Source organism: Lates calcarifer, linkage group LG3 (assembly GCF_001640805.2).
Source record: "Lates calcarifer isolate ASB-BC8 linkage group LG3, TLL_Latcal_v3, whole genome shotgun sequence".
Taxonomy (NCBI): Eukaryota; Metazoa; Chordata; class Actinopteri; family Centropomidae; genus Lates; species Lates calcarifer.
In genome coordinates, this window is record NC_066835.1 from 17,601,698 (window position 1) to 17,673,786 (window position 72,089).

Below are 72,089 nucleotides of genomic sequence, written 5' to 3' on the forward strand. Positions count from 1 at the left end.
ATGTGTCCAATAAAACCATGAAATTGTGAAATAACTCATCTATAAAAGTCAGCCCATTATTATGAAATATTGTTTGATAACAATAAAAGACCATTTTTCTTCCATTCCAATAGTTTTTATTTCAAGTCTTTGTCGGTCAATCAAGACAAACAGAGCACAGCCAGTTATGTGACTGGCCCTTGTTTTGGGTTTGAATGAGCTGATTCTTTTGTCAGTATTTATGCATTAGTTGTGTCTTATTCAAGAACAAACACTTTGGGTTCACAAAGCCCTAAATAACATATTTAATTTCTTGTTTTATTGGATGAACGCACTAAAAAACTTCAGAATAATCCATTTAGATAATATAAAACAGACAGTCTGAGAGTCTGAGAAGTTGAAACAGACAAATGTTTGACATAATCCATAGTCAAAATTGATGGAGTAGTCAACTAATAAACTAATTTACAGTGATGTTTCAGATGATCAGACTCATTTCCTTTCACAAAAAGAGTAACTCTCCATTATATCAAACACAGTCTGACATTATCCTGTATTTATAATCTCAAGTGCAGACAAGTCAGTCTAATCTGATCATATTCAATTTCAGCTCAGGGTTTTCTTCTCTATTTATCAAATTCCATGCTTTTATTTTTCCTTTTATTTTAATGTGAGCCAGAGATTTATCTGCCCATGTGATGGATCCAGCACATTTGGACAGGAGCTACTTTCTGGAGTGAGCTGTCCGGGGCTTTGAAACAAAGCATGGAGAGAAAAACATAGTGGTTTCTGGCTTTGCTCTGCTGGTTATTTATGGAGAGGATCCATCCATCCTTTTGTGCTCTGCGGGCAGGGGCGATGCGGGTGGGAATTCTGGGAAGTGAAGGGTCTAAAAAAAAAGAAGAAGAAGAAAAAAGGCAGCAACAACCCCCCCAATCCAAAACATGTTGGTGGACGGGGAGAACTGCCAGTGCCTCTGGCTTTCGAAATATGGTGCTCCAGAGTGCAACCCAAACACACACACACACACATACACTTTTAAATATGCACACACAGAAAATAAATATGGTTTTAAGAGGGATTCCTGACCTTTTGCCTCCACCTTCGGTCCTGTTACTCACCATTTTGTTGTGAGACAAGTGGCTCTCTGCCAACTGACCTACTTTTAGCTTCTTCTGACTACACTGTGCACATCAACCTTTTCTTCCTCCTGCTTTATTTTGCTAGCACTTCTCATGTTCAGCATGGCTTTGATCCCCTGTGGTAATATCTCTAAGTGTTTTCTTAAATTAATCCTACAGAAAAATACCAAAGAGTTTAAGCAAATATCTGAATACGCAGCAAGTAAAGTTAGTGATACAATGCGAGCCATCCGTGCTGGGGTCTTTGTGTTCCTCTGGTATGACTGGCAGTGGATTGGAAATGGGGTTCTGGTTTCCTGCATACCCTGCTGACTGAGATGAATGGGTGTAGTGTGGGTAGTTTCTTAATGAACTCATAGCAGGGTGTAGTCTAGGGCTGGCGGATTGCTCAACACCAAGTCTGGAGCGAAAAAACGCTACAAATCTAATTGTGGCTCTTGAGAGCAGAGTCTGACTTGCTCTGATTGCTTTCTGGTTGCCGTTGTCAGGACGCAAGAGCTCTGCCCGGGATCTGTGGGCTGAAAAGTAAAGTGAGCCTTTGGCTTACATCTGGGTTTGGTGTTGGACGTGGGAGCAGGAGACATGATGAGATACGGTGAAACAAGGGACATTGCTGGTATTAAAGATGCAGTTTCCTCAAAGTAAAATGGAAACAAACAGATTACATCAACAAGTTGTAGGCGTAAAGGATTTGGAACCACATCGGGTACCACCCTGGAGGCCACACGAATCAGCTATCTGTAATGCTACGTACACACTACATGTCCTTCAAAGTCCACACTGCCCAGCTTGTTGTCTTGTAATCAGGAATCTTGAAATTACTTTTACTCTGTACACTGCTAGACTGATTAGCGACAGAATTACATTTCACCAGGAGCTGAAAGTTTATTTGCTTCTAAAATAGTGTAGTGTGAACTTAGCATGCCACTCATGTTAGGAACAGTGGTGCATTTGAATCAAATGCTAACTTTAGCATGCTAACATGTCCACAGTGAGAATGTTAACATGCTTATGTTTAGCAGGTAGAATGTTGACAGCGTTCACCATCTTAGTTTACTGCGTTACCATGTTAACAACCAAAAGTTGTCAAGGTATGTCACTATAAACCACAAAGGTAGTCATATGGACTCAATTAGCAGAAGACCACCGATGTCAAACTGATAGACTTCCACACTAATGAATTTGGACCCTCCGACAGGTCCAGATATTTAGCCTGCTACATATCTTTTGGTCATATGCAAGTCTCTTGGAACAGTTCACAAATAACGGTTGAGTGCTGATTAACCAATACTGAGAGAACACCTGGTTGCCTTTAAAACCATGTAGTGTGAACTTAGTGTCAAACAACAATGGAAAAAGAAAGTTAGAAGTCATATTAAAGAGTAGTTGCAGTAGAAACAGTAGTTGTCTGAACCAAATGCTAACTTTAGCATGCTAACATGCCCAATTGAGAACATGCTAATGTTAAGCAGGTAGAATGTTTACAGTGTTCTCCATCGCGTTTAGCGGGTAGAATGTTCTCCATATTAGTTGACCTATGTTAACATGCTAACATATCCTAATTTGCAGTAAATCAAAAGTTGTCAAGATATTTTACTAAAAAAAATAGAGCTAGTCACGATGATTCATTAGACCATGAATGTCAAACGAGGCTATCCAACCAACAGCTGCTGAGACATTTCAGTCTGGACCAAAGTATTGGACAGACTGACTGACAGACCAACATTGCCATCTCTCATCACTCTAGGTTGGCTAAAAATAACTGGGTATTTTGGTAACGTTTTAAGTGAAAATTAAGTTCTGGTAGGGTAGAACTACCCTGAGCAGTATGTATGAGTAGTGTAGCCCTGTTGCAGTGTTTTTTAGTATCAGCTGTTCAGATTTTGAAGTCAGAAAACACACATTTTAATTGTTTTTATAAGGCGGTAAACAAGCTTGCTAAGTTGTTACTGTTGTGGCAACAAGGGGATGGATAGCCTTTGTCTGTATTTTACAGGGGGAAGATACTTTATGTTTATTCCTTTTTTGTTTTTGGTTGTTTTTTATGCCATGAAAACATTATGCTACAAGCCACTAGCACATTAGCTAGCACGCAAAACAGATGTTTACAACAAGGCAGTGATTGTTAGCACACGATAATCAATCAGATGTTCCAGTGAGGAAACCTCAGCATCAACAACTGCACAAACACAAAACATCTCAAGTCTTTTCAAGAGTTTTATATTTAGAAACTCAGTCTGCTGCTCTCAGTCAACATAGCTCACAGACCTCCAGTATTTCTACCATCACCTAAAATCCCTCTGCTTAAATAGCTTCTGTCTTTCTGTTTCTGACACACACACACACACTCATGCATAAACACAGCCAAACTTGTGGTCAACAGTTTGATCCAGTTTCTGCTCTCAGGCCATCCGGAGTGGTTTCGTCTCAATGCCATGTCCCCCTCCTCGCCCCCCATGCAGTCAGACTTAATCTGAGTAAAGGCAGCCACACATACAGTAGTTATACACGGGCCTTCAGATTTAATATGTATAGTTTTTGCAGGGTTGAGCAAAGTTGCTGCTCCTGAAAAAACGTTTAAAATGAATTTAGCTGCTTTTCATGTGTCCATCTAGTTAGTTTGGCTCTAGATTAACAAAAAACAAAAAACTGGAAATCTTGTGCAAACGCAACTTTACAGTAAATAAACATGGCAAACAACAATGTTTCTTGTTTGTTGTGCTTCTGTCCTCAGTCAGCTTGCTTCCTGATTGGCTATTGTTCCGTTTGACATGACAATTCACAGAGTGCCTGCTCGGCTTTTCGTAAATACTGAACATGTTTAATATTTACAGCTCTGATTGTCTTCCAAGCAGATCAAGGAGGGTAAAATCAGTCTGAACACACCTCACACCACAGGACAATCTGGCAAGATAATTGTTAGAACCATCAGATAATCTGACTTCTGGTGACTTTGATCGGCAGGTGGGATTCGAAAATTGATCATCTGATCATCTTGTGGTGTGTATCCTGCTTAATCAGCCAGGTGAAAGTGATCAAAAGTCTGTGAAGATTTTCTGAAAAGTTTTATCTATGTCCACTGAATACTGGTAAAGATGAATTGCTTGTGTCATTTTATGGATGCTTCTTAACACTTACTGATGTTGACTCTATATAGTGACTTTAATGTCTAACCAAGGCCTGTGACAGAAATGTTGCTTTTTAAAAATAGACTTTGTGCTAAAATTATGCATGGGTTCACTCCCTTCTCTCCCACAATGCCTCTAAAATGATTCACAGTAGCATATTTTTATGTGTCTTTTGTGCAAGTGCCTTTTTAAACATTACCAAAACAAAAAAATGGATGTCATAATAAGTCACCGCAAGCACATATTCCTAATTTCTTTCCCCTGTGATATTCTAAATCCTCTATTTACAGAAGTAATGCCCATCAGGTTTCTGCACCCTCACGACAGAAATATTTCCAGAAACTTTTACCACCTCAGATTGATGCTGTCTTCAAATTTCCGAAGAACAGATGCTGAGGAAGAGACAGAAAATCCTTCACGGCAGATGAGAAATCCATCGGTGGAAGAATGCGCACTGAGGCTCGCAGCCTGACTTAACCAAGCCATTTGTTTTTGCTATCGAGTTCATCTGGGCGCAGGATCTTTAAGTGATGTTTATATTTGTATTCCTCTGGCTCGGTGGAGCAGCTCTGAGTTTTAATGTGGGTGAAAAATGTGGCTCGCTGTAAATCACTTCATATTCCAAGTCATGGTTGAAACAACTAGGGCTTGAGTCAGAGATTTGATGTGTTGTGATCCTGGGACATGGTGGGGTTTTTTGTGTGTTATCCTTGCCTGAAACTCAGTGGTTCTTAGTTTATATCACAAAGAATTTGTTCCACATTTTATCCAAAGCTCATTTCAGCTCAAAAATGATAAAATCCACCATTAGTTTTAGGTTTTTTAGTGATTTCCTGCATGTAAAGACACAAAAAGAACAATGCAAACAGCTAACCTTTTGTCTCTAAGCCATACATGTCTGGTTTTTACCACTGATGGTGAGGTTATTGCACTGAACAGGCGTGCACATTTCCCTATTTAGCTTGGAAATATGGATTCCTCATCCACTGCTACCTGGGGCTAAACCAATTCCACCAGAGCTGGTCCCCAAGCGGACGGCTGGAGTGAAAACGGGGCAGGATACCAGCTCTGCCGGCCGCTGCGGGGTATCCAGCTCTGATCCTGACCTGATATAACCCGCATGCATGTTAGCTCCCCCGAGGCTTCGCTGCTGCTGCGTCTGAACCAAACTTCACCCACTTACCAAGACCACATGTCATCTTGTTATACACACAGACTGTGAGGAGGAGGCCACGTTAGGCTTTGACCGAGGAGAGAGACGTTTGTTTGTGAGAGTGAAAGAGTCCTGAGGGCATGCTAACGAAACCTCTAGAGGATTGTTAGATGTTTAGATTTAAAAAGCTGTTATCTATATTGACTGTAAGTGTTCTTATTTATTTGACTGTATGAGAGCCTATATAGTATCTTTCTAATAATAAACTATCCTCCAGGATGTTCAGAGAAACCTCTGTGACCTCTCCACAGTCATATTGTACGTGTTACTAATCAAAATGCATCTGTGTAAACACACAAAACAATACTTACTACAATTAAAGCACAGGTCTGGTGATATTCTGTGTTTTTGTTATCGTCAGATCTCATGAGACAAGGAACTCATCACATTAACGAGTACAGTCTGTGTATCCCTCTATGCCACGGCACTCCAAAAACTATCAAAACAAACTATTAAAAACACACCACTGCACTTGGTGACATGTTTCTTCATTACAATGAAAATGTAATGTAAATGCTCAGAAGAGCACGTAATGTATATTAATCTGCAGCTGAAAATAGTCTGGAAAGTATTGAGAGACAAACTAACTCACTGTTGGCTTTTTATTGGGTTTTTCTTGATAAGTAAAATAAAACAGGTTATAGTCAGCTCTGTCCTTTATTGTTTATTCAAAATTACATGGTATGTGTTTCACTTACTTAATATTGTCATTTTGTGTGTCCACTTTGTAATTCTACTGCTATGTCTCCATACTTTAACACCCTCTGCTTATGTCTGTTCTGGAGAAGAGGTCCCTCTCTTGGTACTTCCAAAACATTTTACTTTATTTAACCTTTTTCCAGAGTTTAAAGGCTTATTTTTGTTTGTGTGTTTTTATATTGAGGTTTTCTTCTAAGGACAGAGGGTTGTCATATGCTGTACAGATTGTAAAGTCCTCTAAAGAATTTGAATGCTTTGGGCTATACACATAAAACTGTACTAGCCTTAATTATTGTACACTTTGCTACAAAGGTGGGTCCTATTAGGTTAATTGGCAGTTTTGGCAACATTTCTCAGCTGTAAGCAGTCTGCTAATCAGCACATGTGAGCACCAGCCCAGATCATTTGATGTGAACTGCAGATGTTTTGGACCAAAAAAAAATTACTGTAAAAATATTTAATGTCAAAGGGAAAAGCTTCAAGATTCATGGCAAGAAAATATAAATTGAGTTTAGGTCTTTTTTATAACGAAATTGTTATTTTCTTAAATTCCTTTTATGTTTCTTTTTCTTCATCTTGTCTGTTTCCTTTTTTTAAATTATAATTTTTCTGTATTTGCACTTGTTCTTTGTGACCTTCCTTCCTGCAAAGGGAGCATATAGTTCAGGCTGAGCACCAAAGTCAAGTTTGCATCAAGCCTGGCACACACTACAAGATTTTAAAAACCAATTTAGAACATATGAAAGACCGCACACACGACAACAAATAATGACAGATTTCAGATTTATAATTTAGTTTTAGAATTTTTTTATTGTTAGGTTTCAAGTGTTCAACAAAGTTTTAATATAGTGGTACACACAACACCTTGTTATATTCATCTCATGTAACCAAGGTTGTTATTTGGACTAACCAGCGGACAAGCCCATGTTATGTTTATTTTGTTGGTCTGCTTGGCACTTTGGAACAATAGCAGGTTTATCAGCAGAATTTCCTATTCTCATATTATGCAATTCTGCAGCTGGATGTGTGCCGAGCTGAGCCTCAAATGGCCACGTCCTGTTATAATATAATAAGTCTGGTGAGCCATTCTCTCGGATATCACTGCCATCCTACCCTGCCCTCGCCTGTTTTCTGAGCCTGCAGGGGTGTTTACTGTATATCACTGTCACACAGAGGCTGGATTTGTCTGTCATTTGGGATACAACAGTCCCATTATGAATTGACCTGATTTTGCTCAGAGCTATGAATATGATTTAAGGTTGTCGACCGCAGACCCTTTTTTGTCTGAGCCATAATCCATGTGGTGTTTTCACGACAAAACAATCATGCCAAAGCCTTTATTTTACAATTTATTTTATCTTCTCACTTCTGCTTTCAGACTGGTTTATATCAGCCTCCCTTCTCTTCTTTCTCTTGTTTTTTTGTACAAGTTTAAGGCAGCTGCATTTCATCCTGACAGCTCTGTTGAGGTATGGCACAGCAATACCACCACGCCCTGCAGCCCTGCACAACAAAAGACCTCCGTCTAGGGATTATACTGTACAGGATGTAGTTGACTCTAAACAGTAGGGTTAGCCTTTCACTCTCCTTGTTTGTTTGCCGTACTACATCTCAAGTGAATGAACACAAGGGCAACCTGAGCTCTTTTATTACCCCAGTACACGTCAGAGGCTGAATGTTTAAGAGGATCTCAAAGAAATTCTGAGGGGAACGGGAGGACGTTATCAGTAAACATGGTGACGTTAGTGCCTAATTCGCAGGTTTCCCAAATTTGAAAGTGGGTTTTAAACAGCTTTAAGGCTTTAGCTAGGATGTGTTACACCCGTTCACAACAAAAAATGACAGCATTGTCCTTTAACTTTCCCCTTAACCTCAGTGTCTTGTTTTGATGCTCTTTCCAGTGTGTGCAGAGATATGAGATAAAAATAAAGAGCAAGTTTCACAAAATATTTCTTCTCTTGTTTAAAATCTTAGTGGCTGTTTCAATGTGTCAGGGGATGAGTGTGCTGTCTGACAGATGAGTATTTCTGGTGCTTGGCTTGAGATGTTTCTTTCCAACAGATGACACTCATTGACAAACATGGGAAAACTTAGTTTGAAAGCCCACAAAGACAACGTTTTTTCACACAGTCTGTAATTATCTGTGTCTTGCCTAAAATGTCACATGGCTGTCTGTGTTTCTATGTAAAAAGCCTTTTGTTTTCTCCTGTGGGTCACTAAAGATAGCAGAGTTTTTGAGGTTAACTTAATGTCATTGAGAGAACAAAAAACTTCTGCTTGTGGATTTGATTTGTGGTTGGCTTTTATACATTAATGTTCCTCGAACTTCATTCAGATGTGCCAGGACTGTTACAAAAATGTGATATTTGGTATCTAACGTGAGACTAGACAGTGAAGGAAGTTGTGTATGACAACAGTTACGGTCCGGTTAAGCTGCCTGGTTATCTCTTACTTGGTGTGAAGGGAAAACAGTTCTCTGATCTCTGAATTGGACCAATTTCCATCAATTTTTGCTGAATATTTTCGAAAAATCCAAGACAATTCCTCTTCCACGTCAAACCTGCCACTTCAAAAATACATCTGGGCAGCTTTTAAAGTAAAATTCCCAAGGTGGTTGTGATTGATAGGCACACTATGCATGAAAATGTCCTATATCGTAATCTTGTGCGTTTCTATCCGTCAATGCGACTGCATTCATTAGGACTTATTCTGTGTTGAGAGTGATTCGGAGATGTAACGACTAGGTCCAATCTTGTGAAACTGCTGTCATGACCTTTACAGAAAAGTCACAGAGGTGTTGAAATGTTGAATTGAATAGTTGCATGTCTGACAGCGGCTTAGAGGAAAACATTACCGTAGTTTCTGGGATTTTTCTTTTGTATGTTGTCGTCAAAATCACACACATAAATAAAGAGCTGCTTGGCACAAAGTCTCATAGATTTATGGAGAAAGTCTTGGGGTTACTTCACACAACCCACCCACTTGCTACTGATGGATGTGGTGTTGCACAGTTCGTTTGTTTCCAGGCTTTCAATAAATACAGTAAACTAACAAAAGACACAAGGTGGGAAGTCTGGAGCTTATGTGTCGTACTTGTTCGAACAGGTTCGTTTGATCTGAAATTCTGGTAAATTCTGGATCATCACTTCCAAGAACAGGGCTCACAGGAAAGATATAATACTGTTCCTATGCCATGGATGCTGATTTTCTCTTTCACTGTTACCGTTGTTGTTTTTTTTTAGTCACCTTGTCTCCCTTAAATTCATGTTTCCTCTCACAGCTTATAGGACTGGACTTGATTGTGTTTCTACTGCACTTCGATCAGATTCAGTTGCCCTTTGTTCGTTTCTAGGAACCAAACATCAGACTTCATAAAGATAAAACCAGAAATGGGTCATGGCAGCTGTTTCCTAACTGGCCGAGCCCCTCTCTCTCTCGGCAAAGCCCGGCCAGACTGAAGTCCCACCGGCACCACAACCTCGAGCCTTTTCCACTGCTGCTACATTTAGGTTAGAGCTCTGAGGATATGATGTCTTTGAAACCTATTCTCTACCTTGTCACAGAAATGGAGGGGGGGGAAAAAAATCAATGAAATATTGGTCCGAGGTTTAACAGGAGAGAGCAGACAGAGTGCGTCTCCCCTGCTGTTTTCACATCCGTCTCTGCAGAGCACAAGAACAGATGCAGCTTTGTTTTACTGAGCTGTCAGGACGTCTCTGCATCAGACGGACAATTTAAGGTTTCTTCTTCACTTATTGATTGTTTACCTCTGTCTAGCTTTCAGTCTTCCCAATCTATTAGCAGTATGTGCCACACACAATAATCAGGTTTCTCATACATTCTTATCATTTTTTAAAGTGCAGATTTTATGGCGTCAAACCAAGCTTGAAATTAACTTCTGTTTTCGGCACATACAGTTTTCTGGCAGTGATTCTGGTCTCTTTGTGCGGCGGCAGTTGATTGACGGCAAACAGAGTGAAACATAATGAAGTGGAGTGATACGACAATGCAACTTGGGCACAACAAAATGAGACGATAAAGGAGAAACCAAATGAGGGCTTCATGTTTATTGTGATGAATTCACTTGGAGACGCTGCCTTTGGAAATTGTTTTTCCTTTTGTACAAAAATAACTGGTTGGCAGCCACAGTTATTATTTTCAGTATCAGCTGATCTGCTGATTATCTGGTCTATAAAATCATAAGTTCCTAAAGCCCAAGCTGACGTCTTCAGATGTCTTGTTTTGTTGGAGCAATGGTCCAAAACCCAAAGATAATCAGTTTATTATCACATAAGACAAAGAAAAGCAGAATTTAGAAGCTGGAACCAGAAAGTATTTGGTACTTTTGTTTGAAAAATGACTGAAATTATGAATCTATTGTCAAAGTAGTGGCCAATTAATTCCTGTTAACTGACTAATTGAGTTAAACTTGTGGTTTTGGTCTCTTTGTAGGATTTGTTAACAATAGGTTTGATGATATTTTACATTTTTCTGGTCTTTGTTCTTATGATATTCAATTTACAATATAAAGGAAAAATCTGAGGCACTTGTATATTCCTTAAAGATTTCTTCCTTCATCATTGGATATCACCATCACTAGAAAGTATAGAGATTTTTTGGCATCATTTTAAAAATAAATAAAAATATCAGTTTCACTCTGATTTTTGCTGTGATGATAATGAGTTGGATATGATCAGAGGGATTTGTTCTGGACACAAGGCCTGTAGACATAATATATGTGCATGTGTGAGGTGAAAGGGACCATACCAGTGTTTATGCACTGGGAAATCCCTTCAGCCTCAGGCCAATGGTTGAGGTCAGTGACCCTGCTTTTGTGGTGTTCAGTCTTTGTCCCAGACAACATGAAGAGCGCCCAGGGGAAAGCTGAGGTCAACAAACACGTTTTCATTGTCAACAAACTGGCTGAGCGGTGACGCCTTCATACTGTATCTTGACAGGTGATTTAAAGATTGACCAAAACAGATCTTCAATCTGGGTAAATTGTTTGATGATGCAACACAGTGTTACATCAGTGCCCTTCTTCCGGATCACAAAGATAAATCCCGTGTCCATTCTGCATTTAAGCCCTATGTCAAGGTGATATGTGTACAAAAAGATCAACTCTTACCTGTGGCGCCTCTCCAACCTGTGCATGTTATTTTGGAAACATCCAGAGCTTGTTTCAACTGTAGACAGACTGTTTCTAACCTGGTACAGTGTGACTATCCAAGCCCTAAACTGACCTTGGCCTTTGCATTTAATAAACCCAAGAGACAAAAGACACATATTTTAATTAATTCTTAATATAATTCATATTTTCTTTTTTTTATCATTATTGTCTTCAATGGGTCCTTGATTTCTGATAGAGGTAAACGCAGACTTCTTATTTTTAGCCAGCAACTGTTGATTTTTCTGCTCAAACTGACACTGACGCTGGCTAATTAAGCTAACGTTATGTTTACAATACATTGCCTCTAGCTGATGTGTTCACAGCAGAGTTGTTTAAAAAAAAACAAAACCTCTTAAGCAGTCTTAAATATGCACCTGATGGCTACACATGCTAATACTAATACTCATGCTAATAAAAGCCTGAGGCTAAAGCTAACAGTTGAGCTATATATCATTCTACCAGATCTGTTCGGCTGCTTAGTTTGCATACTTGTTCTTATTTTCAAATATTTTTTTTTATGTTTAACAATAAAGAGAAAAAGCTTTTAGGGTGAGTTTAGCAAACACAATGCTATATCATGCTATATCAGCTAACATTGGTTAGCAAATGCAGTAAACTTGCCTGTATCCAGTAAAGAGTATGATATAGCAGCTAGCATTAGCATTGATAGCTTCTAGGACTAGCCACCAGATAGTGGGAAAATACAAAGTGGATGTGCTTATTGTGAACTTAATGTAACCTGTTACTCAACAAACTATTGCATTTTAAATGTTGAAAAGTCGAACTGCTCCTTGACCTTTACAGAAATGCTAAATTAATACTGTGTGTTAGTTAGATGGACATGCTAATGTTTGCAGCTAACATTAGAGTGAAAACGCACAGGTTAATCCATTCCTTATTCTTGTGTTTTTAGTTTTGAATAGACTAAAAATAAATATAGAAACAACCCTTCCCTAGCCGTAGCTATGGTTAATATACCATTTCTTAACTGCAATACAATACTCGTTATCTAACATGTCTATACTCCTTCACAATGTGAAGAATGTGCTTCATTTACTGCTTCGTTTTACTGCATAACAAAACCAAAGAATAAGCCCGTTGGTTTTGTTTTCGGCCTCTTTTGTCACAAAAGAGAAGCCCATAGAGATCCTGCTGTAAGACGAATTAACAAGCTGGTTTCCCATGTACTCCTCTGCCCTCCCAGCAGCCCATTAGCAGAAACAAGCAGCACTTAAAGAGGGAAACCAAGAATCCTTATAGTCATCCAGAATATGAGTTCATGCTGGAAACCAGTTTGCAGCTTCTGAGGTACTATAGTAATCCATGGCATGGCTTTGTGCCTGGTGGTGGAAGTGTGTGGTATCATTGTTTTTGTAGGAGGAAGAAATTAGTGACCCACTGTTTAATTGAAGCCTCTGATTTTTTTATTTGTAGGTATACTGTCCAACAGATTTAGAAGCATACTTACTGAACTAACACTTATTCTCAATTTATCCACAAGATGAACCAACTGTAAAAGTGAAATTTTGCTCTGGGTTTAGCCTGTCAGAGAATACAAAAGATGGTCTAGCAGCTTGACATTATAATTGTGTGCCACTTCTGCTGATTTGTGTTTACTGAATACAGTTATATTCAGTGCTACAGCAGGAGGGTAAACCACATAATAATGGCAAAAAAGCTAGACTGGGTAAATTGACTGTTGGTTGCCTAGTTTATGTCTTCCCGTTATTTTGGACGAGCTTTTATTGAAATCAGTAGAAAACAGTGCAGAGTGTGAAGGATTGAATCCTGCATGTTATCAGGACCTGGATCAGCAAACGCTTCACTGCGACAGAATTGGTGAGGGTCGGACTGGAGAGTCAGAAGCATGGTGTTATCAGACAGAAAACAATAAATAACGGAAAGTTGCGATTAGCTAGCTTGCTACACGCAGAGCCACCCCCCTGGGCTGAAAATGCCAAATTTCAGCCTCAATGCAAATCTGATTTTGCGTGGAGCCCATATAGGATTAATGTGGGTTTTGCCCTGCCCACACTGCCCCACAGTAAACCCACAACTACCCACAGTGGGCCTGCATGGGCATGTTTGCTGGAGATATTTCAGTCTGGACCAAAGTGATGGAACAGACCGACACCGCCCTGCTGCTATCTGGTGTCTCACAGTTGGTGGATGTTACTGCAATGGGTTAACCAACAGACTGACTACACAAGAAGGTCATTGTTTATTCAACCCTTTTTTGCTGAAAAGACACTCTCTGATCTGTGACAGTAACTCATTCTGCGGTTCAACAGAGCAGCCGGTCACACAGTCAGGATGAGTCTTACATGGTAGTGTTAAAAAATCACTTCCAGAAATCCACTTCCTTAACACTGTCTTGTTCCTGGTGTTACAGTTGCTAACACCTGTTAATGAAATATACACTCACTCACACACAAAAAACTCCCACATACCAAAACCCTGTGAGTCCACCATCGCCACTGGAAAATAAAACATCCCCATTGTGCTGAACCATAGGATTCCTACTTTATATCAAGAACCAGACGTTTGGTGTGGTGCCAGAGGGGCTCATTAGGTCCCTCTTCACTGAACAAATAGGAGAACAGAGGTTGTAAATCCGCTACATGCAATGTCAGCGTTGATGTAGCAGCAAATAAAAAAGTGGTTTGCCCCATTTCTGACCATCATGAGCCAGCCATCTAAATACAAACATAAAGTCTGTCTTATTTCCAACATACGTTTTGATTTAAGCACTGTATTGTTGTATAGAGTAACAGTGAAAAGTGTCAAAAAAGGTAAATAAACTGAATGGAGTTTGGTGCAAAAAGTTTCAGGTTGTTGTTGTTGTTTTTTTTTTTTTTTTTTTTTTTTTTTTTACAAAGACTTGAAGTAGATTTGAGCATCTATCAGGTGTAAATATATCCCTGTGAAGGTTTTTGTAGATATGTGTAGCACAATCCTGTCCAACCAAGCTAAAGTTGACAGTGTAGTCCCTGCAGATGGGGGCTGAGTAGGTGAAATGCTGAAAGAGAAGCAGCAGCAGCAGCGTTGGTGTTGAGACCGAAACGTCTGATGGTAAAAACACCTGTTGAACCACGACGGGCTGAGCTGAACTCAGCTGAACTAAGCTGAAGACCAGCTGTGTATCAAACAAGAAATCCATCTAGCTTGACTGGTTTTTGGTATATTTGGTGGCCTCTTATGTGGGTGAGTTTAAATGTAAGAACAAAACAATGTTATTTAATATATTTCAACTGCTTGAAGCTTTTAATCTGGTATTTATTAACATCTACTAACTGACACTAGTTGTTTTGGCTTAAAACAACAACAATTACAACAATTTTCCTGCTCCATAGAACAAAGCACTTTGAATAATTTTTCTCCAGAGGCTTAAATAAATTACAAATATCAGGAGAAGAATTTATAAATGCAAAGATATTGTAATTTCCAAAAAGTCAAGATGAATTACCTGTGATCTGCAAAAAAAATGACCCAAAAGAGGCACAAAATGGCAACAAAGACATGCACATGCAGTGCAAAGAGGGGAATTTAATGACCGCCTTTTTATCTATATATGTTTTTTGAATGTGGAAGCTCATCCTTGCCTTCATAAACAGTCTTCTTTAGCCACAAAAGCCTTAAAGAGTTGATTATTAGCTCAGAATTTATTATAATAGAGATAAATGCATCAGTTTCTGGTGGATCTAAGCTTTAAAACGTGGGATTACTCCTCACAGCGCCCAAAAGCAAAGTGTGTGAGACGAAGAAAGGTCATAGATTATCGTATCAGAGCTGCTAAAGCTGCACCTCCTCTTACGGCACTTACAGTAGGAGAGCTGACAAGCCTGAACCTGGTGTGGCCCTTTCAGGTAAACCCAGTGTCAGACGTGGGAGCTTGAAAGGTGATCGCCCTGTGTGCTGCAATCCCTTCAGCCCAGATTGAGGAGAGAAGAGTGTCTGGTTTCCAGTGTTTCATGGCAGGACAGAACGTACCGAGGCCTCCCTGCTCTTAGGGTCTGTGGGAAATCAGGGAACAAAATGCAAGAGCCTCCTCACCCCCAGCGGAGAGCGTAACCCGAGAGTTCACCACTTAAAGCGCAGGAGAGATCAGGTATTCCCCCACCTTGTTAAAAGAAGTCCTTGGGGACAGTAGTGGGGACACACAATGGACGAGTGAGACATATGCCACCAAGCAGCTCAATGAGATGTTGACTCATGAGGCCAGGAGAGAGAAAAGGACGTGGTTCAGGTGGTGAGCAACATGTCTCCTTCCATTTACACTGAACAACACACAGACGGACATAATTATGAAACATGGGGAGCATTACAGCTATCATGGGTGGACTACTGAACAGGCCTACCAGCAAGTGGTCAGGCAGCTCCCAAGCCTTAACCTGGAAAATGTCACTGATAGAGGTGCAAAAAATAACAAAGAAATGCCTAAAAAGCAACACAAGGAGACAGAAAAATGACCAAAAAAGAAAATGGCCACAAAGAAATACAAAACGAATACAAACTGACCATGAAAAGACACAAAAATAACCAAAAAAGACTCAAAGTGGCCACAGAGACACAAAAATGACTACAACCAGACACAAAACAACAACTAAAACAAGATGCAAAGGATACGCAAAATGACTTACAGAAGATGAAAAACTATCAGTAGACTGAAAGCAACCACAAGGCAACACGAGCAGACGATGCATAAGAGATGTAAAGTAAAAGCAAGGAGACACAAACTAAGTATAATCAGAGACAAAAAAACAACAACAAAAAAGACGCAGCATCATGCAAAAAATGATGACAAAGAGACGCACAATGACCTCAAAGAGATACAAAACAAACTAAATGAGAAGCAGAATGATACACAAAGAGAAAACTAAAGTCTAGTCAATTTGCCCTTTTCAGTCTAGTTTCAGTTTACTATGAAGGAGGTGTGGGGGGCTTTTTAAATGTGTGTGTGTGTCATTCAACACGTCTTCATTGTCCACACACCTCAGACATGTTGCTCTGCAGCCGTCTGCAGGCTCACATGACTGAATCTGTGGCGTCTGAGAGGCAGCACAGGTACAGAGCGTATAGTTTAAGTTTAACCATGCAACAAACCCGCTGAGAAAATCACGTCTTGCTGCAGAGTGCTTACCCCTGAACCCTGCAGGCCCCCACCCCCACATCGACCCCTAACCTTTGCTCTCAACACGTATCTCACTCTCATCTCGTCTTCTGGACGATCCCAGGGGGATTCATCCACAGACAGACTGACATGTTCTCAGAGCTGCAGAGGGACCAAAGAGCTGACAGCATGGGTGTTTTCTTAAGGGAATCTCTCCTGTTGAAAAGAAAAAAACACATTTGTTCTTTCTGTGCCTCGGGAGAGTTCAGTCAATACCTGTGAACATGCGTCAGTCTGAAAGCTGGATACTAGACAACTAGCTCCTCCGTCACTCAGTTGTAAAATCTGGCACAGCCCTGTTTATGATGAATGGAGTTTACTCAAGAGGTTTCATGTTCATGTTTTCAAGTCCTGCACCCAATTGAGGCTCAAATCCTTGATCCAGCAGATGTGATACTTTTATATTCAGAGAAACTGACTGATGTTTGTTAATACAGATTGGTGTTTACGTTAAAGCTGCACTTTACACAGTATCACCTCCGCGTGACAACAAGAGAAGAGCTTGAGAAATTTGACTTAATGCATTCAAATCCTGTCTTAACTGCACACGCTACATTTACTTTGCTTTAAGCTCAGGGATATACTTGCTTTTACGGGAATAAGTGTGGTGAAATATGCTTATTTGCTTTCTTTTCAAAAGCTAAATGAGACTCTCTGATGTCTGTGCTAAGTAGGGTGCTTAAACCAGAAGTCACCTAGCCTAGAATTAGCCTAGCTTAGCATTAAGACTGGAAACAATGGAAACAGCTAGCTTGCCTCTCTTCAGTGTTAAAAATCCACCCACCTTGCAGCTCTACAGCTATTTTCTAATCTGTACACAGTAACAGTAAGAGTTGTGGTTGCAGAGGCGGTTACATGCTGTAGGTACAATTTATGCCTTTATTGGATAGCAAAAGTAGAGAATGTGATGCAGTTAAATGTGAATCAGGGATGTTACAGTCTAGGCCAGACTTTCAGGTTTTATTCTACAACATAAAATACATCAGAAAACACCCCACTTGCGATTTTTAAAAAAGCTTTTATGTGACTTAAAAAGGCGGTGGCTAAATGAGGCTACAGAGGTTTGATGAAAACTGATCTACTTAAAGCCTCATTGTGTTTCTACTCGCTCTTTCAAACTATCACTAACTTTCTAAGAAGAAAGGCTTTTGTAGAAGAGCTCAGAGCTAAATGAAATGACCAGTTGGAAGCTTAGTGGTGTAGTTGGTTTATAACCTAACATCAGCTTTTCACTTCTGGTGATTGTATTTAGGCTTCAAAAATCATAACAGTGGTGTTCATTTGTGAAGATTATCTGATGAACACAAACTTTTGTTGAATTTTTTTTTTAATTTGTTGAATTATTTTTTGCAATAATCCAAACACTAATGTAAAAATCCCATTGGCTTTTTGTCAAAGGAACCAGGGTGACCTACAAAAATACATCATCCCTGCACTAATCTGTTTTAGGTAAGGTGGGTACTGCGTTATTAGCTAACTATCTGGTCTAGTCTTATGGATGTGCAGGTGCCTTGTATCTAAATCTTGTTATTTATCTTGTTGAAAACTGTATGCACTCAAGTAACGTATAGTGTTTATACTTTCTAATCCACTGTGTACAAAGTACGTAAGCAATGCTGCTCATGTTACAGCCGTTCATAAGTATGTAAAACAAATATTTATCACATCTGTGAGTCCAGATGTTTCTTGATGAAGTGGTCTTTGAGAGAGAGTTTTGTGGTTTTGTATCATCACTACCTGTATGCAGAGGAGCGACGTTTAGACAAGGATTTCATTTGAGCAGGATAAATTTACAAAACAGTTAGGAAACTTGGTTGCAGGCCTCTGAATCGCCACCAAAATGTCTAATTCTGTGTGCTCCTTGACAGATGTTTTCCTGGTTGGAAACACAACCCAAAACCTGTCGGTGGGACTAAGAATGAGATCGTCATCTTCTCGTGTCAGAGCCAGAAAAATGGCGACTAACATGGATGGGATCAACACAGCTGTACGTCTTTCTAAATCAAGCTATAAATACCAGAAATAAAAGCCCTTAAATCCACTTGTTTCTTCAGCTGATGTGAAGAATGTTTAGTGTCTGATAAAACTTGTGGATTTTTACATGTTAGAACTTAAAATGGTGCCAAAAGAGAAAGTAACATCACACTTTTTGTTTATAACTACAGGTTTTACAGCCTTGATTATGGAGCTGAGATTAAAATTTTGTGGTACCGCTGTTGTTGATCAACTTAAAAGTAGTAAAGTAGTAAAATGAAACAACTGTCTTATCCTGATATTAAAACTAGGAAGATAATCTCATCAGGCAGCTGCAGTCTCAGCTCCCTGATATTAATGCTCTTCTACAATAACTGTGCAGACATGCCTTACCTCATCTCCCAGCCTTTGGTTCACTGCTCACAGACTGCCACTTACTCCAGGAGACACAACACGTGTGCAGTTTATCATATGACAAGAGGCTAGCCAGTGCTTCACTATGAGATTTACTAGGTCTAGGTTTTAGTCATCGGGGATTTGACGTGGGCCAGGATGTGAATGGAAATAGGCTAAGAAAAAGCAGTGAGCCCTGTGGGGTAACTGATGGAAATATTCAGTGTTGGAGAAGGGTCAGGAGATGTCAGAAAAAATTATTATTGAAAGGCTCATGTTGTCTCTATCTAATTTTCCATCTCTGTTGTGATCCATCCAACAAAAAGCATTTGAAATACTGACATGAACCAACACACCCGAATTGGGCTGCACCGGCTTTTCATTATCCAAAACTAAGTTTGTGTGTTGAGTAATTTCTTAATTTGTATTAACTTCTAATTAATTTCCATCCTACTAAATCAGGTTGCACCATTACGACATCTGTAGCACCATCCAACTAAAGCAATAAACTTTGTAAGGCTGCATATTATTTAAATTATTAGTTAATCTGCCATTATTTTCTTATTTTATCATGTTATATTTAAATAGACAGAAAATAATGAAAAATATCCATCACAGTTTTTCAACCTAAGGTGACGTCTTCAAATGTTGAATGTTAGCCTAGATTTAAGCTAACATTTCTGTATAATGTTTTGTAACTATTGCACTATTTTCTGAATTGTAATTTAAAAACATCCAGGTTCACATTGTTATTGAACATAAATTTCATCCTGTGTCACATTTGATTCGTCAGATACCATCGTTCTTTTACTCTTAACTCATTAGCAAGTTATTAGCAAGCTAACATTAGCTTTGTCAGTTGGTTCTGTTAGCTAACGTATGTAACAGTTATGGCAGTTGTAGGACAGAAATAATTCTAAACAATTTTTGTGTAAAAAACATTTTCTGTGATTTGATTCAGTGATTTGTAAATCTTCATTTAACCTTGTTACAGCATATTTACAAAGAGTTATTTAACAACAGCTGGTGGAATTGGTTCCTTGTAGTTAGCAGCAAAGTTATTTGTTAATGATCAGCTGAGGAGTGAATATATCTTGGTCCTGGGAAGAAGAAAGACCAAAATGGCTGGGAGTAAGCGAAGCTGCCTGTTGATTTACATCGTCTTTGGTTTCTCTGGGTGTGGAGACGAAGAGGTTGTTGACCATTAAGACCACCCACGGGCTTGTGTCATCACAGCGGCTGCTCTGAGAGGATTATCTCAGCTCCCTGTTGTGTTTGAATGTGTGTGGGTGAGAAACAGACAGACAGAAAGAGAAAGAGAGAGAGAGAGAGATATGGGTAGTGTGAGTGTATGTGTAGGTTTATGTTGTCAGTACAGTTAAAAAAAAAACAGGGAGTTTTTATACATAATTACAGGTTGTGGTGGTCAACTGTTGTGGCTTTTCAATGACCAATACTGATTTTCTTTCTTTTTTTCCCCCCTTCATCAGTCGCCAACATGTTCCAAAACTCAACATGTTCAAGTTTGTAAGTTTTCACACATGCACCAATAAAGTAAACTGAACCAACGTGGAGGTTTTTAGTTATGCTAGCAGCATGATTTTAACAGTGGTGTTCATTCAGTCAGTCCACAACTTTGGTCCCAAGCAACATTCCTCAACAACTAACAACATAATGAATTACTGTTAAATTTACTATAGATCCTGATTTGTGGTCCCCAGAGGATGCATCCTGATGACTATTGTGAAACCCTGACTTTTCCTTTAGCGCCACCATGAGGTTCAGTTTTATGGTTTTGAGTTCAATATCTCATCAACTATTTACTGGACTGCCATAATATTTGGCATAAATATTCATGGTGCCCAGAGTATTTTGGTGTTTGACCAGGTACCTGTAAAAGTAATGACATTGCCATGAACTTAAACTGTAATTTGCTTAATTAGTTCCTTGAGAACACTGCTATATTTAAATGTTTTGTCAATTTTGATGCCAGATAATACAAATAATGAGTATTCGCCCCTGAATTGCATACTAATCAGGGTGGAAATCTTCTAGAAAGATGTCTGCGTTAAAATTCAAAAATTACACAACACAGTTATTCTATACGACTCTGGAGGATTAATTTATCAAACACTGTTGAACAAAGAAACAAATACAAGCAGTTTATATGTGATCTACCAGATCATTAAAACATGTAACACTGAAATTAAACACAATATACCTAGAAACTGTATGTAGGGAAACACGAGGAGGCTCTCACTGTCAGAATTGATTTTAAAGGCTGTGTCTGAGAAGATGTATTGATAATATTAAGCTCTGGTGGGACAGCAGAGGCAGGACAGGAAGCAGCCGTGGGTTCAGGAGGCTGCCGTCTCTGTCTGACCTCAGCGACTGTCTGTGGTTCCACCTGAAAAAGCAAAAACCCGGCCATTAGACTTCGACTGCTGGACTCTCCGACAGGCCTGTCTAAACACGGACAGAGGTTCGTCTCTGTCATCAGCTGGTGTGTCGCACAGACACTGACACACATGTTGGCTCTATTAGTAGTTTTAAAAAGTCGAGACGTTAAGTGACATCTGTGATAAACAACTTGGAGAACATCTATAAATGTAATTTAAGTCATACAGTTCTTTCCGCTGTGTCTCTACAGTCCAACATGTTGAAACTGTTAGCAGCACTTTTACATAATCTCCACAAGAGAGACTGTATTTATTGCTTAATTTGCTCTATAATTCTGTGGTTTTACTGTAAGTTTTCAGTGTGAATATGTGTTTACTTTATTTTAAAATTACTTTTAGTCAGGGTTGCATGTTTTCCTCTAACCGCTCACAGTATCTACAATGTGACTTCATGGGACTGTGTTTAAATAGCACGCTACTTTCAGGGCATTTTTGCGTGTCACATCTACAAATTTTCACGTGTTTTCATGTCATTCAACAAGCCTGAATTCCTTGTGTTATTTAATGCTGTGTGAAAAGTAAAAAATGCAGATTATTCATGAAATTGACATGTTATTCATACACCATTTAGTGATACAATGCTGAAATCTACAATCCATTAAAGTAATTTAAATTTTAATGTGTTTAATGTATCTGGAAATCCACTGCTGACACATCTGCTGTCGTTACTGAATTTTGTTTGTGTTGCTCAGAATTGGGAAGATTCCCACAACATCAAAAGTGTTTCCTCAGAAGAAAATTATTTTCATTTTAACAGTAGAATTGAAAGTGGAATTGCTTCTTGTTTGCCAGATGACTCACACAGCAACAAAACCAAAAGTAAATTATTGCACATTGACAGGTTTCTATCAGTGTTATTAAGTTTGCTAACGAAATCTGAGGCAAAGATGACGGAAGCGTGTCAAAACACTGACAAAACCCTGTAAGTGTGGGAGGATTCTCTTTTGTTTTTGTTTTTCTATTTTTATAATTTGAGTACAATGATCCTTGAAATAACAATTCAAAACATGTCTTTAAACAATATTTAGACTTTTTCATTAATTTCCCAATAGGATAAAGTAATCTTAAGGTAGTTTAATGTTTTGAATAACATCTTGTTGATACCAACCACAGTAAATTATCAAAGTAAAATAATCGTCCCTTTGATGACTAACTACCTTTTTCCTGATTACATTTTCACTATAACGGCTTGGTTGTCATCACATCGTCTTTCCTCATGTCTCATCCTTGACTCCATGACAAGTCTCCATATGCATTTCTGATTTATTTGTGATTAGAGTGACTGGGATGCTGGCATCTGTTTTGGCTTGAGAGCATTAAGTCTGGAGGAAACGAGTGTGTGTGGAGAATTTGAATTAATTCTTGCACCAGTCTGTTAAAATACACTCACACAGTTACAAGGTTTACTTTGACAAAAGCAGGCTAATGACTAGTTAATGAACTTTCCTTCTCTCGGTAAACAATTAATTTCTGGGAGAGAAGAAAAAAAACACAAGACAGAGGCAAAAACAGAGATTTTGTTGATAAATAAAAAATAATGTCCCATTATATTTATTGTGGATGATGCCATTAGCAATGCAGAGGGGGATGAGTTGTTGCTGCGCCCCCCCAAGTTGTAATTATTTTTATGATTTGCATTTCAAATTCAATTCCCTCTCATGGAAGACAGATTACTTTCGCTTCTCTTTTCCCTTTCAGTGTAAATAATTCCACATTTCGTGTCACAGACGGCAGGATAATGACATGCAAATGAGTCCAACAGAGTGAGAGCGGGGGAAAAAAAAAAACATGATGAAGAACAGATAGCAGAAATGTTCTTCTTGGCACCCTGGGTAATTTTGGGAAACTGATGAGTTTATTTTGCTGTGACGGATGGAGACAAAAGAACAGTTCCAATCCAAATTGTTGAATATCCAGATTGGGAATACGTGAGTAAATAATTAGAAAACGGCAAAGTTTCTTCAGTATTCTCCAGTGAATTTTTCTAAATTACATCCACAAAAACATGTCTGCCTCGTGAGATAGTGGGTTTTAACTATAAAAGCTGCTTCTTCTACTTCTATAACAGCAATAACTTTGTCAATTATATCACAATCATACGTATTAACAGTTCATTTCACCTCTTACACTTAAACTGACAGAACAACTTAAACTATGTTCAGTAACAATGCAACCGACACTTTATTAGGAACACCATATTAATATGGGTTAGTGGCTCCCTCTCAAAACAGCCTCAATTCTTTGTGGCATTGATTCCACAAGATGTTGGAAACATTCCTTAGAGATTCTCGTCCACGTTCACACGACTACATCACATCATTTCTGCACATTTGTCAGGTACATATTCATGTTGCCAAACTACCAGATCCTAAAGGTGAGTGTGGAGGCCACTGAACAACAAAATTCAATTTAGATTTTCTACTTTCTGTATTATTATATATCATGCAGGAAAGGTCAACTGATATCAACATTACTGATACTGGGTCCAATTTTACTCTTAATTAATATGATTCATGTAATTTTTTCCTTCATTTTCATGTGGAATATTACTTTGTGTTCATTCACAGCCAATGTTACTTTACATGTTCTTTTACGTGTATGTTTTTTCTATTGTTTATATATTGTATATATACTTTATAGATCTACTTTTATATATATTTTTTTATGTCTATTTAATAGTGTCTATAATAGTTTTTCACTTCAGTTGCATTTGGCACTGTTTTTTTACTTTTTGGAGCTATGCCTGACACAAGAATTTCCTCCTGGAATAATATTATTTTTAATTTAATGTTATTTCTTATATATTCATTTATCTTCTATATTTGTTTTAATGTCTATTTGTATATTCCCTATTTGTATCCAACTAAGACAAGAATTTAAAAAACAGTAAATGTATTTTCTTTGGCTGCCTTTACCCATAATCCACTTCAAAGCGTCTGGATCCAGCTGAGATGGACATGATGTGTTGCACGTGTCCCTGAAGACCTTTAATGGTTTGTCTTTCAATGCACCGAGCAGACAAACACACAGTAGGGCAGCACATTGATGATCTCAGGAACACAGCTGGTTACAGATTCAGACAGGAACTAACAGACTAATGATTGTCTTTAATTGAAAAATGAGAGCTTTTCTAGCGAGGGCACGCTCAGGTTAGAAGGTAAATGACGTAGGCGCACATGACCCAGTTTGCTCTAACTTGAGTCACCTGCTCATTGTGGACTGAAATAGCTCGGGCAGGCGGAGTGACGCTGGATAATTAGGTCTGTTTTTAATAAACAGTGACTGAGGATGTCACTGCTGCCTGGCCTGCTCTACACCAATAAATGTCCTTTTCAATCTTCTGTAAAACTCTGAGCTTCCAAGAACAGTATGTGCCCTTCAGATCCAACCCCCACCTCCCACCAAACCCCGGACCAAATAAAAACCTCACTGCCTGCCTCTCGTCACATCACCACCGGGCACTGAGAGAACCGGTTTGAGGCTTTGCCGTATGTTTATCCAATCATATTCCCCTGCCATGACCACAAAGCTGGGCTTCCTCTCAGTGTCCAGTTTAATTTTTCCATGGGGCCTCGCTGGTGAAAGCTCTGCGGCTTGGGGTTCAGGAGTGTCATGGAGCTAAGATGTGCTGCCTGGCTGGTGGAGGGTGGATCCTTCTCTGGACAGGGAAGGAGGGGGGCGATTTACGATGGGAACCCTGTTATTATGGGCATCTGGGCAGGTAGTTACTGTACTGGTGTTCTATTAAACATGCTGCCGTTCCCGTGTTAAACCTGGTAACTCCAAGTTTCAGGTTCTTGTGGGCATTTTTTCCTTTTGTTTTAACTCATAGCCAATGGTTGGAGGTTGTTTTTCTTTTGTTGTTGTTTTCTTTTGGCAGCCAAATAAAGTTTAAAGCACCCAAAACACATGTAAAAAGACAAAACTCAAGCCAAACACTTTCACAACATATTTACAAAAAAAAAAAAGGAAGTTTCAGCTTACTAAAAAACAAGCAAATTAAGAAACATATTCTCAAATTTGATGGCACATATGCAAGATAAAGTCATGCTGCAAATACAGATAATACACACTGGACAGAATAATAGTGTGTTACCACACAATAGAAGTTTTTGTGGGACAATAAAAGCTGACAAACATGCAGTAAAAGGCTTATACCACACAGCCAATACCTCCAATAATACTGAAACTACAAATCAGAGCATTAACTAAAAAAATAAAATAGGTCATTGTCAAATATCATTGATTAGTGCCCAATGTATTCGTCAGATTTTAGCATCTGCAAGTGTTAAATGTGTTTTTTGTTTTTGTTTTCTCCAAACCCACCTCCAGCTTTTATCTGGCAGCTGTTCCTGTTTCCCTTTCTATAACCCTGCAGGAAAAAGATGAGCTGCTTCCACGGAGCCTCATGGAGCGAGTCCCACCAGCTGAGGTCTCGCTCTGTGAAGAGGTTTAAAGACCAAAATATGAGAACAAACGAGAGGACACACAAACTGTAGTCAGTCTCTCTTTTTTGCGGCAGTGTCTTCATTCGACTGGCTTCTGTCCACATCAGCTTTTAAGCGTGGTGACCCTGGGATCGGGCCCGCATGCCTTCCCCTTGAGCTCAGCCCAGATCAAGAAAATACTCGGCATTCTGGGGGCTTTGAGATGGGGCAACTCTGCTAAACATATCAGATGGCGAAGTGGGACGTTTTATGCCGAGGAATGTCTCTATTCTCGCACACATGTACACGCAAAAATCTATTTTCCAACCCAGTTTTTTAGCCCCTGGTATGCTGCCTCTTGTCCAACCAGGTCCAGTGTTTCTAATACTCTCTGAGGGAGACTGGGAAAATGTAGTACTGTGTACCTCGATCCCATTAAGTTCGGGCTGAAGTATCCGTCAGTACTCTGTGGTCTTTGATGAAAGACGCCGACTCGGGTCTGTAAGTGAGAGAGCAGCCACCAGAGACACAGGTAATACAGATGGAGGAAGCAGCCGTCCTTGCCAGGCCTCCCTTCCTCCTCATTTGAAGCTCCACCGCTGAACTGTGACCCATCAAGTCGCTCAGCCAAGATACATAATGACCCCAACCACCCACCTCAGCTACCACCACATGCATACAAATAAAGAGCAAAGTGAGAGGGGGGGCATCTGTCGAACATCCGATCCCTCGTTAAATATTAGAAGCAACGAGAGAGAGGCTGAAAACACAAAGAGCAGTGAGAGCATGAAAACCACAAAGATCCTGTTGTCAGACAATGAATGGGTGATTGTGCAGTTTAGACACTGTGAAATGTTCTGCAGCTTAGGAGAGCAGATAGCAGATGTTTTGTAAACACAGGATTAAATGGGATCATCTGCTTCAGGTCAAAAAAACAACAAATCTTCTAATCATCTAAAATAATTTGAAAACTAGTTTATTATAAGTCGTTTAAAGGCCTGTATATGCTGTGCGTCTAAAAAAGTTTTGGTCACATCGTGTCACTACAATTTAAAGAACCTTGGGCTACATCCACACTAATACGTTTTAGCCACTCTCGCTGTATTTACGTCTGCTGTCCATACTAACCCCAAGTTTTCAAGCCCCTAAAATGGAGACTTTTAGAGACACTGCTGGCCCCATTTTAGATTGAAAACTCCAGGGTTGCATTTTAGTCTGGATGGGACACCCATGTTCGATTCCTGATTGGACCTTATCAGCCTCGACTACCAATGGTGAATGTACGGATAACGAATTACAAGCGCAGCTGTTTCTTGTAGCATTTTTTGCAACCAAGCAACCAACTGTATATAATAGATAATCTGTGAAGTAACATTATACCAACAACAGGATTATCCATAGCCTTTCAGTTGTAGTACTCCATTAAGTGTTGCTCATATCATGAACTGATGGTAAAGGATTGCCCTAAGAACTAATACTGCCCTACAAAGTAGGATGGAAAACTTTCCATCTACCCAGCAAACAAAAATAGTTGTGATACCTAAGAGTATTATAGATGTAGTTTGGATTTAGGTTTTTATGCCTTGGCGCTGGTGACAGCCTCGGCCGGAGGCATTGTGTTTTTGGGTCATTGGTCCATCTGTCCGTTCATCTGTCCCATTCTTGTGAATGTGATATCTCAAAAACAGCTTGAGGAAATACTTTCAGATTTGGCACAAACGTTCATTTGGACGAATGAAGGATGAACTGATTATGATTTGGTGGTCAAAGGTCAAAGGTCGCTGTGACCACACAAGACATGCTAATTAACTGCAACTGGACTGGTTGGCTAAGGTAATTCTAGTTGCTAATTATTCAGAGGAGTTTTATGTAAGTTTTGCTATCGCTACATAGCCAGTGTTAGCTTTCATAGCTGTTTACTTAGCAGTATAGAAGAAATTCTGCGAGTTCATCTTCAAACTTCATTCCTTTACTTGCCAAGAACTGTTTCCAGTGGTGGAAAACGACGCCAGTATTTTGCTCCTAGTTCTATCTCTTCTTTCCTTCTACTGAAGTTAGCATGCTAGACAGCTAGCCCGTAGCCCAACAATAGCCCAACAAACTCGCAGCAAGGGACCATCGCCTCCATCTGCTCCTGGAAAAAATATATGTTTGGTGGCAGACAAAACTTAGAAATAACCCCTTTAATGTTTAAGCAGGTGAGAATCATTAAGGGAGGAGAGCAGGCCAACACAGCAGCAAGAAATGTTGCAAACAAAACCAAACTGAATCAGGCAACAGATGAAGCAAAGCTGATAGATAATAACACTAAAATATGACTCTATGAGAGAAAATTGAGCCCAAACTAAATCCAGATGTTTGAATTATAAGCCATGCTGCAGCACAGCGCTGCTGTTCACGAACTAAAGGAAACTGACACATATCTCTGTCATCCGATTAACACTCTGTTTGTTACTTTCCATGTGTCATGACATACTCAGGCTGCTATTTATAGCACTTGGAGGACATTACAACCAAGAATAGTTTCCAGCATTTTTGGTCACCACTGTTTTTATAACCTGTGAAACATAAAAACTGTTTCTTAATTTAACTATCATTGCAAAATATTTTATACCAATCACAGCCACTCATTTTGTTTATTGTTGTGTCTGTTTTGAGAAATAAATATAAAATGTTCCATTGTCAACAAACAGCAATGGGTACAGAGTGAATGTTGTTTGTTGTTTGTACTTGCAGTGTATCCATGTTGCTGGTGATGCCCTGTAATTTTCTGCTGCATACTGGCAGAGCTCAGAGCCCAATGACATCAACTCTGTGGGCACGAAACCCAAAAGAAGAACAAATTTTACTCATTCAGCAAGAGAAACTCAACAGCAGACTGAATGTACAGACAGTACAAAATGTGTTCTATCCTCTACTTCTTTCTGTTTGTGCAGGTATTGGGCAATTCTGGGGTTAGCTGTGTTAGGCAATGACGCGTGTACAGCACCCTTATATGGAGGTAACATTGGTGGGGGTGTTTGTCCGGTTAGTACATGCCTCTAGGGCCTGACAACACTGATGAATTGAGGTTTTTTGTAACAAAGGAGTCTAGTGTAGTGAGATGTTTAAGTTTTATTATCCCTAAATATGCAGTGGAGCCTCATAAAATCCAGGTAAAGGTGTAATTTGACCACAGATGTAGACACCTTACTCAGAAACAGCAATGATAGTATCTCCAATAGCATCCGTCTATGCTAGAAAAAAACATGACCCTCTGTGGTTCATAAATTCTTTTGACCTCAGTTTGTTTTGTGTGAATTAAGTCTCGTCAAGGCTACGAGGTTTTGTGCTTTTAAATTAGTCTCTAATGGTAAAAGGTAGTTGTGTGTCAGTATACTTTAATTGGAATGTTTTGACACATTTGCACATCTATTTATCACATCTACTATAAATCATTACCCACATCAACGCCTTCCTGCTCCTCTCGAATTGTCTTTAATAATTAATAGGGCTGCTCTGTTTTTTTTTGTTTTTTTTCCCCGCTCGAGCAAATCCTCATCCCACCTGGAACAAGACGCTGCACCTGCCCCCAGGGCTCCTCTTCTGATTAAACTGTCCGGGCATGAAACAGTTGATCAGACGTCTGTAAGGGAAATTAAATCACTTGGAAAGATATTTCGTTGCCAGCTTCCTCTGCTTGGGTAAATAGTTGTCAATTTCTGTAAAATGTGTGTTGTATTCTAGTTACTGTAATGAGCTGAGCACGTTCCTGGTAAACATGACAGTTTACTGTTGAAATTCTTTGTAATTTAGGGGCTTTGATTTCACACAGAAGCAGCTTGTCATTTCAGGCTGATGACTGACGATTGTAATCACCAGAACATCGTTAGCATAGATTCAGCTGTGGCTAGCTAGTGTAAGCTAATGCTAACGTTGAATTCCGCCATGATACTGTAATATCATATTTAATAAAAATATTCGATGACATCTAACATAACCTTTGGAAGGTGTTCTTTTGGATTATAAGGAATAATCAACGAGTTTGCTAAGTTATCAGCATCTTATACAAGTTTAGCTGGAGTTTCTGTTCCAGCCCTGAACAGGAACAGGAATCAGCAAACACTCAGCTGTGTGACTGTGGGCTGTTTGAACTGAGGTTCAGCTGGATTTTAAAGTTGTAAATGCACAAAATGTTCATGTAAGGTGGCTGATTGTATCCATGTGTTTTAGGAATGAGTAGAGCAGTTTATGGGAATAGTGACACAGAAATAGCTCTGCAGAATTCAGATCTCCACCAATGACATCAGGTCTCTGAGCAGCATAAGTTTTGTTTAGTCTCTCACCACTGCCGACTTTAAGGATGACTCATCCAGGGTTTTATCCCTTAATGAATTCGATGGAAAACTTATGGTGCAGTTAAGTATAAATATTTACATGGAGTCATACATTTTACTCTGGCTGGATAAGCCACACACCCACAGTATGCATCATGGCTCCTCCTCTTGTTGGAAAAGGCAGACAGGAAGTTGTCTGATGGAGTTTTTCCTCTCTGACGGGTTATCAGTGAAGATGGCATCTCTAAAACTGATGGAGTGATGCAGAGACTCTGTCAAATCTCCAAATCTGTCACATTAGCAAGATAAACACAGGCCTGTCTGTTTGCTACAGGGTGTTTTTTACAGGTAAAGGTGGTGTTTTACCTAGCTTTATGTATAAAACTAAACTAAATACATAGATTAAAGCAAACAGAGAATTTTTATAAGAATGGAAGAAAAAGGTGGGTTAAAGGGCGGGAGACGACTTTAAACGTGACCCAAATAATTTTTTTTTTTTTTCAAATGTTTAACTGCAATTGAATTTTAATTAATAATTTAATCTCTAACTGACAATTGAGGAAGCTTGATAATCAATTCTTATTTTTCTTTAATGTTGTTGGTCTTGTCCAGCAGTTTGGTCCCAAGTAAAGTGGAATATTAAACTGGATATGAATGTAGTAACAGATATCCATAAAATGAATGTTTTTCCTCACATTAAAATGTAATAATTTATGTGATCGTCAGACTTTTTATTTGGCACTATCTTCAGGTCAAAATTTCTTTTCAATATTTATGACCACATAACCTGTAAAACAAATGACATTACCATCAGCTTTGGCATATGATAAGTGCTAATTAGCATTAGCCTGTAGGTCAAAGCTAAACATCAGCATGTTATAATCAACATTGGGAACGTGACATATTAACACGACAACCACTATAATTTATTATTTATTATTTATGTCACCATGACTACTGAGAATCGAAAAACCCAATCTCACTTTTAGCTGTTTTACAATTTGGTTTCCTGTACAAGAATTACAACCTCATGGAGCTTCCAAAACAGCTAAAGCTAAAGTTCCCCAGAGAAATCAACCTCAGTTGAACTCAAACAAATTGTAATGATCTGCTAAAGAAATATGTTTCAAGGAAGAAAAACCCTCTGGAGCAGTGATAGTTTAGCCCAAGTAGCTGAACATCTAAAAAAAAAAACACATAGTAGTCTAGATGGGAGTTTTTGTTTGGGATGTTGGATATTCATTCTTTCGTAGGGACAAAGGGAGAGCACAACACCATCACACCCCTCAACACCCAATAAGTCTCTTTGTTTGTTTTGTGTCCATTGAGTCTATCCAGTTGATAAGACTCTGACACATGCTTAGCTGATGATACGGGTGCTACTGAGGTATTTGTCGTCTAAATCATTCTCATCTCCTGTCTAAGTCCTTTACAACAAAAACATGAGGGCTCTTATCTCAGTGGAGGTCATTGCTTGTAATTCAAGAGCTTTCTGTCACAATAAACCGTAGATGTCTAATCAGCGGAAACCATAAATGCCTCACAGTCTTTTGTTGAGTATTGAGCACTGTTAACACTAAACCAACACAGGCTGCTGCATTTTTTTTAGCTTACCTGGAGTTTGAAAAGAGCGATGATGCAAACATCTCCCAGTAGCCTGAGTGTAATCTACACGGCAGGTTTATATGGGTCATTGTGTCCCTTCTCCTGCAGGAGGATCTGTAAAGCCAGATCCCAGACGCTGATAGGCCTGCTGGGACTGGATGGTTTTGGCTGCTTGACTGACTCAAAACGTGCCGGGAACATTTATGCTTCTGGAAAGTTTAGTGTTGAGCTTGTCTGCATCACCCACATACCGCTGGCATCTACTCCTTCCCCCTCTCTCCAGACGAGTTATAGTAACCCTGGGATGGATATAGGCCTCTGGGGGAAAGTTAAGTTAGAATAAGTGAAGTTTCAGATTTTGGCTGTTTCATTGTATGACTACAGTTTACAGTGCAGAAACAGACCATGCTGCCTTTGTTGTATTACAGTTTTTTTTATTATTACAAGTCATTTTTTCCAATTTGTAACATACCAAGATATCTGTGATTATACTTTACATACTTAACAATTATCTTATTAACATGTTCAGTTTTTGGTTTCCTGGCACTTTTTTTTTTTTTTTTTTTTTGCAGTTTTCAGCCATGCACTGTCAACCATTTTGGTTCAGACTGAAATATCTGAAAAGCTATTGGACTGATTTTGTTGTTGGATTTATCTTATTTTAGCTGTTTGTAACTTACAACTCAAACACTTTTCCTGTTTTAGCCACCACAACAATGGTGGTGTTGTTTTTCCTCTGCAATAAAAACCCATCAAAGTGATGAATCATTGATGAGGATGAGTAAGTTACACATCTCCAGTAATGATTAACTGCCCTGATTTTTTTTTCTGTTTTGACACTGACCAAAACAGAAATCTGTGCCCTGAGGGAAAGTTTCCTCAGCGAGAGACCAGATCCACCCACGTGCAGGAACATGAAGCAGCTTGTCCTCTCTCATGACTCACCTGCTGCTCGAGCTTTGAGCCTTTGCTAAACATTTCTAGCCAGTAGCAAAGGTTTTGGTTGCCTTTCATTGGAATTACATCGCCTCAAGCAATATGGATCTCAGTCTGGGTTTCCCACAGTTGAACAGCAGCATCATTGGTCACTCAACACTTTTTTGATGTAACCCCTTCAAAGAGACAAGATCCCTCTAATCACATAAACCCTGAGCACTATCCACTCGCCTCCAGTGAAATAAATTACCCCTTCTAATATGTAGCTGTTAATCATTTGTGTCATTTTGTTGTCTTTTCCCAGGACACAAAAGAAACAGAAAACAAAAATATCTCAAAGTGGGGCATATTTTCTTGAGAGGTTAAGAATAAGAAACGAGTGCCAAAAGCAAAACCACAACTATATAAGAGACTGGGAATTTCCTTATGAAGATAAAGGAGGTGGGATGAAGTCAAGTGCATCCTGGGGGCAGATTTTGTCAGATGCAGGTGTAGCCAGTTGGTTGTGGTCAAACGCCGGGTCTCTCAGGTGCAACTATTTTCATGTAGAGCCAAGGAGAGATCAAACCCTTGTTCGTTCCCTCGTGCCACTTCAGAGACGCTGTTTAAACTGTGATTGTGAACACCTGCCTTTAGAGAGCCATCAAAGGTGAGCTACAATAACCCCGCTTATGATCCACTGGGAGCTCCTTGTTCTCACTACAAAGGGAATCAGAGTGCCTGCCCTCATGAACTCTGTTTGACTTTTACATTTGTGTACCAATGCTGCACCAAAGAATTGAGTTTTTATCTTTAGTGGGTTATTATGTCTCTTCTCAGTCAGGACCCATAATCCAAGAATTGGCTTTATGCACTCAAAGCTAAAAAGAAAAAGATCCTTTCACCACTTTTTCATGGCACAAGTGTTGAAATACTGTGTTTGATGAGGGATTGAGATTTAGTGAAAATACAGATGTCACTGTGAAATAGTCTCTATTTTCTATGTAAATGAAACCTCCTTTAAAGACTGGACTGGAGAATATTAATCACACTTAATACCTCTTTTATTCAAAGTATTTTAACTTTTTCATTTATTTGCTCACTTATACCACTTTGTCAAAAAGACAAAAAGTCATCAGAAAGGCAAATAAGATCATCAATGACCCATTACAGCCAGATGTCCTGAAGCTGTACACTTATTTGCTTTCTTGCTGAGAGTTAGATGAGAGGATTAATACCACTCTCACCTCTGTATAGTCAATAATAAGCAAACATTCCAGCAGATGGTTAGCCTAGCTTAGCATAAAGACTTAGAACAGGTGGAAAGTGCTAGCCTGGCTCTTTCTAAAGGTAACAAAATCTGCCAAACAACACTAAAGTAAAGCGCATTAATCAACATGTTATATCTTATTTGTTTAATTTGTAAAAACAACAATTCACTGTAAACAAACATGATTTTGGAAGTGTAGAGGTGCTGGTAGGTGGATTTTGTTACCTTCAGACAAAGCCAGGCTAGTTGTTTCCACCTGTTTGCAGTGTTAATGCTAAGCTAAGCTAACCGTCTGCTAGCTCCAGCTTCATATACACAGAGACATGATTGTGGTACCAATCTTCTCATCTGTCTCTCAACAGGATAACGAATTAGTGTATTTCTGAAAATGTCAAATCATTCCTCAGGTGCATGGGTATGTTTTGCAGTTTTTGACATTTGTAGCGTTGGCCTTCATGGACCGACTTCTTTGCATTTTTGTATTTTTAGATTGTTTTTGAACGTGTAAATGGATTGTTTGTGTTTTCAGATTGCCGTGTGAGGGACGATTAAAGCATAAATTGAGTGGAGTTTTAATCTAATGAATGTATTAAAAAAGTCTTTCACCCAAAGATAGACCAAAAGAAGAGACAGCTGGAAGACGATTGCATGTCTAATTGTACAGCACCAGCACCTTGAGTCATCACAGAGCCGGTTGGTTCCAGTTGAAGTCCTCACAGTGACAGGGATGTTATCCAGATGAGGGGGCTTTGCTGATGACTCACCTGAGTGAAGGCCATCTGCCTGAGGGAGGGCTGAAGCAGAAGAAAAGAAAAACACAGTGAAAGAAAGAAAGGATGGCAGAAAGACCACAGCGTCCACAGATGAATGAGTTCAAGGGGAGGATATCTCCTACCTTTCGTATTCAGTTACAGCGAAGCAAAAATGAATACAATGGGCTCAATATACACGAGATCAAAAAAAACCTTTGAATAATAGGTCCAAAATGCTGCAGGTCCATACAGAACCTCGGGCTGAGTTTATGGGTGAGCACAATGCCAGCATGAATCTGTCCGGGATACAGTGACGTCTCATGTTGCCCCCAAAAATCCCCATTTGAGACAAAAACATCAGTCGAGGGCCCTCATGGGAGACGGGGGATTCACATGTCCTCTGCAGAGACTGACAGTTCAAAAGCAGCCAGTGACAGATGTAGCAGAAGCAGTGAGTCAGGAGCCACATACCAAAATTTTGTCGTACTCTGTAATTTTTAATGACCTTTTAACCCACTAACCCTTTTGTTATTTTGTTTTGTGCTGCCCTGAACATGGATGTGATCGATGGCGAGAAGCTCTGCTATGAAAACTACAAGTATGGAGACGTTAGAAAAATGGGAGAAGGAATCCACCTACTGGCCAACTGCAGGAATCATCACAGTGATCAAAGTGAGCAGTTTCCCAGCTGGGATAATATTTCAAAGCAGGGAAGACATTTTACATGACATTTTAATCTGTCTGCTGCCCTGTTCAGCTGGGATCATTAATTATGTTTCTGACCCAGTTCTTGCTTGACCTTTATTTTAAGCATTCAGCCAGTGGTTCATTAAATCTACACGATAGAGACCGCATTTGATATGTTAATAACTTGTTTGTTTTCCATCCCCTTCTTCAGTAAGCAAAGTTGGATTCTCTCGGGGATAAAGGAAAAACAGAATTATCTCTCGCAGTCTGTGTTTGTGGTTATTGGCTGGCAGTAAACTAAAAAAGGCGAGAGTTGCAGAGTAAATACATCTTTTGTTCTCAGATCCATGCGAGGAGACAGTTCAGATCAATTCAAAGACGCAGCAAGCTGTGGGAGAGTCAAAGGACTCTTTCATCCCACTGCCATGACCATTGATGTGTCTGCTCCTTCATCTCCCCCCACCCACGTAGCTCCACCTCTGTCGCCATGGTTCACTTCACCCAGCTGACCCTCCATAACCTAAGAACCACTCCCCTGGTAAATTACACAACAAATTCATATTTTCTCTTTGGGTAAAATACAAAAGTAATACAACAAAGAGGCAAATTTGTGATTTGTGGCATTGGGCTATGTAAATAAACTTGACAAGATAAAAATATTGTTTCCATAAGGATAAAACTCACTTTGGGTCACTATGTGCCTGATAAACTGATTGATGAAGATCATGTAATGTGATCAAAAACTCCAGAACAGCTACTAAATATACCTTAAGGTCAAGAATTAACCATGAAACTAAAGCTGTTAACATGTTTCAGGTTATCACTGTGTTGTTCTTTGCAGAGGAAAGTTGGTACATATTGATGTATCTTAATCAGATTTCTTCCTAAATATTATGTTTTAACCACAGTGGCAGGGCATTTTTTTCATATTTGCAATTAAATGTTCATCTTAAATCCAAGCCTTACAGATTAAATTCCAGTTTTAGATGATGCTTATTATTATTCACTGCCAGTAGTTTTGAGTTGACACGCTTCGTTTGGAGAGTTAAATATTTGTCTGTCCATTCACGTAACTGTTTCAACTTATAACAGTTACTTAAGAGTACAGACTGATGTGAACATCCTCATTCAGTTGAATAACACACTCTCTGAATTAGATGGATGCTGACAGTTCTGCTGTGAAGTAGTAGCTGGGGATAAATAGACTTCTCCAAGAATTTCGTGGTGGACCATTGTGTATTGGTGGTGGATTTTGTTTGAAAAGTCAAGCTCCTACTGGAAACAAAGGTTGACATTTACTTTACAAACCAAACATTGCCTTCATTGCCTCTTTGCTGTCTTGTCTGCCTGTTCCCAAAAGACCACCTGTCAGTGTACTACACAGTGAGGGAGCACAGTCCTTTTTCTTTTATAGTCAATAACACATGTTAAGCCATGCCAGAACTTTAGATACAAACTTGGAATTACTGTACTAGTGTCCATTATCAGTGGCTTCTTTATGTCATGTGATATCTCTTTTCATCTGTGGAAGTCATAGAGAATAAGTTATGAGTAAATGCTGAGTAATAATTGAATCACAATATGCAGGGAATGATTTACAGTAGGATGTTTAATGTGTGATTCATAGTTACAGTAAGGGACTAGCAGAGAGGTGATTGAAAACAACATGGTACATCTAAAAAATATCCACCTTTAGCTTTAACTTTAAAGAAAAAACTTGTGAGAAAACCTACGCTGTGTTATTTCCTGTATCTTCAACATCTTGCCTGAACTTTTTCCTCAGACTTGTCAGACTCTTTCAAGCCCTTGGGGCAGAGAGATGCAAGAGGATATTAAAAAAAGTTGTGATGAAACAGGACGGCTACAGGGGAAAAGGGAAAGTAAGTATTTCACCAGTTTTGGCAATACTGATGAATCCCAATGTATTCACTGAATATACACAGGTGAAAAATAAAATATAATGTGTATGTATATAATAATTGTTTAATCTTCTTATGTTAGGATCACATCAGTGGTTTTGCATGTTTTAGCTCTTTTACTAAAAGTATCACATACATTACATCAGTTACCATCTCACAACCAAAACTAAATGTATTTTCTACTCTTACTAACCTGTATCATTTATTTATTCAGTTTGCATATATTATAAAAATAAATTAGCAGACTTGCAGCACAGTGAAAATCTGTGCTTAAACTGCAACATAATGTATCCCTGACAAAACCCAGACAAAGAAAAATGATCACTAAATTATCATAATAGAAAGAAAGGGAAGATAATGGCTGTCTGGCATGGAATCAAAATACATTTTAAAAATATGTTTTTCATAATGGTCAGCAAAAATGTGAAGTGTACACAATCTGTAACTAAGGAGCAAAACCTCACTGGTATCTTCCCTAAACAATACCTTTCTGCAGCTTACTGATTATTGGTACTGATGAATGTTTCTCTTGCTAGCTTATTGCCTCTCTGAAAACATAGCTGAACTTACAGGGAAACATGAATGTGCATGAATTCCCTCACGATCCAGCAGGCTATTAAATCCTACTCTGTTAACCTTTGCATTTAAAGAAAATTCCACAGACTCAAAAGATGTCAAATGTCAGATGTTTCCTCACCCTCATACCTCTGAACTGGGACACTTCTTAAAATACTGCACTCCTCAGAGAAATGTTCCAGAACATTCAGTGTCTGCATAACACTCAGGTTCCCTCCTGGCCTTTCCTCATCCAACTTTTATTATTATTTTTTTTTCTTTCTGACGCTCAACTACATGAGAAAAAAAGTGTCAGACAAGTGTAAAGATTCACACTATTTAAAATAGCTTTTTATCTGCTCTCTGTTTGTGTCTTTATCCTTCTGGGGCTGATGGAGCAATTCAGTTCTCACTGAAAAAAAAGGTCTAGTGTATTGTCTAGTCCACCTCAGCATAAAAGTTTGAATTTATTTCAACATTTAGGTTGTTATGTTTAAATTCAAACATTTGATAAGTCATAGTGAGTGTTTTTTTTTTCAGCCCGAACTGTGCCATCAGGTCTACTAAGACTCCTTTGTGTCTTGCTCACATCCATCCTATCATATTATTTATTATTATGTCAGGCGTTTTGGGATGACGTGGCAGGAGCCAATCAGAACCATGGAGGGCTCCTGCATCCATCCGTCATGGGCAACGCCCGGTAGTAGCCTGGCACGTCAGTTGTAGAATTTTTAAACAACAAATTAATAAACATAAACTAAACATCACATAACAATTTGTAAAAGGTTTGTGTATTTATGTTGTTGCACATGGAGGGTGACAGTTGTGGTCCTCAGTTCTGATAGGCTCAGTAACATTCGATGCCGTTGGGGGGGAAAAGTGTTCCTCTCCTCTGATTGGCTGAGTAACGTTCGATGCCGTTGGAAAAGCTCGTGCCACCGGCGATAATGGCTACACGTAACTGCTCGTCTGTCGCTTAGCAACCACGTTGTTTGACTGCCGGTCAACAGATCGCCCGATGGTTGGTGGTAAAACAATAATTAATTTAATCTCTAATGTTATTTTTTAGCCAGTTACAACGGAGTGTATAAAAATAACTGCGCTGTTGAAGATAATTATGTGATTTATATGCTATCATGGCTTGTGCTGAGACTACGTTCCCTATCTCAGCGACTACGCACATTTTCTGCGCAAACGCCACTGTCTTCTCTTTTGTTCCCCATTCATAAAGCGACTTCAGTATCCTGAAGCTGTGTCAACGTAAAGTGTAACCCCCCGCCCTCCCTCGCGAAAAGAGGCGCCTGGCCCTTTAAGGGTTATGTAGCCGGGGCTAACCGATGTAGGACGAGCCGACCGTGGTGCGTCTGCCTGCCTGCCTGCACTCCCGCTGCTATCCCCATCATGGCCTCCACACAGCCGCCACCGATACCACCGAGGGTGAACCGACCAACCAGCGGCCCTTCCCTTCCCGGAGCGGAGACGGACGTCAAGCCGAAGCAGAGGCACCGGTAGAGGCGAGCCGCGCCGGGGAGAGCCGCCTCACATCCCATGCCACCCCGGTCTCCTCCATGCCTTCGTCTAAAGCCAAGTACAGCTATTCGATAAAGAGGGGTGCGAGCCCGGGCGGCGGCGGCAGCAGCAGCGGCGGCGGCGGCAGAAACATGACAACGAACAGGGATTATTCTGTTAATCTGTCGGTGCAGCAAGTGCTGAGCCTTTGGGTGCAAGGCACGACGCTGCAGCACTTCACAGGTATGCGGAATGAAAGGTGCCGTTATTCTGCTGTTTACATGTGTTCACACAGAAGTCATCACCGTAACCTGCGTTTACCGTAGAGTTGTAAATCCTTAAACGGTGGCTGTTGGCATCTTTGCGCGTCCATTTTAAAACAAAAAAATAAAAATAAACCAGTATATGTGATATTTCTGCTCACATGCTTAGTGGGCAGAAAGGGAAGAGCAGATCCCATTAAAAGGGGGCATCTGTACCACCTCAGCACCCCACTCCACCCTCCAACCCCAGCTGGTGAATAATTGCTGGAATAGATGCCGGCAACAAAAACGCCACTCCTCTGTTCTGTCCACGCGTGCAGAGTCAGTGGATGACATGAAAATAATCGCACCATGCGGCTAATTAATCATTCTGCTGCTTGAATGTGCAATGACTGTGTAGTAAATGAAGTGTGTTTTGACCCCCCCCCCCCAATTTGTCTTGCAGTCCAGTAATCAAGAGGCAATTAGAGGCTGCATCCTCAAGCTCTGGGCAGGATGTCTGTCTAGACACTAAGAATTTTGACGAGCTAAAATCCATGCTTTTTTCAATGGAGTTTTGAATGGCAGGGCCTAAGTGATATTAATAAGCTGTAAATATGTGGTTGGATCATCTTTATGGAGTGATAGCTGAAGTGTCAGTGCTTGCTACAGATGGGTACTTCCTTGACTTGCTGTATTTTACACCAAAAACAAAAAGAAGAGGAAAATGCGAGCTTATTTTATTTTCTGTGTTAAGGAGCTTCAAGGAAGATGAGCTAGGGTCAAGTTAAGTCCACATGAAATGGAAAAAAGAAATAATGCACAAAAAAAGGAGTGTGTGGGCATTTTATCTCTCCTCTGCAGGCAAGCCAAATGTCCTCAAAAAGAACTTGACACAACAAAACTGCTGGACACCATCTGTTCAAAACATCATCATTATTTTAGAGAGTTAGATTGTTTAGAAACAACAGGATTGCTCTGTCATATAAATACAAGATTACAGAAATTCTTGAGCTCCTCCCCGCAGAGTGAGGCAAAGGCATGTGTACATGTGGTCATAGCTGACTTGGCCCGGACCCATCTTATGAAACACAGCTGACATCCTGTGTTGAGAAAACACATCAAGCAAGAACAAGAAAGCGGTAGTTAATGATGCTGAGTCAGCAGGAAGCTGTGGCGCATGTAGAAGTTTTGCGGAAGCAGAGCTGCAGCAGCAAGTAGAGAAAGCCGTGAGGAGCTGACACCCAGGCTTTGGTGAGCAGGGTTCACGAAACTGCCACCTGATCCTGATCCCCACCCCTCGAACCCCACAGTTCACCAGCCAGGTGAAAAACGACCTCCTGGGACATTAGATAAGGTCAGGATGGGGGGGAGAGAGTGTGTTAGCCTTAAACAACAAGAGCAATAGACCCCAGAAGCAGATGTAAACTTCTCAGATACATCAACCCCTTTAACCTTCCTTTGAGGCCCAGAGGAGTTGCCTTAAACAGATGGATTTCCTGTTTATGATTTGTGTGCTCGCAGCAGTTTCAGTTCAGCAGACCATAAAAAGAACATAGTTTGTTTTATGGTTTGCAAATACAGTGCACAACGGTACCACACCAGTGTACTGCAGAAAACTGACTTTTACTGTATTAGCAGACTCTTTGTTTCTATTTAACAGCTTAAAGGGACAGTTCATTGAATATATTTACAGGGTTATAGAACATCAACTCATGTTCCCAGGTTTTAAAATGCCTGCGATTTTTAACAGTTGCAGGTGAAACCATTGAACAGTAACATAAAAAAAGTGAAATCAACATCTCTCTCCTGAAACAGTGTCCTTGTTGCTCTGGATAACCCAAAGTCCTGTGAACAGTTTTTATTGGAACTACTTTCTAGAAGAGGAAACTGCTCCTATCATTATATTTTCTTGGAATTTAGGCTTTTAAATGACTCTTTTTAACTTAAGTGTTGACTCATGAGATGTCTCTTTCCTTATCACTTCCTCTTTTGAACATCACATTATATTGGAAACAGTGCTGGATGATATGATCTCAAAATAATATCTCCGTAATTGTCACATTTATCTCAGTAACAATATATTTAACACTTTTATAATTTAGGTTATGACATTTTCTTTCTCATGCTGGCTTACATTTTATTTGTTCGTCTGCATTTATTACAGTATGATCAGTTAAATAGGCTAATTAGTTGGTTTAATCCATGGTTAGATGTCATGTATTGTAGCTGTTCTAGTTTGTTTAGTTGTTTTACATTAACAAATGTAATGTGAATTCTGCATTTTCCCCCAGCATGACGGAGCATTTTAGCATCTTTTAGCTCATTGTTTTAGTTTTACAGCTGCCAAATTAAATGTTTTGGTTCAGCCTCACTGCTCACAACAACCCTGTTTTTCATTAACCCACTGTGTACTACCTAAACAGCAACAAAAGGCACAAACTTAGTGGCTAGCCTGTGAATATAGCAGAACATTTAGCAGCTAAAGAACCAGATATTTAACTTGATTTAGCTCTGACCTCTTAACCTCTTCACCAAAAACCCATTGACTTTGGGACGAGGGAACCGGGAGTGCTAACATGCTAACTTACTTCCAGGTTTTAGACCTCATCCCTGCACCAGTCTATATGTCAGAGTTGTGTTTTCAGCTCATTGCAGTGTCCCCAGGTTTAATTATATGGGATACATATAGAAGTAAAAGCCGTATTTAGGTCAGTAAGAGATGCACAATCAGGTAACTCATTAAATTCAGTTTATCCTCCAGCTCTAATTGGAAACAGCTTTCACAGGATTCTCTGTGCAGTGTTCAGAACAAAGTCAAGACAGTGCCAGCTTTATCACCACCACCTCGGCCCCAGCTCTCTCTCTGTCAAATCCATCTTTCCTCCTCCTGATGGGTGAACTCTCTGCACGGCTCCTACTTTGGGAGTTTGCAGCTTTTGTTCGTGATCTGCTGCAGCCTGCGTGCCCATGCTAAAATCTCTTACCTGACCTCTTGTCAAGCGACCAGAAAACATAATTCCCTGCCCTTTTTTTGTTTCCTAATGCTCCACTGTTGACAGTCGAGCTCTAAAGCTGCCGTGCCGACAAAGACCCCAGTCTGTAGTTGTGGATTAGGAGAAGTTAATGCCGTGCTCTGACTGTGTTTTGGCCCGTGTTCGCTCGTATCTCTGAACATGACACAGCACATCTCTCGCCCCATCGGTGCGCTTTCCAAGCTGTGACCACCTGCGCTGCTGTCCCCTGAAATTAAATGTTCAACTCGCCCTCCAACAAACTGAAAAAAAAAGACCTGCCAAGAGTAATTTCTATCAGCCTGAGTAAATAACGAGCCATGTATTTCCACTGAAACATTTCACCCGACCAATTTTCTCTCTGTAGTTGTTCATTTAAAACTTGATCATATTACATCAAGCTTGTAATTCATCACGATGGGCAACAGAAAAACTTCTAACTAATGCTTTTAGATGTTGCTGCAAATGTTCCCGGCGAGCTTGTGGCAGGTGACTGTCACACATTTATCCACCAAAGACAGATTTTTACTGGCATTTAGTCCTCAGCAGGTGTTAATGTCAGAGCCTGCTCATCAGTGTTAGCGCTCAGCAGTGGTGGATGAAGTATTCAGATCTGCTACTCAGCTAAAAGTACCAGTACTACAATGTAGAAATGTGTAAAACGTACAAGTCTTGCTTTCAAAATGAACACAAACATCATCAGCAAAATGTACTTTATCTGCAGAAAAATGGGTGCTTATTAATATTTTTATACGATCCATTCATAAATTGTCAATACTAATGTGTAGGTTGTAATTTACTGTTGTACTGGTGCAGACAGAGCTAGTTTTAACTGCTCTACCTTGGGGCTGCAGCTGATGATGATTTTCTTTATCGATTACTCTGCCGTCATTTTCTCGATTAATTGCTTTACAGTTTCTCACAGTTCAAGGTCACGCCTTCAGATGTCTTGTTTTCTCAAAGTGTACAACGATGAAAAGCAGCAAATCCTAATGTATGTGAAGCTGAAACCAAGGAAACACTAAAAAAACACTAAAACATAAATTATTAAATTATCAGAATTAATTTTCTGTGGATCAACTAATCAATTAATCGACTAGTCTTTGCAGTTCTAGTTAATAGTAGTAATTTTACGACAGAAATCTGAGGGGTTTTGACACTAAAGAAAAAATTGTATACATTTTTTGGACTCATCAGTGCATGTTTTTTGAAATATTGCAGACTTTAACGTCTTTGGGACTTCAGCAGATGTTTAAATAAAACCATGTGAGAGGTTTTATTTGAGATGAGAGTATAAAGAGGCAGAAAATGGAAATACTGGTGCAGTCAGTGCTGATGGTCACAGGACCTGACAGTGGTGGGGGTTTGTGGGACACGTCCTCCTGCGACCCTGCATGCTCCCATGTTGAGCATTGTGTAAATCTGTCCAGGCTTAGGTTTGGCGACAGATGCCCGGCCCGCCCGTGTGCGTCCGAGGCTGGACGAGGGATCCTGATGGAGCAGGCTGGGATTTCTCTGGGTACTTATCAAATGAGAGTTAACATACTCATGACACGCAGAGAATAATTAACAGATAAATCTGAATTCAAGGGGATTTGAACATCCTGGGCGATGGTGGACCTCCATCAGAGGATGGAGCAGAATGGAAGCACCACTCTGACTCTCATACCCCATCGCTGACAACTCCCTCCTCTCTTGCCGGATGGATGGCGACGGTTGTAGAAAGACAGTCGTGGATAAGGCCTGCGATTCCTGACCTAACTGTGCCCAGTCACGCAGGACAAAGAGCCGTTGTGTTACCTGTGCTGTCACATCTCTCTCCGCCCGGCTCGACGGCTGACTGTCAGATCAATAAGTAGATGTAGGCGCTCGTTCGACTGTGGAACAACTAGGTTAAATGGATATGTTAAAGAGCTCCCTCTGGGCTCTGGCGCTGAGAAATACTTTGTAACAGAATTGGGTCTTCGGATGTTTACGCCACACAACAATGTCACGTTTCCTGTTTATGTCGCTTCGTCCAAACAAAACAGGCTTGGTCCTTTAATGCTACATTCCTGTGCTTTGGATTGGTAGTTCTTATCCATGCCCTCCACCCCCCTTTATCCTCAGTCGATCTCTTTTCTTTTTGAATAATCTTGTGGCCAGCTGGCTGCTCCTCGCTCCCACGGTGCCAGTGGTTCAAAGTAAGGCCCCCTCGCTGGCGATGAGGCCGGAGCTCTTTATGCAAAGCCCAGAGAGGAGAGAGAGAGAGGGATGAGGAGGTAGAGGATGAGGGAGATTTTGAATGGGGTTGACCTCTGATTTGGTCCAGCTTCTGTGAAGCTGTTTACTTTCTTATGAATTAATTTATTAAAGCAGCACAGTGTGGACTCTGTAGGGTGCGTGATAAGTCTCCTCAGAAATAAAAGTTGCGTCTGGTGCTTAATTAGATGAATTTTTGGGCCGTTTCAGCATTTTTATTGACTGATGTATAAATGCTGAATTGTGTATCTAGTCCAGCTGAAAAGCCAACTACAAGCTATTGTTTCAGATTTTCCATTTACTGCTTAATATCTAGCTCACAGCAGCTCGTCTGAAATCTCACTCAGAGCAGTTTTATACCTCTCACCTCGGCTCCATTACCACGGTCGGCTGCCTCCTTGATGAGCCCTAACTTAGATTGTGGCGGCTGCAGATTGAAATCCTCCCTCGGCTCGCAGACGCTCTTCCATCAGTATCTCTGCATCCCGATCTGCACTGAGTAAATCTGTGGAGTGCATCAGCAAATGTGCCAGTGGCTCATGTAGCGGGATGGTATTCTCTCCGAGCAGTAAAAATCTCAGCATTTGACAAGGACACTGTGTCTTTACTTATCCAGGGAGGAATATTTGTCTTGCTCTTCACTGTGATGAGAGTCTGTATGGATCAGTCATTTTTATTCCAACTTTGCTGAAAGGGGCACTGCATTGATTTAGTATTACGCCGACCATAAAGTTGAGGGACCTATAAAAGATGAAAAATAATGGTCAAATCAAAATAACAGAGGCTGAGAAATCCTGACTTTTAGAGCAGTAGTATTGGCTGAGCTCCCAAAACACTGGATCCTACATTTTCCATAATGCAACTGGATATAAACTTTGATTAGATTCTCCCTGTCTCGCTAGGCTTTTTCTGTTATAAACATGTTGCTGTCGAGCCCAAGATGATGCTGATGTAATTCCGACGAACCATGAACAGTGGACTGGCTCTGTGTATAAAAGTTTTCAGGCTGTATTTGATTGAACATCCTGCCTGTGCTGTGTTTTGTCTCCCTCTCCCCGTCAGAGATGTGGTACTGGGTGTTCCTGTGGTGTCTCTTCTCCTCGCTCTTTGTCCACGGTGCGGTGGGGCTGCTCATGTTAGTCATGCTGCAGCGCCACAAGAGGGGCCGCCTCATCACCCTGGTGCTGGTCAGCGTGGGTTTCCTGGCCTCCCTGTCCGGAGGCGTCATCACCAGTAAGTCCAGTTACTCCACTGTTTTTTTTTTTTGTTATCCTTTTTTTAGACTGACCTCAACAGCGTTCAGGATCCAGTCATCCAAAAAACGAAAGGAGGCGACAGGGAGGGAACGAGAGCGGGATGCTGGGAGTTTGTGTGTTAAATCCTGTCAACCAGAGGAAGACAGGACCTGACAGAGAGACAGGGAGGGAGAGACATTTCTGACTTTTGTGTTTTTTTGTTTACCTTCCTTTTTTTTTTGTTTATGTGGCACAGGATGCTTCATCTGTGTGTGGCTGATATCAACTGAATTAAAAACCCCAGTCTTTCTGGTTCGATTTAACACCTCGATTTAGAAAATATGATGATACTTTGCATGTGTAATGATGCGTTCAAGGTACAAAAATAATCAGAATTAAGGTGTATACACCGGCTTAACATGTCACGCCCGATGATGAAGCAAGACAAAAAAATGTAAATATGTCCTGTGCAAACTCCACAGGACATATTTAGTCACTGTGATTCACCAGAACTCGTTGCCAAACAAGCATTTGTAAAGCACATTTCTTAACCATTTAACTTGTGTCGTTGTATCATGTTTACTACTTTCAGTCTTTTTCGCATCTTGTACCAACTCCATGTTAGCTGTGTGATATGACAAAAATTCATATGATGATATAAGTCATCTCATATCATCATGCTGCAGAAGCAGTCTCTTGTTTAGACCTGTCCTCTCGTGAGCGAGTCATGTGACAACGTCGCATGAATGAAACGCAGAGTAAAACAAACTTGAACCTGGTCATGGTGTAATAAAGTCGGTATCGGTGCAGTATTGATCTAGAACAGTGAACCCAGACACTGTGAACAGCTGCTGCAATGTAACGGTGCACGTGTCCACATCATCATGTCTCTGTTAGAAATATGAAGCATGAAGTTTGACAGGATGAGGTTTGATATTTACCAGGCAGGCAGTGTCTGACACAGAAATACCATCCGGTTGCATATGGGATCCAACATTTTTTGAGTTTAACACAACTAAGGACTTAAAGTCAGGATATATCGCTTTCTCCTGCATCGTAATCTGTCTCTCACAAGGCGAGGCAGCTTGAACCCTCCATCTTACGCAATTAAATCTAAACAAAATAGCAAATGTTTTCATTTGACAGAAGATGCCAGAGTTCTCAAATATTAAATGAAGTTATTATCAGCCAGCTTTTGGTATTTATTCCAGATTATTATATATGGTCTCTTAATTACGTTTGGTTAGGGTTCATTCTTGCAGATGGAGTATTTATAGACTACTTTACAGAAAATCACATGTAGAACCTGCAGCAGTGCGTGTGGTTAAGTTTTAAATACACTTTGAATTACAGTCATATGTTAACCTGTGAAAGTCCCAAAATCATAATATTTAATTCAGTCACAGCACTAAAATAATCAGTATTGTTGCGATAATCTCCTGGCTGCCTGTTCTCTGCCACCTTTTTATTATTGTTTGTTTATTTAAATGCGTCCATCGGTTTGTCCAGATGTTACCAGACGCACCAGATATTATTCCTGCCTTTGCTTTGTCTTTCATTACCTTCCACCCACCGTAGTGTGATCACAGGCGTGTGTAAATAAACCTAAACCTCTCTGAGCGCAGGGCAGCTCTGCTCTTCAGGGCCTGCTGTGCTGAATGAATGAATCACTCTCCATCATAGATGCAAGCTGGCCCCCCGAAATAGAAAGACACTTTATTATTAATGTGTAGCAATCAGGGACAGCGGACTATTGACTGTGAGCACACACCCCTCAGTCTCAGCCTCCATGTGTACACGAGCCTGGCTTATAGTCAAAGATAGTCTCAGCCGAGCAGAAGTTATGTAGTAGGTAAGGTCATGTAGTGTAGAAACATCAAGCTTTAAAGCCCCAGAGTACTTAGTTTTCTACAGTGTTAAATATCTATTACTGATTAAGAAACAATCAGATTAAAAAGTGTCGCTGTTTAACAGTCAGGGTGGTGCAGGGATGACGTATTTTTGTTAGCATCACCCTGGTTCCCTCGACAAAAAGCCAGTGAGATTTTTTCATTGGTTTTTGAATAATTTGGACGGAAAAACTGTGACCAGCAAGAGTTTGTGATGCTTCAGTGTTGGGTTCATCAGATAATCTTCATAAATGAACACCACTGTTAGAATTTTTGAAGCCTAAATACAATCACCATAAGTACAACACTAATGTGAGGCTATAAATCAACTACACCATGGTCACATGATGTCTCCACCACTAAGCTTCCAACTAGTCATTTAATTTAGCTCTGACCTCTTCTACAAAACACTAAATTGTAGTTAAAAGTAGCTCCATGTCAAGCAGCTACAACCATGTATGCACTTGATGCATCAGTATTCAGCCTGTAACACTTGTGGTAACACATCTGTTGGTATTAATGCTGCCCATGTGTCTTTCTCCCTCAGGCGCAGCGGTGGCGGGGGTTTACCGCGTCGCAGGGAAGGACATGGCTCCACTGGAGGCTCTGGTTCTCGGCGTGGGCCAGACCACCCTCTCCTGTCGTCATATCCTTCTCGCGCATCCTGGCCACTCTGTGAAGAAAACCCCTCAACAAGTCGGGAGGACAGACACTGACGCGAGAGGAGAGCCGACGAATCGAGCCAATCAGAGACTTAAGGCGCTCGTCGTGGCCTCGTTTGTAGGAGGAGAGGAGGCAGAAGTGCTCTGGACCTTTAGGGCTGGATGCAGGACAGAGCGCCCCCCGGTGTCTCTGTACTGTTACTGCCACAATCACTTGCTGCAGATTCAGAGGGAACTCAATGCAGGCCAGGTTGTCTTTATGTTGAAGAGCAGCAGCAGGCGGAGACGCCGCCATCCTCTGCTTCTGGACTTGAAAGCCATGTTTCGGGCGTTTTCCAGAGTTACATCAGTTCTTTGTGCCAACAGCCTTCTCTGGGACGTCCAGATGCCTTTGTGGCCACTAACTCTTGAAGGCTTTCTGTTGCACTTGTAGGGGGGGAAAAAACAACCTATTTTTTAAAAAGTGAAACAACGGTGACGACCTGTAATAACGATCAGCCAGAGAACAAAAAGTCAAGCGACGAGGGGTGTTTAGCGAGTGACAACCCCGACAGTGTTCATCAGCAAAAACACCTCCTTCATCAGTGTGAAACATCATTATCCTCACCTCCAGGTCTTCACGATGCTTGAGTACAGATTATCATGATCATTCCTTTTTTCCTTAAAACAGCTCAAAAGCTGCACCATCCAAACTCACGAGCTCAATGTGAAGCTTTGAATTTTTGCACTTTGTAAATGTTGGAGACGCTCAGAGGTGTGAAATCAGTAGATGTGGAGGAGAAAACCAGCATCAGTGCTACATTTGGTTTGTCGTATTGAAATATTGATTCATTGTGTGCCAACCAGAACCAGAAGAGAGGAGGTGAAGGGAGTAGTTCAACATTTCTCACTCAAGAGTTAGACAGGAAGATTCACACCACTCTTATGTCTGTGTGGTAAATATGAAGCAGGAACAAGGAGACCGTTAGCTTAGCTTAGACTGGAACCAGCACATTTAAGTCTCCTTTGACGGGGAGCAGGACAGACCACCACACAGCACATAAAAGCCCTGTCTGTTCTTAGACTCACATTTTAAACAAACAAGACGTAATTGTGTTTGGTTTTCGAGTGAATCTGTCAGTTATTATTTCCCAAAGCTCAAGGTGATTTCTTCAGATCCAAACCCAAAGATATTCATCCATCCATCTGTCCTTTAGCTATAGCACTTATCCTTAAGGATGGCAGGAGCCAGCCGACCCTGGGCGAGAGGCGGGGTACATCTAGAGATAAACTCAAAAGCTCACATTTACACATATGGTCAGTTTAGAGTCACCAATTAACCTTTGTGTCTTTAGGAAGGCACAAGGAAAACATGCAAACTCCACACAGAAAGGTCAGAAGAAGGGGTTAGAATCCGAAATCTCTTAAAAAATGACACAAATGATCAGAAATTAATCAATTATCAGAACTGGTGATAAATCTTTAACTAATCAATTAATAGACCAGTCACTGCAGCTCTAAATGTGTTAATAAGTAAGTTTTAGAGGAGCTGATTGGTGGATTTTGTTAATTTCAGACGGAGCCATGCTAGTTGTTTCCAGTCTTTATGCTAAGCTAATCTAGCCATCTACTGTACAGACATGAGCAAGAAAGCGAACAAGTGTTGAAATATTCCTTTAAAGTGGACAGAGAACGGCCTGGACGAACCCTCAGTAGTGTAAAGTTAAGTTTGCCTTGAGCAGGTTTAATCCAGGTCTGGTTTGGATCCTCTTAATCAGGTTTAAAGAAGGTGTACTGATATTAAAAAGGGTTGTTTTGCTGCTTGAGAGTCAGCTCTGGCGTATTTTTCTGACAAACTATCCTGAGTCCGAGTGCAGATTTATTTCTGTGATACTGTCGGGACATAGTCTTATTAACATTATGTGCACCGCTACAGTATAGTAAACCTCTCCCCTCCCTTCCACCTGAGGAAAGCCACCCCTCGCTTGAGAAGGTCAGACAGATTCTGCTGCTTAGATCCCTCTTTTCTTTGTGTTGTTTATTAACCCATGTTCCTTAAGTTTAACTTTGCATATTGCACTGAATTCAATCTGCCTTGTTTTAGCACCGTGTGCGATGATATGACTCTGGTGTGACCCAGTCCAGTATTCACAGTTATTACACACTGATACTTTTATTCTGGTGAGGTTTTTTTGTGAAGGAAAATGTATTAAGAATGTGCTTGAAGCTACTGTACTGACTACTTCACTGAAAACTAGAAAGATACACTGATTTAATGTAAGTTTATTGCTCATTACGTGGCTCATAAACCCTCCCAGAATTCAAACAGATTCCTTTGTACACAGCACCAAACCCAGGTGAGAGGAGTCAGGTTGTAATGCCAAAGTACCACTCACATTTTAGCTTTATTTATCTCATTTAATTGATATCACAGCCAAGATTTATTTGTTTTTATTAAGTTTTAAAAACTTTTGCACATTGGCTCGGGTATCAAACGGCCCACAGACTTGTGGTTGAAGTGAATTTGATGTTTTTTTCAAAAGAAAAAAAAGGTGTTTGTGTTGTTAAGTGTGTGTGCTGTGAGGTTTTGTAGCTCTGAAGGTAAACATCGTGTATTTATTGGAGTTATGTAACTGACACAGCTCACCTTCAGTACCAGCTCAGCGACACAAGAGGGCGATATTGCACAGAAATGAAGAGGCAGCAGGAGCCTGAATACCTGAGGGATGATTGTGTAGAGTGTTTTTGATACAGACAAAATGTTTCTATCCTAATTCCCCCCCCTAAATAAGAAAAAAAAAAGTGTGTAAGTGATATTTAAAAAAAAAAAGTGAAAGAAGAAATGAAAAGTCACATGAAACCTCCCTTTTTAATCCACTGGATGCTCTGCACATTGTCCATACAACCCATTCTGAATGTTTTAGCTCAATTTTCAGGGACCAAATGTGAGTTGCTGCTGATGACTCACCTGCTGTCATAGCAATGATATCTCTGTGAAGCTGTTCGCCAGGCGGTTTCTGCATGTTTTGTGTGTATGTGCGGTTCATAGGAGACGTGACATGTGAGTGTTGTCGTTGCTGTGTTCGGTGTAGGTCTGTGCGGTTGTGCATGTGAGTAGTAAAAAAAAAAAGGGGGGGGGGGTGGGGGGTTATTAATTTATTTTCTTTCATTAGCAAAGGGAGGAGGTTGTTCACATTCTTAAGCCGACCCCTAAAGCGTGAAAAAGGGTGAGGACCTAATTGTAGGCGACACTTTGTTCAGAGCAGCAGTTCACTGAGCAATGTCTTACATAATGTGTTGGAAATCTTTTTTTTAAATTTGCTCTGCAGACGAAAACTGCAAGAACTGGACTGAAGTTGTTAGGCCAGTGTACTTACTGTACAACCTGAGCTGTATATAGCCACAGTCTTCACCAGAAGAGTGTGTATACACGATTAAAAGTGTAACAGCTGAAATGAACAAGCTAACCACTGGATAGTATTTTGATATTCACAGTATCCACACCCAGTGCCATGATCAGTCATGAACAACTATTGTTTTTTTTTTTTTTCCTGCTCCAGGTTGCTGTGATTCAGCTGCTGTATGTGTGTGTGCACTGCAATATCTAAGGAGACACCCAGCAACTAATAATACCCTCTAGACTTTTAAAAATGCCATCGCACCGCAGCGAGGCGCCCAGCTCAATAACCCTGTCTCCTTCATAGGCTTATAACTAAAGCTGCCCCCTCAGTCCACTGTCGTCCAAATGCCACATACTCCCCCCGGACACATACTGTGTACCCGCTGTGATTGCATGTGCAGTGCAGCTCAGATAATGTGTGAATGGACTATATATATATATATATATATATATATATATATATATAATATATACACATATATATATATGGACAATCCAACAAGAGACAATGTTGTACAAAAACCCAAAGTGGCACTTGTAGATAATGTACAATATGTTCTTTTTTAATTTTGTACCAGCTGAACTGCTGATATTTATAACTATTGCCTATTTATGTACAAATTGTTCTCCTGTACATACTCAACAGTTAAGTTGAAATAAAAATCTTTTGCAGTATAAACCATCAGGAGCGCTGTTTCCATTCTTGTCATACATACATACTGCTTTGTCATCCAGCAGCAGTTCTGCATCGAGTTTTTCACAGGAGCAGTTTGATGGATCCCCGGTGATAACGCCACAAGACTCGTCCCCTCTTCATCCATCTGCTGTCTACCTCCTCTGTGCCCTCGTGGTCTGCCATCGCTCTCACTCCAGATTTTCTGGCTGCTTCTTTACTTTCTCCTTCCAGGGTTTTTTTTCTGTCTGATCCTCACCACCTCCCTCTCTTTCCAGTCATTACTTTGAGGTGAAAGAGCAGGGAAATACTTCATTAGTCGAGGGCAGGAAATGTTCTCTCACTTTAGTTAAACTCTCAGCAAAGTTGTCAGTGTTAAAAGTCATTGCCAAATTTTCTAAGTTCATGTTCAATTAAATTCTTTCATATCAGTCTTGGGAGGAGCGATATCAGTTCTTCAAAGGCTGGAAAATCTGCTGTGTGGAGTGGATCCAATCCAATCTTTAAAATCAGTCATGATCAGCCTTAAAGTAAAGAATGCTGCAGATTTACCCTCACTTATTAAAAGATTATTTATTCAAAGTTTTCAAGTTTTGATTTGGAAACAATTCATGTTCAACACATAGACTGATGATGCTCAACATACAATTACAAGTATTGTGCTCAGACACAGTTTTGAGATGCCTGTACTTAAACTGAGTACTTCCATTTTATGCCACTTTGTACTTCTCAAAAGGAAATATTGTACCTTTTACTCCACTACATCTATCTGGTAACTAAACTGACATATTTCTCTCAGCATCTCATGTGTTTGATTTAAATGACTGTTCAAGACTTTAACCACAGAACTATGCCTCAATGTATATAAAATAGGTAAAGGATCATTTTGATAAATTTCAACCTGGTTTATTTCACTTAAATGTAGCTACTGTGGCACCATGAGTTGTTATAATTTTGTATTCACCACCTCCATCGTAGAAATATGGGGAAATAAGGACACTAAACAACACGTAGGGGAAATTGCTGCGAACCTCCTATGCTGTCTGAATAAATGTGATTTTTAAATCAGTCATTTCAAACGCTTGTTTCTGAGTCTGACCGGAGGAGGAGACAGAATGAAGCCACTAAGAACGACCATTATGTTATGCATTATCCGGGGCACCTTGCAGGCTTGACGTCACCCCGGAACCTGAATGTTCATCCGCATAAGCCGGACCTGTTTACATGCGGCTCTGCCTCCGTATGCGAGCCAAAGGGACGGTCCATTCGTTGCCATGGTAACCTTCGTGCTCTCCGAAACTGCTGCTCCTGTTTTATTAGAGATTTACATGTAGTAAGTTTAACCATTTTAACGTTTTCAGCGGATATTGGACAGACCGTTTGCACCGTGTGTCACCGGAAGTTAGCATAGAAACGGATTAGCTAACTTTTCGACGTCGTGTTTCGCTAACACTAGTAGCGTGCTAGCTGGGTAACTCACAGAGTGCAACTGAGTGGTCAGTACGTTTTCAAAATAAATATTTCACTGAACTGGCTACAGGCTTGGCAGACCAACCTCTTCACACTGCAGAAGACTGGAGAAAAACAGACTAAACAGCGGTTAAATTGGCGTTTCTAACAATCGCAGTTATGCTGTCTTCTGAAGGAAACCGAGGAAGCACTTTTGTGATAAAAACAAAATGCAAATGCGGATTATACTGTGGATTACCATGAGGAGGAGACACTGTGGTGGCCGATCATCTGAAACAGACGATGACACTAATCAAAAAGCAGACAAGAAAGACAGCATACCTTGGAAAATTGGTGGTGTTCCTGCGGTCACTGCTCTCCACAGCTGCTGAGTGAGAGAGGAAACTTTTGCAGCTAAGAGACATGTTAATGCCAGCCTCGGAGAAATCGATGTGTCCAGGGAGAGAGACCACAGACCGGCCGGACAAATGCTCAGCTCTCCGAAAGGTAAGGAAAGCAGTTAGAACAGGTAAAACACTGTGGAGTACAATATGGGTGCAAGTTACCCTGGATAATACATATATCACAATGGCCAGTCCTAGTGGCTACAGTCTGTTTACTGTCAGTCAGACTCAGAAACTATTATTTGTATGTGAAAATCACATTAAATAGAATAAAATAGCCACACCTTCATACTCCTTTAGTACTGTTACTACTACAACTTTCTGGTATTACTTTTAATATAGTGTTATGGAAGTAAGATTATTTACTTGTAGGAGAGTAAAAGTAAAAAATCTGAATACTTCTTGCACCTTTGGTAAATTATCACTGACAATGGTACAAAATTATTGAATTATTTTAATTTACTCTGTTTTTGCAAAGGATTTAATTCGTCATGAATCCAAATTAGCTGCGTAATTGTAGATACAAAGAATTTAACTCATCAGTATTAGTTACTGTTGTGTTTGCCCTCTGTGAATGTAATCAGACGGAGCATCAGGCTGGTACACAAAGCCCAGTATGAATGCATTATTATTCACTGTGTCTCTGTTGCAATTGTCCTTGGGTTCAGAGACGTCATCTCCAGTCGTGGCTCGTCTCCTGGTGGCACCGGGGCAGACAGAGCTCATCAGAGAGGAGGCCACACTGCTGCTGGTGCTGTTCAGGCACGTCACTGTGCTGTACGTGCTGTCCTGCAGCTGACAAGTTATAGAAAAGTTGTGTTTTGTCTGCCCTGGGGCGTGAGGAAGTTGTCTGTTTTCATTTGGTGGTATGATACTCAAAAAAAGCTTCCAGTACGTGATGCCTCATCATTGTAATGACAAGGGCAGGACCTCCTAAAACATTTTGATTGTACCCATGACTCCCATGACTGAACAAAACACAATTCAGAGCCAGACACAGTTCCTCATTCTCATATCTGATTTGACATTTCGTTGCTATTCCAGCCATGTGAGGTGCCTTCCTCCCTGGTTTGAAAGGATTTAACCGCTCAGGACTTTTTTGGATAAATATCCAAAACTCAGCCCAGTCAGCTGTCTATGCTGCTGAATGTAATGTGTTTATAATGCACGGACGAGGTGGAGGGGAGGCTATGAATAATGTTGATGGAATTTAATCAGCATGCTTGTGGATGCAAAAGGACAAAGGTCCTGAATTGTTATCACCTTGTTTTTTGTTATTTTATTCTTTAATGGCAGAGAACAGAGCCTGTGATTGGGCTTAGTGGTTTCCATTCATCAGCAGCTATGTGGATGGTAGTTTTATAGCCAATGAGAGAGAAGGGCTGAGCAGAGCTGATAAGGGGTCAGTGGCTGCTATATGAGGACGGGAAATGTTTCATAAGAGGCCAGGGAATGTGGCTTTGGTATTTAGAAGTGTTGATGAGTGTTTGGTAAACTGGGAAAAATGTAGCTGTACTGTGCAGCAGAGACAATAAGGCTCATGCTCTTAAGAGACCTTAAATCACATTGAATCACTGCAGACATGTTACTCCTGCAGCTATGCATTGGTGTGTATTTTCATGCAGACTTTATGCCTAATTCTGACTATGGGTTATACTAACTCTGCATTTGCCTCCTCTGTGGTAGAGGTTTTGGAACTGTAAGACTGCAAGCAGCACAAGTTTCCTAAAGCTTTCCAAATGATCTCAGATTTTAAATAAATCATCAAATCATTGTCTCTGATTCCAGACTGAAGTAAACTCAGAAATTATCCCCCTGATTTGGCTCTAACCAGTTTGGTTGGCCAACAAGCAACCCAAATGTTTGAATGGGTGCAGGTTTAGATAATTGGCTAACCAAACAGCTAGCTTGGTTAGCCAGCTGGTTCGCCGTAAGTAGATCCTTGTACCGTTAGCCATTTTTTTTGGTTGCCGTCTAAAAGGCCAAGTGTCCTGAATATGTAAGTTAATGAATCTTCCAGAGATAGATGCGATTAACAGGGAGCTATAGTTCAGTGATTTGTCCACTGAAAAGAAAGTTTTGGTATCATGTGGTATTTGAGGCTACATCATTGTGTTTTCATGTTACATACACACAGAGACAAGTGGAAAACTTTTACATTTGATCAAAACTTCCTCCAAAACCTCCTTGGTATTCTGGACTTTACATTGTTTACAGGTTGTCTGAGCTACTTTGCATATCAAAATATTTAATCATGAGGCCCAAATCCCTGCTTTCTGAGAACAGCCCCTTCATGCTGACCACTGGGCCACTCGCTGCTATTGTCTTATTGTTTCCTCCACAGGAAATACTCAAGAGTTGAGCGTGAGTGCAGACAAGGGGATTGCATGCTTGCTTTGAAAAAAATACCCCTTCAACAATGGCTGGAACCAGGCCAAGTCTTTGACCTTGCAGATCACTTCACATTATTGACCTTGTCTTTGTGCTCGCTGACTTGACTCCAGTTGCTCATAATGTACAGTATATAAAGCACAGACAACAGACAAACAGTCCATGAGGCCAGGCTCTATCAGAAGCCCGACCCGCTGTCAGAGCAGCGCCTGCCGTCTGGGAAAAGCTGTGATCTCTGTCTAGGTTTACTTTATGAGAGATCTTTGGTCCAGACCTCCTGTATTGTAATGTTCTAAACATGGAACATATTCTCCTACAGTGTCAACACAATGAGGTCTGAGTCACGATGGGGAGTGTATTTACAAGGAATGCCAAAAATTGACTTTAGTCCTTTATAGTTTCCCCGTCACTCCAAATATAGGTTTATTGATGTAACTTCAAAGAAACCATTCACCAGTTTTTGGATTGATAACAATCCTTTTGATTGATTAATTCAAAAGAAAAACAGCAGCAGGTGGTAGTAGATGATGGTGATGGTGAAGTTTTCTGTCTATAGGTTATAAATCAGAGGAGATTCCTGGTAAAAATATTCTAAAAGTAACTGAAAGTAATCAGATTACAGGAAATTTGCCCACAGTTACACAGTATATTTGCATGACTTATTTCTTCCTGTCTCTGGGACACTTTTACTCTGTCTGTCCCTTTGTCCTTTCATATTAAATGATAATGACGACAGCCCAAATATGCCTCCATTGTTCTGCAGAACGTCGGCTCTATGCGCCTTTGCTTCTCCTTCTCAGTAAAAACAATGGGGGCCCCCCGCTGGGTCCCTCCATCGTTCGATGATTAGTTTCTGATGAGGGACCATTGTCTCGACCAACAGTGGTCGCGTGTGAGGGACAGAGTGACCAACATCAGCCAACACCCCTCGTTCTCTGGCTTTGTCTCCTGCACCAGACAGGAAACTTTGATGAATGTGTAGGAATTCAGGAAATCATGAAAATTCTAAATAAAGGGATTTATATGCTTTGAAAAAGTAGGGCAGGAGGTTCAGATACGCAAATTCCTCAGTACGTCTTATCGTTGGACCTCAACCCTGTTAATATTTACGACTTAGATCGATAATCTTTTAATGTGTACCCTGCTTTAGATGAAAAACACATCTTGAGCTTTGTAAATTCAACCAAACAAGATCCTGACAGCTGGACAGAATGTTTTTAAACCATGGCACCAAGGACAATACATGTATGCAAAACTTAAACAGGTCTATTCTAAATCACACTGAAAAATAGAGCCCATCAGTTTTAGGGTTTTAAATTGCCATGCAGATACAGATAAAGCTTAAATAATGAATAAAAGCTTAGGTTGACAGAAGAGAGATTTAACAGTAGTGTATGGCGTGTTTATATAATTCTGAATGGAAAAGCCGCAGTTTGTACATCACTTGTTATTCCCCATAAACGCCACAAGAGAGCAGCATCGCACCCCTCACCCTGTGGCTGCCGGCTGTCCAGCTCCGACTTGCATCACCCGCTGGGATCCCCACAGTGAGTCATCCTCCGAGCCGCTGGGACTGACGCCTGAGTCAGAGAGCCCATCACTCATTTAAGGCGGTCGATACCTGATCCAAGCAGTGATGATCCCCTGTAAATCGAGACATTAGCCTTATATTCACCTGTGGCACAGTGGGAGTGATGGCCTACTGCCACGTCCGAGGAGGCACGCTCGCACTGCTGTGGCACGAAACTGGAGGAATACTTGGAAAAATAAACAGAGGGGGTGGGGGTGTTTTTATCCAGCATTATTTACCAAGAGGAAACTGACTGACAGTTGCAGCTGCAGCAACCATCACAAAGATCATCCATGTAAAGTAGATTAGATTAGATTAGATTTTCATCTGAACTCACCCTGACTTGGAAGAATTAAGTGTCAGTTGTCTTTAGGGTCCGTTAATTAAATCTTCTGCTGTTAAATATTATACATGTACGCATTTTATTGAAGCAAAACTGGCTAATATATACCCTGTGACAGATGCCACAACTCATCTGACAACTTTAATTATATGTTTTCATCATATAATGACTGAAGGAGTTCACCTCTCAAACCTCCATCTCTTAAGTTCTGTCCATTTATTATTTTGAATGATCCACAAAGTGAGTTCAACTTTGTAGTGTTTATGTGTCATAGCCACTACTTTTGGTCAGTGGCTTAAAGATATGATTTTTATGTACATCAAATTAGATTTTACAGAATCTGCCTTCCAGCTAAAATGTAAATAACTTATTTTCTTTCTTCTCTTGTTTCCTTTTCTCTTTTTAAAATACTCCTTGTTTTCTCTCTTTCCTTTTATAGTTATATCAGGGCACTTTTCATACAGAGCAGGTCTGGACCGTCCTTCTTTTCATCATATATAAGCACTGGATGGGTAATAGTTTATACACTATAATGTAGTTGTGAGTGTTAATTAATGCACTTAACTAAAACTCAACTTATAGGCATTTGTAGCATAATAATTGAATCGTTATCTGTGCAGTTCAGTGTGACAGATAATGTGTGATTATAGTCAGAGATAACAGGAGCCAACAGAAACAGAATCATCATCCAGGAGCAACAGGATCCGAAGAAGAAAATTTCCACTTGTTAAGAAACAAAACTTGACTCATGAGTTGAACCAACAGTTCTTTTGGCCTTTCAGCAAACAACACTCAACATCTGCAGAAACATCATCCATCTTTGTAATTAACTTTTTTCTTTCTCTCCCCTCCTGATTGAATGTTGTTTCTCTTTCCTTTTCAGATGGACGAGAGCGATTCGGAGCCGCGACAAGAATCCATATCAGCGATGCGTCTTTTGAGGATGACACGTTTTTACATAGTGTGACGATAAGACGCAGCCAAGATAGCATCACGCCTGCACAGTGAGTATGTCGGATGATTTTCAGACACAAGACTTAAGGATTTCCTCCCTCCATCCGCTCTCTGCTGCTTGGTTATATAATGCGCTTGCATCAGTTGTAACTGCAGGAGTGTCTGGTGGCTTCTTGATCCAGATGAGTTATGCTATAAACAAGCTTCATCTTCATCCATAATGGATTTCCTCCGTAAAAACGTTTGTCGTCCCTGCGCTTCAGGACGTCTCCGTCTAACCCGACATCCTACTAGAACAGTTATGTAATGCCAGGGGTGGGTTTTCAAACTTTTCAATAAGGGGGGTCTGACTTCATTTGTAAAATGCTTAGAATAGTATGAAGACTCAGATTTAATATTATGTGCATTATACAGTTACACAGCTTATTCAGGGTAATAAATTAGCACCAAGTAAACAACTGTAAACATCCTAATGTGAAATCATGATGACCAATATGACTACAAACGACACGGTGTAGTCATTTTGAGTGTTTTTTGTGGTCTTTTTGCATCTCTCTGTAGTGGTTTATCATCTGTTTGTGCTGTGTTTTGTGTGTCTTTGGGATTGGTTTGCGTATCTCCATGGTCATTTTACCAGTCTTTGTGGTTGTTGTGCGTATCCGTTGGATCATTTTGCATCTCTGTGGTTTTTCTGCATGTCTTTGCGGTCCTTTTGTGTATCTTTGGGGTTGTTTGCATGTCTTTGGGATCATTTTGCATATGTTTGTAACACATGGCATACAAGTAAAATGCCACAGACAAACACAATCCCATTCTTCAAGATGGAGGAAACAATGGTGGACCGCTGACAGGCCCCCTCCCCTCCTTCAGACCCGCCTGGCCGAACCTCAGCCTCCTGGCCAGGCCCAGGCGCTGACATTTTGATTGAGCATACTGGGTCAGTGGCGGTAACAAGCCACCGCTGAGATGTCGCTGCTGATTTGGGCTTCGTCTGCCATCCTGTGACTTTCTCTCAGCGAGGGCAGGGATACGGGCACTTTTTATCCCCGTCATTACTCTCAGTCTGCCGGCCGGGACGCTGACCTTTCAGCCAACGTTGGTTTGGAAGTAAATGCCGATTAGCGCAGTTGTACGGAGCAGGAATGTGACAGTGATGTGCTCTCAGGTGTGAGCTGAGCCTGCAGGTTTATGAGTGCCGGAAGAGAGAGTTTGAGGCAGGTGTAGTGTTATGTAATAAAACATAATACTGGATTTGTGCTGACTGCAGTCTCTTAAAATAGTGACTATGCACCAAATCTGATCAGTTCTTGTCAGAGACAATGCAGGGAGAGGATGGAGTGTACTTCACTGTGTGTTTGCTGTGTGGGTAAGATGAGCTACTACTTTCACTAAATCTGCAGTGCAGGGGAACTAATAATACATTTGTGTAGAAGTGAGAAAATGTGAATTTTGAGGTTGTTCTCGCAGGTATTTGTGCAAAACATGTTGATAATTTGTATAATTCCTGGTTAACTGGTGAAAACTTCACCAACTTTACACCTCAAGATGTTTACTCATCACAAGAAGCTGGTGAAAACAGCTGAATAATATCATTTACAGACCTTTCACAAGTCTGACAGCATAACCGTGATAGTGTCATCAAGGTTATCACAACTTGGGTTTGTAGAATACAGTTTTTATTTTTAATGTCATGGTGGATTCTGATAAAAGAAAGCTTTCCAGGGACCGTTATAGGGACTCAAATTCAGGACTTTTTGGCCTCTGCTGCATCAATTTCAACCACACTTTTAAAAATCTGTCTCTCACAGGTGCCCCACTAAGTAAAATCTTTATCAAGTACTAATCTAGTTGGGGCTAACTCCTTGACGTCCACTATTCTGAGGATTGGTGTTTTGAGCCCCGGTTCCTCCACCTAGTGTCCTTAGACAAGATCCTGAACCCCCAATTTAGCCCTAATGGCTGCTGCTTTAGTGCAGTTTTCCTGCAAGGTTCTGGAGCCTTCAACCTGCATTACACAATTTTCTTCAGCATGAATTTATTATTATGTTCACTCTCTATTTTTTATGAATTTTATGCACATGTTGGCTTAAAAATTGAGACTGAAACTTTGTTAATTGTGTAACCATGGAGATTTCCTGCATGCAAGTAAATACAGTTCATGTATTAATAAAATGATTTAATCAGTTTAGCTTTCGTTTTATACCTTTAATCAGAAAAAGAAAAAAAAAAGTGACAGGTGAAGGTGCATTAGAAGCAGCTTAGGGTTTGTAAAACTCAGTGAATGCCTGGTTATTTTAAGTTGCTCCCACATCTTTAGGCTTTCATGCTTTTTTTACGTTCAAAAGAAACCAAAACATATAGAGAGGTGTTTAGCTAAGGACTTATTTTAGCTGAGGTGTTGTGCGATTTGTGGGTTTGATATTTACACAGCAGAGCCTGTGATGCAAGAAAACAATATGTGGAAGATTTGAAGTGTGTAATCACTGCACTCATTCACTGAGAGAAGCAAAGATTATAGAGGAGGAAGTGATCCTATAGGAGGCTGATTGACCTTGTTATGTTTATTTCTCTACACTGTGATGGGAGACAATGTCTCTGGTCTCACTCAGCTGAAGATGCTGTGTTATTATAACAACACTGTACAGTTGGGAAATGTCTAAACTAATACTCTTTCTCTGTTTTTTTCTTCTTCCTCTTCTTAGAAATAGGCGATGGGTGGGTGGGCAGATTGTGGGGTAAAAATAAAGAGCAAAGAGAATGAGTCACCGTTCCCTCAATCCCAGTCTGGATATAAATACATCCACATAGACACACGTACATGCATACGCTTCTCCACGCGTGGCTGACATTGCATAAGCTGGAGCGTGGGAGGTGTGATGTGAGGCATGTATAATTCATCAATGTGGGACTCAGCTGAGGGGTAGCTCTTATACCCAAGCAAGTTCCCCCCACATCCCCAACCTCACCCCCCAAAAACACATCACCAGTGTTTTCTGCGTGGATGAACCTGAGAGTCAAGACTCGAGTGTTAAATCAAGTCAGTCGCCGTGGTGAGCGTAAACTGACAGACGACCCAGAGGCTTCACAGAGCGGGTTATCAAATATGACAGAAAGCGAGGAGAAAGATCAGATTGTCACAGCGGCGGAGCAGAAGTGGAAACGATGTGAGGGGGAAATATCCCAGGAGCTGGAGGAGGATACTGTTACTTCAAATAATTCAAATTCAAATATACCAGGCTTAATTCATTTTATATCAATTTAAAAACTGCGCTAACCAATTTTTTTGGGCTGCTCGAGAGAAGCATAAACAAGTTGTGAACACATCAGCGGCATTTTATTACATTTTAAGTTGATTTGTTGAACTTGTTATTGAAACACCCAGCAGACATGGAGAAATGTGTTTGTGTCCACCTGATTAATGAAAGTCCAATAGTCACTCTCTGTTTTTGCTCTCCACCGACTCCTGAGGGATATATCTCTCTGTTTAGCTGCTAAATGCTCCAGGAACTAGTCTCTACCTCTGATTCTAACCTGATTACACCTACACCTGATGTTAATATGTCTCCAGTACCCACACTGAGATCTAGTTGAGATCCAAGCTCTCTGTCCAGAGTGGAGGACATAATGAATTGATGTTCTCGAAGCAGATTAATGATTTTCACCACGCGGCAGTGATCAGCAGGAGGCGCAATCAAAATTTATTAAACAAGAGGAGACCAAGGCAAAGTTTGGTTGAACTTTAATGGCTTTATTTAAGTGGATTGTTTTTGGACTATAATTTCCTCTTGGAATAAAGATTTCATTGAGGAAAAACACACTTTCTTCAGTAGCCAATTTTCTGCCATAGGGATGTGTAGTATAAAAAATAATGATTAATCGATTTCTGAATTAATTTTCCCGATGAGAGATGAGAAATGTGTTTACTGGTTAATGGCTGCAGCCATGCAGCTTTGGAGTAGTAGCACGTAATTACGTATCTCCACCCAGTTGTAGTTGTGTGTGGATTGATGCAGTTGCATTTACAGTTGTGTTCAATGAGGTCACAATGTGTCCCTGACCACGTCCAGTGGTGGTTTGACCAATGGGATCACAATCCATCCCATTGGTCTTTAATGTGGTCAAGCATGATCGGATAGCAGTGCGATCACCCAAAACACATTTTAATGTCAGGTGTAAATGGGAGTAGCTCTGCTGTTTAGTGCTGAGCAAGTAGAGCACAGAGTCAGATTTTAGAGTTCTTTTTTATTAAAGACAGCTTCTTCCTGCTGCGCTGAGTCACTCTATGTGAACCAGAACATTAATTTTGTGGCGAGAGGAAACCAAAACAAGGAACTGAAAGGTGTTAAAATGCTCCACAACGCTATGGGGAACTGGAGAGTCTGGTAATATTTCTCTGTGGGTTCTTCACTCTTCACCTCTTTCACATACAACTCATGACTGATTGATCAGCATCAAACTTCATTCCTTTACATGCCAAGAGTCTCCAGCAAAGGACTGTGCTAGCTTATGGGGATCCTGTGCTTGTCTTCATTGGGTGACTTCTGGGGCTAAATAAAATAATTTAACACACGACGAAACAGATGGTTTTTAAGCCCGTAACTGACAAAACAAACAAACAAACAAACAACAAAAAAAAAATTCTTGTTCTTTCTTTTCCAATTTCATTGTTCCAAAATGAAAATTGGAAACGGCTCGTTTTTTGTTTCCAGTTTTGTATTCCAAAATGAAAAGTTGGAAAAGGCTTGTCACCTGTTTTCCAACGCCAAAATGAAAATCGATTGGCTGTTACGGACACAGACCCACCACCACAGGCTCCCAGCAAGAAACCACATTCAGAAGCAGAGAAAACTTACAAATAGCCTCTTTAAACAATGTGACACACAGATATGAAGATCACAGTAAGTGCAGTAGATGTGGTAGCAAAGAAAACCTTTGGAATGGTCCACAAATTAATTAATTTCTTATCTGTAGAATATTGCATAGTTATATCATTAACATTTAGTCAGATTAAATAATCTGACACATTTAGAGTTATAAATTACTCTTTGGTGTACTTCTGCACAAGCTGTGATGAGTAGACACTTCTCCAAAAAGGTCAGAAAACCCTGCACTATGTTGTCAACACCAATTTGTTTGAGGAAGTTCATCAATCACTGTGGCGTCTTTCAGGGTCTGGATAGTTTTGAGACGTGTAGCTCCATGGATTATGTGCTGAATCTGGTCTTTAACAGTTTTTCACACTGCAGTAGTGTTGGGAGAGGGGCCACATCAGTCAAAAACACACTTGTATAGAATATATTAATGTAGCAGCAACTCTCTATAAATCTTTTATGCCCATTTGTTCCACCAAAATTAACAGATTTTGCATGATTTCTACAACCTTTGCAAATAAATCAGTGGGTTTTCAGGTAATGGACTTAGAATCATCTCCAGTTTTTGTTTTTTCAACAAAGTTGTTTTGGGTCAAAAGTCTGCAGATGCTATAATACTTTATTTATTTAAAATTTATTAAAATTAAATCAACTGCAGAACAGTGAAGGATGTGTAGTGAGAGTTGGTGTGAGTGTGTTTCTCTTTTGTCCACAGGGGGCAGAAGAGAACTTAAAACCCAGTAACCACTGTGTGAATCTCCACTGCAGCTGACTCTTATGACTGCAAACGAAAACCAATACACTGTAGTATTTAGACAATCTGGTATGCATGCTCTTATATTCCTAAAATGATAAAATTTTTCATTGAGAAGACTCTGTGTAATGTGGCTGATAGACATGTCTGTCAAAAAGAAAAAGAAAACATGAAAGCCAGAGCTGTTGCCAGAAGCAGTACCAAGAGAGCAGTAAAGATATGAGAGAGTAGCTCCAGGGAAAAGCCTGCATTTGATTTTGATTACAGCTAATATACTTTAAACTACTTAAAATCCCATGTTCCCGGTCCACAGTGCTCAGATTTGAGTGATTTATTACCAGTGAAGATTAAGACTGTAGAAGAAGTGAAAGGAAAGCCTTGAAGAAAAGTTTGATTTGATTTTCAAAGGAAACTCTGCCCATAATGTGAGATAAAATATATGTTTTAACATTTGAAAAGCTGAATTAACAACATAACTTGGTTATATAATTGTAATATAGCTTGATTTCCAAAGTAAGAAGGGAAGTACTTGAAGCATCATGCTCCCTGACAGTGAGAAGTAACCTACTTTCACACACTCCCCCTCTCTATGGGGGAAACACTTTATTTTATATGTCAACAAGAAGTCACCAAGATGGTTTCATTTCCTCATTTACGTCAGATGACAGTATGTGTAGAGAGAAAAACAAAACAAACCAGTTTAACCGAACCAGTACATCCAAAACAAAACAAAACAATTCAACCAGCTAAGACTAAACAAGACAAATAACAGGAACATAGTTTTCCTAATTCAGTCTAAACTGTGTGTTTGTGATTTCTGCTTTCAACAAATATCAGCCGTGATCTGCATGCCGGGCCCTCCCCTCTTAAAGGAATGATTTGACATTTTATTCCTTATTTGCATTCATGCCAAGAGTTAACGAGAAAGTAGAGAGCATAAAGACCGAAAAACAAAATACTACACCCATCAGCACCTCTGAAGTTTCCAGATGAATGTATCTCGTTTGTATAGTTGACATATAAACCCGATGGTTTTTAGCAAGTTACTGCTCTCGGCTAATAAACAGTTTGAGACGTAACCCTCCCACAAAACCACCACTTGTCCTTTTTACATTTGAGTTTTGCTTTGGATTAAACAAATGAAATATACTGTGTAAATTTCCCAGCAGAACGGTGCATTGTAACGAGATGATCAGTGTTATTCTCTTCATCTGTCAGTGGTTTTAATGTTGTGGCTGATCAGTACATGTTTGTGGTAGTAGTAGAGATGTTGATGTGATGTACAGTGTTGTTAAAACCAGTGGTGATGGAAAAACTCAAGAATAAGACACAAGTTGTAATACACTGGAATTTCTTTTAAGTTACTGCAAATATTAAACGTACCTCAGTACAGCTCATGGTTATCACTCACCTCGATGATTGACTATTTATCGCTAGGAATTTAATTGATACGTTTTGTGCGAAGCGACCAGCAGGAGGCGCAATTAAAAATTAACTTAGAAAACTGAGCTGCCTTTGAGCTGTCGTAGAAATTTAAGGTAAACACAAAGAGAGCAGAAGATTGGTGTTGGACCATTTCGAGCTAAGAACTTACAAGGCTCGTTGTAAACATCGCAATGCTGGTGATAACATTTTTGTATTGAGTCTAAAAGACTCTCACTTGTGTTTATGACAGGTGTTGTGGTTTGGTTTGTTGGCTCCACTGCCTTTAAGAGCGCCACATATCTTTTTTGATTGACACTTGATTGATCACTAATTTTCCAGATGATCGATCAAGGAAATTTCATCAAATGCTCATCCCTACTCCACTGGTTACCCATGGCCACCTGAATCAAATTCAGATTGCCTACATAGCGACCTCTGGATCTGGACTCGACTTGATCTCAGTCATACAGGCTTATGCTCCCTCTCAGGTATTGAGTTCCTCTAAGGAGCGTCGTCTGGCGTTGCCATCCCTGCACACAAGGCATTAACAGTCCAGACTGTCTGGTTGGTGGCTCCCTGATGGAGGAACAAGCTCCCAAATACAATGAAAGCAGGAGCATCCCTCTCTATCTTCAAGAATCTCTTGTTTCTTACTTACTGTGCACTTGCAGTTTGCCTTGTTTAACAGATGTAGTACAGCCAAATGAGTAAATGTAAATTTAAAAGTATGGATTTGTGGAGAAATATGTATCCCACATAAACCTGATCTCCAGAGTCGAGCACAAAACCCCTTCCAGCTCTCAGAGAACAATTAAAGGATCAATATATTGATTCTGGAGATTCCCTCCACACACTGACCTCTGGGTCTCTCTGCTCTCTGCTTCAGGCGTCATACTACTTTGACGCTCCCCAGGGCCCATGCTCGCTGGGAACAGTAGAGGGTTATTAAGCTCAGTGTGTAACCCATAAATCAGCTGATGTATGAAGTACCAGGGGAGCTGCATCCGGCTCTCCCTCTCCTCTCCGACTAATGCAGCAGTTTTTTTTTTTTCCCAAGCGAGCCCAGTGTGTTTCTTTGTTTCCTGCCCTCTTTCTTTTCCAGGGAAGGGTCTAAAAGTAGCAACAATACAGCTGACAGGATTTTTTTTCTTCTTCCTCCTGCAAATGTTTTCCAGGCATTCAGAGTGCAAACAAGTGTAGACATACAGTGAAAACTTAAATTTAAAGAATAGCCAGTGTGTGATATATCAGACATACACAAACTCACTAATAGGTTTTTAAGAGGTTTTAAATACTTTTCTGGAAAAAGTCTCAAAAGCCTGGGAAAATTATTTGCTTTCATTTTCTCATGTGTGTTTTTTTAAGAAGTAGGAGACAGCAGTTTTTAAATAGCCCTTTTCACTTCCACAGTGTTCCCAGAAGTAATGTACAACCTTTTTTAAAGAAATACTGAGCTAATGAGTCAGTGCAAGGCCACATCGCCATAAGGCAACACACTACAGGTGACTAAGGTAAAGATTTTAACTAATAGATATCACCATGAAACATTAAGACAGTTATTTTTTGTATTACAAGTTTTGTGAAATTTTATGTTTAAATATACAAATGATACATTATCTGATTAAGTATGAGCTAATTTGCAGAAGTCTTAACATTGGATAAAGCCAGGTTTATTTTGTTGACAATTTACAGTCAAAGGTTTTTACAGAGGGGATTTTGGATCTTTTTTTATCACTCCATAAATCAGCAGATTTACACAGTACTTCTTTTTTGGCTGGACCACAACTGTGGGGACAACCCTATAAATGCAAATTCCCATGACTGAGTGAGATCAAGTTACACCATTGGTCGGCTGGCCGTCGCTCTGTCGAAATGATTTCGCTTGAACAGTTTCTATTAGCTCATCAGCGAGTACGACTTGTTTTTGTTTGCCCACTCTGATACTCCAGTGCTCCGGAGCTCCGGTGTCAGATGTTTGCAAAATGTCCATCATAGAAATGGGCACAGCTGAAGTGGAAACTACCGCCGTTATGGAGAGTTAACACCGGCTGATGACACTGTCAGCAGCCCAGCAGGAGAGACACTCTCCATACCTATACATAGTCTAGCCATATACTAGGTTTTTACCCAGTCTTAATTATGCAGTCTGATTTATCAACTCACAGGTGTTAAAGCCATTCCAACAAGCTTTTAAAATTTCCAGTTTCAGTTATTTTAGCGTATATGTGTTGGTTTTCAGTCGTCCAGGTCACGTATTTAAACTTTGGCCTGTCAAACCAACTTTTAGAACTGATGAAGCCTTTCGGATGAGAGGTGAAACTTAAAGAAAACTAAAAGAAGTCCAGTTACCTTCAACTCAAGCACTTAAGACTTACTTTGTAGTTTGACTGCAGTTTTGGTGATAAACCATGCAAACATCTCAGGAACCTCTTAATTAAGGCAGGTCTGTTTGTTTTAGGGAATGTTTATGTGGGGTTTTGATTTCGTTTACTACACGACAATCAGCAAAAACAGCCAAAACAAACCCATGGACCACCTTGAACAACTGCGGATCATCAAATTGCAAGTAACTAAGACAAAACACAGCGAACTGATTGTGTCATTGTGTCTGTGTGTGGCTAAGTTCATATCTAGCAGGCCTGTAGGAGCGGCAGTATTTGAAACTGGCTCGTACTTAAGGAGAATTTAGTACTTGTGATGGAACCAGTCCAGTCTTTGAAACCCCCAAATCTCAGAAACAATACCAGGGACATGTCTTCGCTGGTCGATCTGAGTCTGTTTACAAGCATTGCTATCATTTTTAGCTCCAGTAATCTAATTGAACACAGCTTGTCTCTTTAATATTTCTTTTTTGCTCCTCCCTGGAAAGTAATTATTGAATTTCTGCTCTTTCTTTCCTCTGAAAGAGAGTTTTTATTTACTGTCAGACACTCAAAGCATTTTCCCTTATTAGCACAGACCTGGCACTCTCAGCAGCAGGGATTTTTCCCTCTGTGGTAACGTCACTGGAAATGTTGACACAACACCAGGCTTCTCCCCTGAAACACTCCTCTTCTTTCGGGATCCAGGATTCCAGTCTCTGCCTTCCCTCTTTCCCACTCATCTCTGCTGCGGCTGCTGTCGAGATGTCGTCACAGCTCTGGGCTCGGTGGTGTCGTACCCCGGTCTGCAGGTCCGTGTGTGCGGCAGCTGAATGGAAACTCTGCAGGACTGTAGTAATTTACTGGCAACTGAGTGTGATGGCAGTGACTCAACACAAGGCAACAAAGTCCCAGAGAAGAAGGAGGATGTTGGCCCTGCTTTAAAGAGTGGCTTAAAAATACATTAGATTTTTTTTTAACTCTGGACTTAAATGTGGGTCACAAGGGAACAGTGAAAAAAGGGGAATTTATTTTTCCTAAAGGCTTATTTTGCAGGACAGTGGGAGCTGGATGGAGGTTGAACAGGGCACAGAAACAGGGTTTACCTCAGCTTTACTTTTTCCGAGAAGCGTCTGCGTCTAAAGCATCAGGCGAAGTGATTTTCTCACCAGGGATTAAGAAAAAAAAAAAAAACTTAACGCAGTCGCCGACATCTTTCCACTTCTGCTCTGCTGATTAAACATCAAATCCGCGCGCTGTACAGCGCTTAAAGTTGGCTTTAAAAGTGGCTTTAGCTTGAGTGGATTCCAGATTTAACTCAAGAAGATTTACACAAATAAAAATCTCCATTTAAAATAGGCCTGAATGTCAGCTTTCTTCACACATTTCACACAATTATGCACAGTTTTTTTGTATAACCTTCCCCCCCTCTGTATCGCGTATGTCCTTAGATGTGAAACAAAGGCAGCTGGAGCTCTCTGACTTGTCATCATGTATTCACTGCACAGCTCGGCGCCGCCATGATGGATGACATGGGGATACTGTCAAATGTTTTCCCTCTAGAGGCCAACAAACATGCCTGCTCCTGTCCTTCACTTCTTGTCATTGATAACTATCTCTAAATCTGTGCCTGTTCATGCTCTCATTTATATGTATATATGTGAAGATGTTATTTCTGCACTAAAACATGCATACCAGACATAACACATTATGCACACATGCCTCTTCAGTCTGAGGGATTTGCACAGCCTGACTGACTTCAGCCCGCTTTAATTTGTTGAGAAGAATTCAGTTGAACTAAGGTGACTGAGAACTAAAGACAAGTTCATTTCCAGAGATTTAGATCTCTGCTCCAAGAGTTTGTCTAGACTGAAATATCTCAACAACTATTGGATGGATTGGATGCACATTCTTGTTCCCCAGAGGATGAATCCTGCTGACTTTGCTGACAATTGACATTTGTTTTTGAGTGAAATGTCTCAAGAAATATTGGAAGGATTCCTTCAGAGATCTTTATATCAATACCAGACTCCATTGACAAAAACTGTAATTTTAACCAAACACAACACAGGAGCTGTTGGAATAACGCTGCCTCGATCTGTTTTTTTGTTTGTGTTATTGTGTGTCTTTCAGTGTTGAAAGAAGTAATCAGATGCTTTACAGAAGTAAAAGTACCACACAATAACACAAACAAACAAACAGATCAAGGCAGCTGTATTCCAGTAGCTCTATTCTGCTCAGTAAAATTACAGTTTTTGTCAATGGAGTCTGGTAGTGATATAGAGTGATATTTCTGACTGAACAAAATGGGTCTTATTCTTTAATAAAAAAGCTCTGTCTCTGTAGGAATCCTATCCATAATGTTGTCAGACACTTATAACAACAATCTGAGCCTGTCAGTGCCAGTGGCTTGATTTTGTCCCTATCAGTCATTTACGCTCTAAAACACAAGAGGTTAAAAAATAACTGAGTTATCCTTTAATTCAGCCTCATAGATCCCACAGCATGACAGGGGACTCTTTACTCAACCAGGAAAGACTCATTGCCATTAAAAATCTCTTATAACACAAAATGTGCCACAAAATCAGACTTAAATGCGACTGCAGTGCCATTCGCAAAGGCTATAAAGAAGCTTTGCAGATGTCGACTATTATTCTTCTCTTTAAAACTGGAGGTGGGTAAAATAATTGCCCAGGGGCAGAAAAGTGGCTTTTAATTGATCAGTGTGCTGACAGATACCTCAGCAGGGGAAGGCCCCAGCCTGAAGCATCTATTTCTGCCTCCTCCTGAACCTAGAGGCCGATTCGATGGACTGTCAGATGGCGTGTGAGTGGTGCTTTGAGACACGGTCGAGAGCTGAGAGAGTCCTCAGCGCTGCACCCTTCAACACAAAGAGACAGCTCTTGTGAGCGGGGATGCCTGGTGATGTTATTGTACGGCTCAGGAAAGGC

The 72,089-nt window shown here is 40.3% G+C and overlaps 1 protein-coding gene and 1 long non-coding RNA gene across 3 annotated transcripts; one reads left to right on the forward strand and one right to left on the reverse strand.

Annotated features, from left to right (window-relative positions):
- Positions 1–16,930: 16,930 nt before the first annotated feature.
- LOC108899581 (uncharacterized) lies at positions 16,931–31,994 on the reverse strand. 2 transcript variants are annotated; one of them, XR_007810690.1, is made up of 4 exons: positions 31,685–31,994; positions 30,183–30,320; positions 21,090–29,379; positions 16,931–20,134 (listed from the first exon to the last, which is right to left on the reverse strand). It is a non-coding gene; the product is annotated as an uncharacterized LOC108899581 (long non-coding RNA). The 2 variants fall into 2 exon arrangements; XR_007810691.1 differs by lacking the exon at positions 16,931–20,134 and having other exon boundaries at positions 20,898–21,275; positions 25,654–29,379.
- A 6,341-nt stretch (positions 31,995–38,335) lies between these two features.
- tmem170b (transmembrane protein 170B) lies at positions 38,336–48,735 on the forward strand. The gene is given in 4 exon segments (XM_018700047.2): positions 38,336–39,525; positions 45,842–46,012; positions 48,451–48,542; positions 48,544–48,735. Coding segments are annotated over 4 exon segments (486 nt in total). The 5' UTR covers positions 38,336–39,341; the 3' UTR covers positions 48,583–48,735.
- Positions 48,736–72,089: the final 23,354 nt, after the last annotated feature.